Source organism: Balaenoptera borealis, assembly GCF_965194805.1.
Source record: "Balaenoptera borealis genome assembly, chromosome: 11".
Classification (NCBI taxonomy): domain Eukaryota; kingdom Metazoa; phylum Chordata; class Mammalia; order Artiodactyla; family Balaenopteridae; genus Balaenoptera; species Balaenoptera borealis.
Genome location: NC_138868.1, coordinates 52730808 through 52781838, shown reverse-complemented (window position 1 = coordinate 52781838; position 51031 = coordinate 52730808). Strand labels below are relative to the sequence as shown.

The 51031-nt window shown below is 40.6% G+C and overlaps 1 protein-coding gene and 1 pseudogene across 5 annotated transcripts; one reads left to right on the top strand and one right to left on the bottom strand.

The window, feature by feature from the left end:
- Positions 1–674: 674 nt before the first annotated feature.
- Positions 675–50461, bottom strand: MRPL48 (mitochondrial ribosomal protein L48). 4 transcript variants are annotated; one of them, XM_082343239.1, is made up of 8 exons: positions 50326–50460; positions 40340–40392; positions 39292–39329; positions 27553–27641; positions 13129–13298; positions 3716–3818; positions 2138–2227; positions 675–1589 (listed from the first exon to the last, which is right to left on the bottom strand). In XM_082343239.1, the coding sequence occupies exons 1-8, from the start codon at positions 50344–50346 to the stop codon at positions 1515–1517; spliced, it is 639 nt and encodes a 212-aa protein (XP_082199365.1). In that variant the 5' UTR covers positions 50347–50460; the 3' UTR covers positions 675–1514. The 4 variants fall into 4 exon arrangements, with proteins under 4 accessions (XP_082199365.1, XP_082199368.1, XP_082199367.1 ...); XM_082343242.1 differs by lacking the exon at positions 2138–2227 and having other exon boundaries at positions 50326–50461; XM_082343241.1 differs by lacking the exon at positions 40340–40392 and having other exon boundaries at positions 50326–50441.
- On the top strand, positions 34009–39266 carry LOC309606316 (large ribosomal subunit protein eL13 pseudogene; annotated as a pseudogene). Its single transcript has one exon. The product of its transcript is annotated as a large ribosomal subunit protein eL13 pseudogene (transcript).
- Positions 50462–51031: the final 570 nt, after the last annotated feature.

Here is a 51031-nt window from a genome sequence, read left to right as displayed (position 1 = left end):
ACTAGAGAAAGCCCTCGCACAGAAATGAAGACCCAACACAGCCAAAAATAAATAAATAAAATTAATTTTAAAAAAAATTGTGAGAAACTTGGATCCAAACAGAGATTAAAAAAAAAAAAAAAAAAAGGCCGTGCAGGGGCTTCTCCGGTGGCACAGCGGTTAAGAATCCGCCTGCCAATGCAGGAGACACGGGTTCCAGCCCTGGTCTGGAAGATCCCACATGCCACGGAGCAACTGAGCCCGTGTGCCACAACTGCTGAGCCTGCACTCTAAAGCCCGCGAGCCACAACTACTGAAGCCCATGTGCCACAACTAGTGAAGCCCGTGCACCTAGAGCCCATACTCCGCAACAAGACAAGCCACCGCAATGAGAAACCTGCACACCTCAATGAAGAGTAGTCTCCACTCAGCACAACTAGAGAAAGCCCGTGCAGCAATGAAGACCCAACATAGCCATAAATAAATAAATAAATAAATTTTAAAAAAAGCCTTGCAGGTGATTCTGATGTATGCTTAAGTTTGAGAACCAATGACTTGGATCAGGGTTTGACAAACTATTTTTATAAAGGACCATGTAAAAATGTTTTAGCTTAACAGTCTCTGTCACAGCCACTCAACTCTGCCATTGTAGCATAAAAGCAGCCACAGACAATGTGTAAATGAATGAGCAGGGCTCTGTTCCAATAAACCTTTATTTACAAAAACAGGCAATGGGGTTTTGGAACTGGATAGAGGTTGCACAACACTGCAAATGCATTAAATACCACTGAATTATTCACTTTTAAATGGTTCATTTTGTGACATGTGAATTTCACCTCAATAAGTTATTTTTAAAAAGCACATAGGCAGTTGTTGGGATTTGGCTCACAAGTAGTAGTTTTCTGACACGTGACCAAGATCAACCTTTAATTCTTTGCTTAAACTCATTCCAGGCAACCCTAATTTGCAGTTATGTAACATCTACCTGCATACTTGTGACAGGTCACTCACTACCCCACAAGGTACTTTTTTTTCACTTATGGACAGACCCTGATCCTATCTGGAGGGTTTTTTCATATACAAAATCTCCCTCCCTATGCCTTCTATCCACAGAGAGTTTACTTATGATTGTCTGCTTCACTAAAGGGACTCCATGCCAGGTTGATTTAAAGGATGAGTTCACTCTAATTGGAGAAATACTGAAGGGGGACATGCTTATGTGCTAAAGCACCAGGCAAAGAGAAATTGAATCCCTTAGTTAAATATACTCGACAGGATGGACTGACTTCTCACATACACACACATCCATCAACAGCAGATTTTTATTAGATGGAAGATACCTAGGGTTGGCTCAAAGGAAAGTGGTGACAATCGGCAAGCACTCCTCCACAGAGGAGAGGAGGCACTCCTGGTTGTAGAGATGGGTACTTATGATATTGAGGGTCAGGGTCTCCTGCTTAACTTTGGCCACCCAGGAAGCTCTTCCCGTTGCCACTCAGTATCACCAGTGCTGGCATGAAAGGGTCTGCAGTGAGCTAGTTCAACTTGGCTAGCAGTTCTTCCAGTTCTGGCCGAGCTTTGAACCTTCCTTTGAAGTCTTCTTCAGTGTGCTGAGGAGAAGAAAAAGAAGATAAGAGGGAATTACTACAGAGTTACTCAGATATGCCCAGCATCAGAAAAGGATCCATCAGCCAGCTCTGTAGAAAATGATTTAGATTCAACTAACTTTTACTGCGTAGCTACTATGTACCAGACTTATATTAGGTATCAAGGATTCAAAGTTGAATTGGACTTTCTCCCTGCCTTAAGTACATTTCCCTATTTGTGTTCTGTTTAATTACACTGTATGTGATCGTAAATCATGTTCTTTCTGCTATACAACTGCCTCAAGGGAGGGAATTTGTGGGTGTAATGGGCTCACCCCTAACATCAGGATGCTGTGATGGAGTTCAACTTCCATGGTCTATAAAGCATCATCCCTGATGCACTGGAAAAGCCAGAATAATGATCACGGTAAAGCAGCCTGCACACCTTTCCTGATTATTATTATCTGGGCTAAATTATTCACATGTCTTTCTGTTTCTAAAGCCAGCCAGTCCAGATTTTCTATTCCATATTTTGAGCCCACCAGCGGGCCTCTTCTCAAATTAGCACCTACCTCCCTCACTGACAGTTTGACTCCTTCAGGAAGATTGCTTTGGATTATTTCCAAGAAAATCTCTGCAAATGTAGCACTCAAACCGCTGATCTGCAAAAGGAAAGAAGATGCTCTAAGAGAGGCACTGAAACCTAGGTGATTGGGCAGACATGGCAAGGGCTCAAATGTCAGCTCCAGCAGAGCTAGAGGGCCTTTGGGTGAAGGATTAACACCCAGAGCTGGTTTTGGAGCCCAGACTTTCCAGGATTTCTCTTGCTGATCTGCCAAGTTTTCTGGTTACTAAGATGGTCATGGCCAATATCTGCTCTTGTAGGCAATGAATGTCATAAATGGATCAAGAAGTCAAGTCCAGGATGACTTTCTGAATCAACTCAGGTTTACCCACATAGACCAGGACCTGTTGTTGTCAGACCCTGTGCTGAAAATCCAGAGTTAAATCAGATATGTGGTAGAAGGGCATGCAGGGGGCTGTAGGACCCCACAAGAGAAACACCTACCTAACAATCAGGAGGGTCAGAAAAAGCTTCCAAAAGAGGTAACATCTGGTTAGAGTCTTGAAATACAGGAGTAAATCGGGAGAATTCAACAGTAGTGTGGAGTTTTTTTTAAGGCAGAGGAAGCAATATTCGGTAAAACGTGGAGGAATAGCACAGTACTAGGGAATTAAAACTAGTGCCATGTGTGGCCCGAATGAAAGGGGGTGTGAAGAAGAAAAGCAGGAGGAGTAACATGAAGGCACTTAGGTGCTAATCAAAAGAGTTCAAACTTTATCCTGTGAGCCTCAGTGGCAAGTTAGAGCTGTCATAAAATGTAGCTCAAATAATTTATTCCTGATAATATTTAAAGAACCAAGATTGTAAGTACTTCAATTATTTAAAAATTTAACATAGATTTAGGGTGTTACTACCTTAACATCCCTCTGGTTACCTTCCTGATATGTTTCTTGAGTGGATCAAAAAGGGGTGATGTCCATACATTGGAATATTACTTGGCAGTAAAAAGGAATGAAATACTGATACATGCTACAACATGGATGAACCTTGAAAACATTATGCTAAGTGAAAGAAGCTAGATATTAAAGGCCATATTTTATACAATTCCATTTGAAGAAATGCCTAGAAGAGATAAAACCATAGAAGTGGAAAGCAGATTAGTGGTTGCCAGGACCTGGGGGGATGGGGAAAGAGGAGTGACTGCTAATGGGTACAGAGCGAAAGGGGAGCCACTGAGGGGTTCTAGGCGGGAAAATGACATGATCACATTGATATGAGCGTAAAGCAAAGTGGATGGATCTGAAAGATTTTAAGGGGTAGAAGCCACTGAATTTGGAGAATGAATGGATACCCAAGGGCAAAGAAGGGTCAAGCATTAAGCTCAAAGGTGGAGGATTACAGGAAAAAAACATCAGTCCCTCTACAATTAGTTTTGTATACACTGAGTGAGGGCACCTGTGGAACATCTTAGTGGAGAAACCCGGTAGACAACTGGATAGCAGGTTTGAAGCTCAACCAAGAGATCGGGATAGAGAAAAGAACCAGGAGAGGCAAATACATTTCAAATTTCTCCCAGAGTACCTACCTGAACCACTCGCTCATGGGTGGTGAGAACTGAGTCCAGGAGCATTTTGCTGCCTTGGTCCTGCAACTGCAACACCTCCACGGTTTTGGTGGGCAACGCATAACTGTGGGAAGGAAGAGTCAGCTATTGGGAGGGTTCCCTTAAGCCAGCAGCACCACTTCAGTCAGGGTAGTCCCTGAGTACAGCCACTACTGCATGCAGTAGCTCCTGCAATCTAAGGCTGTTTATCTTCAGCCAGGGGCAAAGTAACCAGATCCTCTTATGCCTCCTCCAGAAATCTCTAAACTCCGTGAGGGGACAGACCATGTCTAATACTTTTCTGCATCCCCAGTCATGCCTAATATAACACTCTGAATAAAACCTGGTGATTACTAAGTATTTACTGCTACTAAAGAATAGCCAGTTCTAAAAGAATCAAGCTCATCACTAGGTACACTTTGGAGGCTAACCTTGGGTATTTCACCTCTTCTGAAGAAACGAGGCACGAAACCCAATCCTGCTCCAGTTCTATTTTTATTTTATTTTTAAATTTTTTGCCCGTGTTGTGCGGCATGTGGGATCTTAGTTCCCGACCAGGGATCGAACCTGTGCCCCCTGCGATGGAAGCGCGGAGTCTTAACCACTGGACTGCCAGGGAAGTCCCCTGCTCCAGTTCTAGAGCAGGATTTCTCAACATCAGCACTACTGACCCTTTAGAACAGGTAATTCTTGTTGTGGGGGCTGGAGTATGCATCCCTAACCTCTACACCCAGAAAGTGCCAGTAGTACCCCCGAAGTGATAACAATCAAAATTATCTCCAGACATTGTTAAACGTCCCCAGGTTGAGAACCATTGTTGTAGAGTCTCTGCTCACTACAATCAGCTTCAGCAGATCTACATGCCACAGTAAAGAGTGCTGGACTTGGGGTCAAGTCTTGGCCCTGTCACTTATTAGCAATATTTACTTAGGCAAGTCCCTTCCCACTCTGGGCCTCAGTTTCTCCATGTATAAAGGGGATTATAATCTAGGTTTATATCAATAGACTATTGTGAGAATCAGATATGGTGATGAGATAGGACTGATGGCTACACAGAAATATGGTATTAGTGTTGTGTTCATCTTATCAAAAATTCCTCAAACTGAAGATAAATGGAATAATAATAACAACAGTAGGATTGCTGAATTTTCATGCCACACAAAGCTTCATCAATTAAGAATAAGGAGCATGGCCCTCTACAGACTGCTACTAAAAGAAGTTTGGCGTAACGGAAAATGGATTAGAAACATGAGAGTCAGTACTGGATTTAAATGTTGGCTTTGCCACTTACTACCTATTTGACCTTGGACAAACTAATTCAGCTCTCTGAGTCTTAGTTTCTTCAGCTATTAAATGAAGATAATAATACCTAGTTCATAGGGTTGTAGCAATAATTAACTAAGATTACATAAGTAATTTGCCAGGCATACTGTGCCTACAAATGCCAATTTCCTTGCCCTTATAAACAGTGAGTAAATGCCAGGTACTGCAAACTTCCAGATAGCCTCCCTAAATAACATCCCCTTCCATTTTATAGCACAATCTCTTCAAATTTACCTTTGGTAATAACTTCCTTATATAAAAAAATTGGGGACTTCCCTGGCAGTCCGGTGGTTAAAACTCCATGCTTCCACTGCAGGGAGCATGGGTTCGATCCCTGGTCGGGGAACTAAGATCCTGAATGCTACGTGGTGCAGCCAAAAAAAAAAAAATTGGGATGCATTCATAGACTTGTTATGGAAAATCAAATAAGGTAATTATGTAAAAGCTTTCAGAAAAGTAAACAGCACTCTAAAATGCTCTTTTTCCTTTTTGACATTCCACAGATAAGACTGAATAAAGTGAGAATTGTTCATTCTTGCCACTAAACATGCATTTTATTCTTCAACACTTACAAGATTCCATTGATTTGTTTATTCATTCATTCACTCTTTCAACAAACATTTACTGAGATCCTGTTCTGTCCTAGGCAGTCTGGTGGGCACTATGCAGTCTATGCTTTCAAGGAGCTTGCTAAGAGTGTTTTGGAGAGACAGGTATGTACACAAACATCCGCACTACAGGAAGACAAAGGCAATATAGGTATGTACCAAACGTTACAGGGACAAGAGGGAGAGAAGGGGGAGAGCTTGGGGAAGGCTTCATAGGTGAGGTAGGGCTTTATCAAGATGTAAAGAATGAACATAGATGTTTGCCATTCCAAAAAATGGCATTCTACAAAAGTAAGGAGGCATGAGGCCCTCGAAGAGAACCAACAGAAAAACCAGACATAGTTCGATAAAAAAAAATACTGAGAACTCTAGTCATTTCAAAGTAGAATAGGCCTTTGAGTAGTAAGAGTATAGGTATCTTTTTCTTTAGTATCTACTCTTTTCTGTACTTCCCAAATTTTCTGCAATAAACATTACTTGGATGATCAGATAGTAAAAACAGAAGGGAAGGGACTTCCCTGGTGGTCCAGTGGGTAAGACTCCACGCTCCCAATGCAGGGGGCCCAGGTTTGATCCCTGGTTGGGGAACTAGATCCCGCATGTGTGCTGCAACTAAGAGTTCGCAGGCCGCAACTAAGAAGTCCGCACGCTGCAACTAAAAAAAGATCCCACAGGCCGCAGTGAAGATCCCGCATGCCGCAACTAAGACCCAGCACAGCCAAAATAAATAAATAAATAAATAAATAAATAAATAAATAAATAAATATTTAAAAACAAAAAAACAGAAGGGAAGAAATGAAGTAGTTGAATTTCAAAAGTCAACCTAACATGACAAAATAGTGCTAGCTTTTAAGAGTACTGCTGAGATAGGACCCAAGGGACCCTGCTGGGATCCTAGGGAACTTAGAATCTGTGGACTCTACTATATATAAGTTATACCTCCATTTTAAAGAATGTAAGTGGATTAAAAAAAAAAAAAGGAAAGAGCAGCCTTACAGAGAATGATGATGAATGATGCTTTTACTCTCCACAGAGAACAGGAGCTGGGTCAGCTTCAGGCTTGGAAACTGCTCCCAGATGAGTAAGATTTCCATCTCTCCAGACACCTGCTCAGCAAGGGATGCAGGCAAATTAAAGGACCCACAGGAGAGGCCCCTCCCTCTCATCTTCTGGGTGAGCTGCAGCTGCAGCAAGGCAAACCATTTATAGAACAAAAGCTAGCACACAGCTCCCCTGCTCAATTCCATCTCAAGGTCAGGGCCCTACCCCCAACTACTAAAGGAAAAATGGATCAAGATAAAATGAAAATCAGAAGAAAAGAAAATCATTTTATCTCTGAAAAGCTGGGCAGTAAGAATGCCTGATATGATGGTCTGAAAACCTCAATCAGTGCAGAGAAGTGAATTGCTAAAAATGAACATCTCTTTATGCTCTACTATTTGGAGCAAAGAACCAGGAAAGAGGCAAAAAGCAGCACGTCATTCATTCTGTTAACCTAGAATTCATGTTCTTGCCTATTGGAACTCAATCCAAGTCAACAAATATTCATTCAGTGCCTACTATGTGTCAGGTACTGGGCAAGGTCTTAGCGTGACTGCTGATGAAGACAGAAACAATCCCTGCCTTACATATCTTAGAGTCTAATAATAGTCAAGTAATTATGAGGGTAAGGAATGAGCATTTTGAAAAGGAAGTTATATACCTTTTTTTAAAAAAATAAATTTATTTATTTTACTTATTTATTTTTGGCTGTGTTGGGTCTTCATTGCTGCGCGCGGGCTTTCTCTAGTTGCAGCGAGTGGGGGCTACTCTTCGTTGTGGTGCGCGGGTTTCTCATTGCGGTGGCTTCTCTTGTTGCAGAGCACAGGCTCTAGGTGCATGGGCTTCAGTAGCTGTGCCACGCAGGCTAAGTAGTTGTGGCTCACGGGCTCTAGAGCACAGGCTCAGTAGTTGTGGCACATGGGCTCAGTTGCTCTGCGGCATGTGGGATCTTCCTGGACCAGGGCTTGAACCCGTGTCCCCTGCATTGGCAGGCGGATTCTTAACCAATGCGCCACCAGGGAAGAATATACCCTTTACTTCTCCTAAATATATAACATAAAGACCTAACTTAATGAGGTTCTCTGAAGAAGTGACATTTAAAATAAAGCCTAAGAAAAAAATAGGGGTTGATTAGCTGAAGGGGAAAGAGTATTCTAGGCTTTAGAGAGCACATGCAAAGGTCCTGAGGTGGGAAAGGACAAAAAACAAAGTCAGTGTAACTGGAGATAGAAGGAGAGGGAGAGAGAAGTGTGAGTTAAGGTGAGAGAGGCAAGCCCAGGCCATGGAGCACCTAGCAAGGTATGTGAGAAACTTTTATTTTGATCCTAAAGGAATGGGAGGCCATGGAAGGAATTTAAGCATGAGAGCGACATGATCATATTTCCATTCTAGTAAGATTACACCAAAAGCAGTGTGGAGGACCAGTTAGAGGGAATTACGAATTTGGAGGAAAAGAAGTGGGTTCAAATCCAGACCTTGCCACTTATGACTATAGGCAAGCTTTTATTATATTAATAATAATAATAACAACAATAATAATAGCAGCCAACAGTTTCTGGACTTAGTTGTAAGCATTTTAAATATATTAACTCCCTTAATTTTCACAGTAGCTTTATTAGATAGGTACTTTTATTAACCTCATTTTACAAATGAGGAAACCAAGACACAAAGAGGTTAAGGAAACTGCCCAATGTCACACAGTAAGAATGTAGCAGAACAAGAGCAAAACCTAAGCAGTCTGGCTCCAGAATCAATGCTTTGATCCACTATGGCAAGGTGCTTGTATGAATTAAGTAAAATAATATACAAAAAACGTATTTAGCAGAGTGGCTGGCTGTTAGGATAGTAGGTGCTCAACAAATGTTACTGCTTGCCTGCCTTTACTCAAATGCAGCCAGAGCTTTTCACAGTAGGGTATTAAAAACAAAATATTTTTAAAAGTCCTTCTGAAAATTTAAAACACTATTCCAAGGAGCTGATCCACTGTAGGTATGATAACATTCTGTAAATGGCATTTAATGCCTCTTTGCCACCACCACGTCTGAGATGCTACCCCTAACCCCTGCCAGCTGAAAAACATCTCATTAATTACTAATAACAATAATATTTTTACAGAGTGTTTATAACGTTAAGTGCTATTATATATTTTCTTATTTAATTTTCAGAACTCAAAGAAATAGGAAAATTATCATCCCCATTATGAAGACAAAGAAACTGAGGTTCAGAATTTCTCAAGGTCATATTGCTAATAACTGGTAGAACTAGGATTTAAATGCAGACAGTTTGATTCCAGAGCTTTTACTCTTAACCACTTGTTACTCAAAGTTGATCCAAAGACAAGCTGCTGGTAAGCAAACTGCTTGTTATCAGTTCAAGACAAGATAAGAAGCATGAAAGAGTCAGTAAACACACTTTAATTCAATCAACATTTTGTTTTCAATAGCAAGAGTTTCTTGATGAAGGAAGCAAAGCGTTAATGTACATTTTGGCATAAGCTCCTAATATCTTCGCAGAGTGGTATTTTGAGAAGCATTGCTCTAAATTATTATGCTACTCTGCCTCCTTGAACTGATATTAAACTTTATCTTTCACTTATCACTTCCACATTATGTTATAATTATTTTTTTTTGGTGTGTGTATGTGTGCACACACACATCACACATACTCTCCTTGAAATCGGGCATTTACCTTTGTATCCTCCAGTCAGAATGCCTAGTCCAATGCCTACCACAGAGCAAGAAGAGGCTCAACCAGCAGTTCTTTAATTAAGTACTTAAAAGCACTTTCATTAAACTTTAGGAAATGTATACTACACAACTGGATTGTGTAGTCATATTCAAGAACCTGTCATTCTTTCAAGAATGGCTTAATGTTCCCCATGTGGCAGGCTTTATGCTAGGTACTAAAGAAATGAAGAAGAACACAAGTCCCCATTTAGTCAGGGGGGAAGGGAGCTGGCACATGAATAGATCATTACAGCCCAGAGCACTAAGTGACATGACAGAGGTATGTGTCAAGTGCTGAAAGAGCAACCAAGTCTCTGGGGCATCAGAAAAAGATAAAGCACATCTTTAGGCCTAAAACAATTGAAGTACTATCAGCTGTGAGAGCTAAAGTCACAGCTGATTATCCAGTCTTCTAAGGAGCACATTTAGCACAGTTATACTCTAAGTAATAAAGGTTTAAAAGTTCAAATTTTGCTTAAGGACTTAAAATAAAATACTATATAGTTAAAAATACTGGAGTCAGGGAGAACTGGGTTAAATCCAGGCAACTTACTGGTTCTGTGAATTTTGGCCTTTCAGAGCCTTGGTTTACTCATCTATAAAATGGGAATATACTATATCTAGTGAGTAAGAAAGTAAAATTTTTGCCATATCCACATATGATGCCACGTATTACCTTGCTACAATGGCAAACCAACCACCCAAACTATTATTTATTAAATATTTTTCTTTAAATCAACTCACTTAAAAATTAATTTTAAAAAGAAACTTGAGGGCTTCCCTGGTGGCGCAGTGGTTGAGAATCTGCCTGCCAATGCAGGGGACATGGGTTCGAGCCCTGGTCTGGGAAGATCCCACATGCCGCAGAGCAACTAGGCCCGTGAGCCACAACTACTGAGCCTGTGCGTCTGGAGCCTGTGCTCCGCAACAAGAGAGGCCGCGATAATGAGAGGCCAGCGCACTGCGATGAAGAGTGGCCCCCGCTTGCCGCAACTAGAGAAAGCCCTCGTACAGAAACGAAGACCCAACACAGCCAAAAATTAATTAATTAATTAATTAATTAATTAAAAAAAAAAGAAACTCGAGATGTGGAACAACTGGAACTCATGTTGCTGGTTAGAGTGAAAAGTGGTATGGCCACTGTGGAAAACAGCTTGGCAGTTTCTTACACATTTAAAAGTACAGGACTTCCCTGGTGGTGCAGTGGTTAAGAATCTGACTGTCAATGCAGGGGACCCGGGTTCGAGCCCTGGTCCAGGAAGATCCCACATGCTGCAGAGCAACTAAGCCCGTGCGCCACAACTACTGAGCATGCGCACCACAACTACTGAACCTGCACGCCACAGCTACTGAAGCCCGCACACCTACAGCCCATGCTCCGCAGCAAGAGAAGCCACCACAAGGAGAAGCCCACTCACCACAACAAAGAGTAGTCCCTGCTCACCGCAACTAGAGAAAGCCCCTGTGCAGCGACGAAGACCCAACACGGCCAATAAATAAATAAATAAATAAATAAATTTATTTTAAAACTAAATAAAAATAAAAATACACCACTCTTACCATTTGACCCAGCAATCACACTCCTAGAGAAATGAAAACTTCTGTTCTCACAAACACCTGTACATGTTTATAGTAGCTCTATTTGTAACTGCCCGAAACTGGAAACAACACAAATGTCCTTCAAATGAATAAACAAACTGTGGTACATCCATTCAATGAAATGCTACTCAGCAACAAAAAGGAACAAACTAGTTAACACAGGCAACAACATGGATGAATCTCAAATACATTATGCTAAGTGAAAGAAGCCAGACTCAAATGGAAAAATACTGTATGATTCCATTTATATGACATTTTGGAAAAGGCAAAACTACAAGGACATAAAATAAATCAATAGTTGCAGGGACTGGGGGTGGGACAAGGGATTGACTACAAAGGGAGGGATTTTCATCATCTTGGGATGATGAAAATGTTCTATATCCTGATTATGATGGTATTTATTCTACTGCATGCATTTGTCAAAACTCACAGAAACTGTTCACTAAAAGGGTGAATTTTACTAACATAAATTATACCTCAATAAGCCTGACTTTATATCACTACAATAAATAGAAAAACAAGTATCAGTTGACATAAATAGAAGGTAAGCTAAAAATAAATAGAGTGAAAACAAAACAATGTTATAAAATTCTAGCTAGATGGTGGTGCTTGCCAAAGACTCTGAGCCTGAGGTCCCCTCTTTCTTATAAAGATTAGGAAGTACTTCAGCGGTGTTAAGGACATACCAGCACAACACGAAGAATCTCTCCTTGACATAATTAGGTTTAAAAAGAATTAAAAAGGGAAGAAATTTCTCACCATGTGATTTAATGTTATCTAAGGCAAACCACAGGGCATCCCACACTTTCTCAAACATTGAGATAAGATATGTAAAGTGTCTAGTTTGGCATAGCTAGTCAGTAAATGTTAGTTCTCCTCCCCTACGTTTTCCAGCAAACCCAAAGAGTATGTAAAAAGCAGAGGAGGGGAAGAATATCTATATAAATGGGGAGATATACCATGTTAATGGATCAGAGGACTCAAAATAGATGTCAATTCTCCTCAAATTGATCCTCAGATTCAACACACCCCACCAAAATTCCATCAGGCTCTTTTCTGTAGAAATCAACAAGCTAATTCTAAAATTTTAATGAAAAACCCAGGGACCTAAAATAGCCAAAATAATTTTGAATAGAGAACAAAGTTGCTTTTTCAGTAATCAAGCTACTGTAATCAAGATAGTGTTGTATGGGGAATTCCCTGGTGGTCCAGTGGTTAGGACTCGGCGCTTTCACTGCCGTGGCAGTGGTTCAATCCCTGGTCAGGTAACTAAGATCCCACAATCTGCGCAGTGCAGCCAAAAAAAAAAAAAAAAAGAAAGAAGAAGAAGAAGAAAATAAAGCCACTATGAAATGCCACCATATATCTCCTAGAATAGCTTTAAAAAAATGTGACAAACCAAGTGCTGACCAGGGTAAGGAGTTATTGAAACTCTCATATACTGATGGTGGGAATACAAAATAGGACAGCCACTCTGGAAAGAGTTTGGCAGTTTCTTATAAAGTTAAACATACATTCACCATACAACCCAACAATCCCAGGCTTAGGTAGTTATTGAAGAGGAAGGAAGACACATGCCCCTACAAAACTGGTATGAGAAAGCTTATGGCAGCTTTATTCATAATTACCAATAAACTAGAAACAATCCAAATGTATATCAATTGGTGAATGCATAAACCAATTAAGGTTCACCATTTAATGCAATACTATTCAGCAACAGAATATTTGCAAAACCCCAGATGAATCTTAAACCCATTATGCTAAGTGAAAGAGGCCAGAAACAAACAGCTACATACTGTATGATTCCATTTATATGATATTCTGGAGAACTTAAAACAATAGGGACAGAAAATCAATCAGTGGTTGCCAGGGACTTGAGAGGAAAGAGAGAGGAAATTGACTACACCTTGGGCACCCAGGAACTTTTTGTTTTAAGAACTTAATGGACTTGTTCTATATTTTGATTGTGGCAAACTATATACCTAAAAAGAGTGAATTTTACTACATGTAAATTATATCTCAAAACTTCATTTAACAATAATAAAGCAGAGCATACTACCCACACCAAGAACATCCCATGCAAAGGCATCTTTCATACCTTTCCTCGACTTTAATGGAGAGATGGTTGCAGAGGTTGTGAACATATTGGGCATAACTCTCTGCCAGGGCCATATCATATGCAGTCAGGTGAATGTTTAAAACCCCATATTCATAATCTGTCCCCAAGTTAATGGGTCTCACTTCCACTTTTCCCCTCTTCTTCCTGGGCTGAACAGGAAACAAAAGAGAAAGAAACTAAATCAAAGTATTGTACAAGAAATTCTAACCATACCGTCTTGATATATATATACATTAAAAAAATCAATCTTTCAATTAAATTTGTTTACCATTTTTCTCTCAGGTTACCCTACCTATAAATTGAACTTTTCCTGGTAAGGAATGGGCAGCCTCCCTTGACACTCTGGGCTGTAGCAACAGTCAATGAAAGGAGAGGGAATATTGCTGGCATTATTTAACATAAATACATGTGACTGTCTTCTGCCATTAACTAGTTTTGAGACTCACCTTCCAAATCTGGCCCTCAGTTTCCCAATTTTTTTTTTTTTAAGGATTTTTTTTTAAATTAATTAATTAATTAGTTTTTGGCTGTGTTAGGTCTTCGTTTCTGTGCGAGGAATCTCTCTAGTTGCGGCAAGCGGGGGCCACTCCTCATCGCGGTGCATGGGCCTCTCACTATTGCGGCCTCTCTTGTTGCGGAGCACAGGCTCCAGACTAGCAGGCTCAGTAGTTGTGGCTCACGGGCCCAGCTGCTCCGCAGCATGTGGGATCTTCCCAGGCCAGGGTTCGAACCCGTGTCCCCTGCATTGGCAGGCAGATTCTCAACCACTGCACCACCAGGGAAGCCCTCAATTTTTATATTAATGGGGTTATGCTAGATAACAGATTCTTGAGGATTTTTTTTTTTTTTTTTTTGGCCATGCCGCGCAGCTTGTGAGATCTTAGTTCCCTGACCAGGGATTGAACCTGGGCCCTTGGCAGTGAGAGCACAGAGTCCTAACCACTGGACCGCCAGGGAATTCCCAACAGATTCTTTTTTTTTTTTTAATAAATTTATTTATTTATTCACTTATTTTTGGCTGTGTTGGGTCTTCGTTGCTGCGCACGGGCTTTCTCTAGTTCCGGAGAGTGGGGGCTACTCTTTGTTGCGGTGCGCGGGCTCCTTCTCATCGCGGTGGCTTCTCATGTAGCCGAGCACCGGCTCTATGCGCGCAGGCGGGCTCAGTAGTTGCCACTCACGGGCTCTAGAGTGCAGGCTCAGTAGTTGTGGCGCTTGGGCTTAGTTGCTCCGTGGTATGTGGGATCTTCCCGGACCAGGGCTTGAACCCGTGTCCCCTGCATTGGCAGGCGGATTCTTAACCTCTGTGCCACTAGGGAAGCCCTCCCAACAGATTCTTAATCTAGAATCCATAAAGGAATTTCAAGGGGTGTGTCAACCCCAAAACTTATATGCAAAATTTTACATGTGTGCACATTTTTTCTAAGGAGAGAATCTTAACTTTCATCGGAATCTTAAAGAAATCAATCACAAGAAAGTGCAGAATTACTTCTCTTCCAGCCCTCCTAGCTTTGAAATTCTGCAGTCCAATTATTTAGACAGCCTTCCTTTTAAAAACTTAGAGGCAGACAAATTATTTTATTTCTACCTTTCTCTTTCATATAAAGTATTGCTTCACTACATATCAACCTGTGCAAACTGCTGTAAAAAGTATGAGCCCTGGGAAAACAGATATGTAACACAACATAGATCAGGATCAAGAAAGCTTCTCAACCAGAAATAATTTAACCTAAATGCCCATCAGGAGGGGAACTTGTTAAATAAAACATGGCACATCCATTCAATAGTACATTATGCAGCTGTAAGAAGACATAAGGAACTTCCTTATGTACTGATACAGAAAGGTTTTTAAGATAAATTAAATGATAAAAGCAGACTGTAGAATAATGTTTTCAGAATACTGCCATACATATACAAAGGGTGGGTGGGGGAGAACAGATGTGTGTGTTTAATTACTTACATATTTATTTGTTTGCATATCAAAAAAATAACTCTGGAAGGATACACAAAAATACTAATACCATTGGCTGCCTATGAGGGAGGGAACTGTATGGCTGGGGCACAGGGATGGGAAGTAGACTTTTTAACTATTTCCCTTCTATATTTTTTGAATTTTTAATAATATGAATCTTTTATCAATTCAAAGTTAGAATCTTAAAATCTACCTTGCTTTTAAAAATTTTTTAGTAAAAATGTTTTTACAATATTCATACTAAAAATGCATAAATAAGTACACAGCTCAATGAATTTTCAAAGTGAAAATACCTGTATAAACAGTATCTTGAACAAGAAACAGACCACTACCAGCACCCCCAAATTGGTGACCCCTATTCTGACTTCTAATACCATATGCTTATTTTGCCTTTTTTCTAAATTTGTGAAAATGGAATAATATACTATGTTCTCTTTTGTGTCCAGCTTCTTTAACTCATTATGTTTGTAAGATTCATCATGTTTTAGGTGAAACAGGAATTCTTTCCTTCTCATTGTCGCAGTAAGTCTATTATATGAATATGTTATAGTTTATTTACCCTTTTTACAGTAGGTGGAAATTAGAGTTGTTTCCAGTGTGGAGCCATTATGAACAGTACTGCTACCAATGTTTTTGCATGTATCTTTCAGTGAACATATGTATGTATTTCTATTGGGGATATACCCAGAACTTGAACTACTGAGTTACAGACAATGTAGAGGCTCATCTTTAATAAGTTCTCTGTTTTTCAAAGTGGTTTCCAATTTAGACTCCCACCAGCAGTACACGAAAGTTCTAGTTGCTCTACATTCTTGCCAATACTTGCAAAACTTAGTATAGTCAGGTTTTCTGGTTGGTTTCTTTTAGCCATTCTGGTTGGTATGAAGTGGTAATGCATTGAGACTTTAACTTGCATTTCCTTTAAGTCTACTGAACCTGAGCGTGTTCCCATATGTCCACTGGCCATTTGGATATTCTCTTTTATAACCTGCCTATTCAAGTATTTTGCCCATTTTTTAGATTGGGTTGCCTTCCTTTCTCTTACTGATTTGCAGAGGTTCCTTCTATATTCTAGACATGATCCTTTGTTAAACGTACATGTTGCAAATATCTTCTTCCTCCCTGTGTCATCCTTTTTCACTTTTTAATGGTGCATTTTGATGAGCAAAAATTCTTATTTTTAATGTAGTCCAATTTACTCATTTTTTTCTTTTATATTTATAGTGACTTTTGTGTCCTGTTTAAGAAATCTTTGCTTACCTTAAGATCATGAGGATATTCTTATATGTTACCTTTTAGAAGTTTGATTATTTTAATATTTACATTTAGATCTACAATCATTTTAAGTGATTTTTGTGTACAGTGTGAAATAGGAGTCAAGTCAGTTTTTTTCACATGACTATTCAATCCAATTGACCCAAGCACCCCAGCACCATTGCAATGCAGTGTCACTTATGTCATATAATAAATGTTCAGAGATACCTGGATCTGTTTCTATATTCTTTATCCTGCTCCATTGGGCTATTTGTCTATTCTTGAGCTAATACCACACTGTCCTAATTATTGGAGATTTAGAATAAATCTTGCTATTTGGTAGAAATTTTTTTTAAAGAAAAAAATGGGGTGGGGATCTATTTACATGTCTTAACTCACCCCTATCTAACAGCCAACAGCCTAGTTACTGCCACAGCAGAGGTGTTCCTAGCAGAGCACCTAGAGTGGTTCTCTCACATCAATGCTCTCCAGGTCAGTCTAAGAGAGCAGGGGCCCAATCTGGGGAAACAGAGGACCAAGAAATGGTCCTTTCACAAGGCCGGTAAAACTGATGACAAACCTGATCTCACAGGGATATTCTGAGAACTGAACAAAACACTGTATATAGTTAATTCAACCTGTGGCACATATTTAAACACTCAATAAACATTAACTTTTATTATTATTTTTTCATTTTCATATTCCTCACATCTAGCACAGGGCCCAGCAGAGAGACAACATGCAGTGAATCACTATTTTAGAATTTTAGAATAGGATGGCATTTAGAGATAACTTTTTCCCAGTTCTTCACCCTTGCAGGGAAGAATATGAAGCCCAAAGAGATTAAATATGTCCCCCAGAGTCACACAGCCACACAGGACAGATCCTAGGAACTAACCCAGACCTCCTGACTACCAATGCAGAAATTTTTCCACTGAAGCCTCTGCATTACTAAAGTTCTTAACAGTGGTAGTCACCCCAGGGTCCTAGACTTTGCTATGAGTGAGAAGCCAACTTCTATAACCAACCATCAAGGTGCAGGGGTTTGATATGGACACCAAGGGGGGAAAACTGCGGTGGGGTGGGGATCGTGGTGTGCTGAATTGGGCGATTGGGATTGACATGTATACACTGATGTGTATAAAATTGATGACTAATAAGAACCTGCAGTATAAAAAAAACAAACAAACAAAACAACTAATACTAAACTTTCATTGGGTTATTTGTATGGAAATATGTTAATATAAATGTTTCAGACATTACATGAAATTTCTAAAAATCTTATGTCTTCTGGTATAATGTTATAAGTCATAATCCTAGTTATCACTTTAAAATGTATATCTCAGAAATAACTAATTTTCTTGTCAACTGCATTATTATGAACTTTCATCAAATCTTTAACCGTGGTCATTTTTTAAGTCTTTTGTCATTTACAGACAGTTCTGGGTGTACTCTGATGCTTTTGCAAATATGTTCCTATAAAAGGGTTTCATCTTCAAGAAATTCATGGAAAAGACTCTGACAAGTACAGGTTTCTGGTAACTGACTGTACTGCTGAACTGAATGAATAAGCATTTTCAGAACTCTAATGAAAAACTGATGAACTCATAAAAGTGCTAACAAAAGATCAAGATGAAAAAAAAAATTACATGGGACTGAGTGAACTGATGAGGATGAGTATAATTTTTGTGACTTTCTGTTTGAATTAAAAAAAAAAAATCCCACAAGGACTCAGAGGCAAAGAATATACAAATCAATTTTCACTGCAAAGTAAAGGAGCTGTTACAGTGGAGGACTACTGGACTGAATGTCAATATTATGACATAGTATGAGTGTGTTTCATGTTTGGTAATTGCAATCATTGTTGCTTTTGTTGTGGTCATCCATGTACAATGCTTGGTGTCAGTCTATTTATCTCTTGTAAAAATAAAATGTGTGTGTGAAAAAAAAAAAAAAGGTGCAGGGGTTTGGCTCTCCTGCAGAGCCCACCATAACCGAGGCCAAATGCAGCGATCCAGACTTCTCATCATGACAGCACTGCAGTCAGAGCTGTGAAGAATGCTAAAGTCAGAATGCAAAGGGGAGTGACTGAAATTTTCCAGCAGGGAAGGGAGGAGCTTCTTTGAAGCCTGCAGGAGGCTTTTCTTAACCAGGGAAAATGCCAGGGCTCTTCAAAGGTGTCACTTTAGGAGAACAAAAAGAAGAAAGCTGATTCTAGTATCCCTCTTGGCATCTCACTTGCTTTTCCATGTTGGCCTAGATCTGCCTGGACCAATCCACACCATCAGGAGTCCACTGTGATATTATATTTCAGTTCTGAGCCAGGGCACAGCATACCCAGCAAGAGCTTGAGTGCATGAGATTTCAGACACCAGTTCCTATAATTTTACCTGCTCAATCTTTCTCATCCCCTCCTTTTTATTCCTACTGCCTGAGTTCAGACCTTCATGACTGCCATGGGGAGCTATTAAAGATATCTGTGCAAGGGATGTACATGACTAGGGCTGTGTTTTGGGAAGGCCACCCTGACTGCCCATGAAGGAGAGCTAGGCAGGAAAGGAATGGAGGCTACAAGAAAGACGGCAGGGAAGATGGACTACTGTCCACCATCAAACTTTGGTACTCCTGTGACTGACCTGGATTCACCGTGAGTTGGCCCAGGGCGGCCATCCTTGGATCCCTGTAGAAGTACAATATGATGCCCAAAATGGGCCATGGGATAAATCACTAAACCATTTTTGTACAGAAATATCCATATTACTCCTATTTTACAGACAGAAAACTGAGGTCCTCTGAAGGAATGTTATTTGGCCAAGGCTACTGGGAAACTTTGCTGGCAAAGAACAGATAGAGAAAGGACTCAGATTAGAATCACAGACTGTTATAGCTGGAAGGTAACTTAGAGATAACTTAGTTGCTCCTTCCTTCCTCCCCTAATTCTATATAAGGGGGAAGTCGAGGTCCAGAAAGGGGAAATGACTTGTTTAAACGTTACAACAGTAAGGAAATGGAAAAGGCAACCACTATATGTCTAGCCATGGCTAGAAGCTGAGTCTGTGGCCCCAAACCCAGGCTCTCTCCTCTAGATTCTGCAAAAGTGATAATAGTAGCTGCCTATCACTATAGGTGGCATTCTCTAGGGTGGGAAAGTTGAGAAGAAATTGTATCATCTTAATCCTCAAATGAAAAGCTGACAGGCCTGCAGCATATGCAGCTTCCAGAAATTCTGCTGATGGAAATTTTAAAAGCTACACCTGGGGACTTAAATGATTTGGTGATGGTACTCTGAACAGTCCATAATGAGCCGTAGGGTGCACAGAAATCAAGTGGTTATGTTTATAACTCAGTGTAGCACACTCAAGAAATGTACACCAAACAGAAGGCCTGACCCTGACTGGGATGGCAGAGAGGCTCAGCCTGGTGCTGCATAAAGAGCCCTAGACTTAAGATGGAAGCCAAAGAAAATCTGGGGGACTTCCCTGGCAGTCCAGTGGTTAAGACTCCGCGGTTCCACTGCAGGGAGCACGGGTTTGATCCCTGGTTGGGGAACTAAGATCCTGCATGCTGCGCAGCATGGCCGAAAAAAAAAAAAAAGAAAATCTGGGCTCAAGTACTGTCTTAGTCACTGCATGACACTGAGTGACCTCTCTAGGTGTCAGTGTCTTCATCTGTAACACCTAAGGTTCTTGTGAAGCTCAAAATAGTGAATTTATGTGAAATGGAAATAGCATGGACATTAGATGGATTCGGACCACTGTCAGTTCAAATAATGGCTCTGGAAATTACTAGCCACTTGGGCAAGTTATTTAATGAGTCTTAGATTCCTTAAACAGGGTCCTTAATAACCACAGCATATCTGAGGATTAAATAAAACATACCATTTGTAATACTGTAAAATGAAATAATGCTTTTAAAGCCTGGCACACAGTGGTTACACGTCTGGTATATAGTAGTTGCTCAGTAAGTGGTATCTTTAAAGAAAGATTGAGTAATGTACACAGATAGGACATTATTTTTACTGCAAATTGGAGGTAAGCATGCTCCTAGTATCCTATTGGTATGCTTTACAGAATGAGACATTTATTAAGCACCTGCTGTGTGCAAAGTGCTGATTCAACCACTCTAAGGAAAGAGACCAAAGAAAGAGAAAACACAGTCCCAGCTCTAAAGAGGCTTACAGTTCAGAGAAAGAGAGAGAAGACACACATGAAAGAATCAGTCCTCTCAGGACTTCCCTGGTGGCACAGTGGTGAAGAATCCGCCTGCCCATGCCAGGGACACGGGTTCGAGCCCTGGTCCGGGAAGATCCCACATACCGCGGAACAACTAAGCCTGTGCGCCACAACTACTGAGCCCATGTGCCGCAACTACTGAAGACCACCCGCCTAGAGCCTGTGCTCCGCAACAAGAGAAGCCACTGCAATGAGAAGCCCGCGCACCACAATGAAGAGCAGACCCCGCTCGCTGCAACTAGAGAAAGCCCGTGCGCAGCAACGAAGACCCAATGCAGCCAAAAATAAATAAATTAATTAATTTAAAAGAAAAAAAGAAGAAAAAGAACCAATCCTCTCAATTTAATCATAACAAGCAGCCCACCTCCCATGGCAAGTTCAACACAAGCTACCTTGCTGCACCATGTCAATTAAAACCCAAGAGCAATGACCTTAGGTGGCCGCAGCTGAAAGTGCAATGATCAGGTCAGTACTCCTAGGTTTTTTGCGTGACATATAAGGGCATATAGTAGTTCCTCAATAAATGGCAACTTTAAAAAAAGTTGATCTAGACCTGTCTACTTCTCAAGTCTCATGTCCCATCATCCTCTAGTGCCCACTTGAGATTCCAGGATTAACAAACTGCTAAAAGTTTCCCAACTGCATCTCCAGGATCAAAGACTTTCCACCTTTGCCCAGAATGTTTCCCCTCCCTGCAGAGTCTGACTCTTCACCCAACATCCTCAATGTGAGTTAACTCCTAGTAATTTTTTGTTGCTGTTGTTGTTGCTTTTTGCGGCACCCAAGCAGCATGCGGGATCTTAGTTCCCCAATCAGGGATGGAACCCGTGCCCCCTGCAGTGGAGGCGTGGCATCTTAACCACTGGACCACAAGGGAAGTCCCTCCTAGTCATTTTTTAAGACTCTGTTCATGGTCTTCCAGGAAGCCTTCCCTCATTTCTCATGCTGAGTTAGGTACTACTCCTATGTGTTCCCATAGCAACCCCCTCCCCATTATACACCACTATCACTTATCACATGTATCCATTTATTCAACAAATATTTTCTAACCAATAGTGATAAGCCAGACCAGGGTTAGCAATGGGGATATGATAGTAAATAAGACAGCCATAGTCTCTGCTTGCTGAAACTTGCAATCTATTGGGAAAGGCATACACAGAACAATTATAAGAAGATGCATGTTTTGAGGGAGGAAAATAGAGTGCTACAGGATTGTAAAAAGAGGGACTAATGCCATCATCAGCATCATCATTATCACCACCAGTAACTACTTATGGGCTCCATGTTTCAGACACTGTGCTAAGTACTTAAAACTCTCTTTTTTAACTTACTTCTCACAAAGCATTTAAATAACATGGTTATTTAAAGGCAAGAAAATTGTGGCTTGTAAAGTTAAGTAACTTACCCAAGGACATACACTAGTAAGCATAAGAACTGAATCTTTAACTTGGGTCTGCCTAATTCTAAAACATTTCTCTTAATCTCCGTCTTTCTCTTTAAGGAAGGTATGCAGAGCCTGCCAGTTTCCTCAATATCTATTCTCTCTTTTCTCTTTAACCACAGACCTGCTGAATTTTACCTGGGCACATGACCATTTATAACAAAAATTACATTTCCCAACCAGTCTTGCAGCTGGGTATGGTTATGTGACCAAGTTCTGGCCAGTGGGATACGAGCTAACGCATACTGCTTTCCCTTTCCCCTTCCTGCTGGTTGGAATGTGGACATGAAGGCTTAAGTGCAGGCAGCCATCTCAGACTATGAGATAGAAGCAGTATGATAAGTGTTGCAAAACAAAAGGCGGGAATATCTACCTATACTTTATATGACAGAAAAATAAACTTTATCTTGTTTAAGCCCCTTGATTGAGTGGATCTCCCTCTTATGGCAGCCAAACCACTACCTCAATAAGAAAGTATTATGTCTCATTCATTTCTCTATTCCTAGAGCCCAGCAATATTAAATGTTGAGTTGAGCTGAATTAAATTCTGGTTCTAATTCTGTTATTTACTAGCCATATGGTCATAGAGAAATCACTTACGCTCCTCAGTTTCCTTTTCTGCCCAGTCTACCTCACAGGATACTTGGTGAAGCAAAAAGCATGGTTTTCAAATCTGTTGGTTACAAAGGGCCTAAGAAAAAACTCACGTTTCCCTTTGTGAAGCACATGAAATACTCATCAATGTGCTTTCATTGTATAAAACAAGAATGACTTAACTAGCAGAAAATATGGTTATATTATATAAATGGAGTTCTCTGCATTTCAAAAAATATGAAAACATATGAGTTTCTCTGTTAACATTTATTTTCATCAAGTGAAACTGATGGGAGAAAAACTTGAAATTTAGAAAATTCTATCCATTAACTTAATTGTCTTTCTAAAATGTGGAAGATTGCCATTATTAAACCTGAGGAGAGGTTCCATTCTAGGATCACCAGTGTTCCAAGGGCCTATGGTTTGAGAAGCACTGAGATAATGGATGTGAAAGCACTTTGAAAATGGAAAGAGATCATTACTTTTACTCATATCAAATATGAATCTCTCTAAAACTCTGACACTGTTGTAATTTAGCAGAACAGGCAAGGCAGGATGAGAGCCCAGTGGGCTGGAGACCAGGGTGCTCTAATGGCACAGGCTACAAGTTAGGTCTTCACAGGAATCGCTCTGTGCCTGGAAAAGCTCTGGGAAACTCTTTTATAGTTTTTACAGCCCCAGTGTTTCCAGCTACCCCAAGCAACTGCATACTCCTAGATGAGTGTCAGTTCACTTTACATACTCAGTGCAAGAATACAGGTAGTATTTAATAAATGTTTGTTGAGCTGAACTCTATAACACCTCCACTGACCCTTTCAGGGAGAACTGCATCTTTAACTTTGCTCTCTTGATATTTAGTTCATTTCCCTAGCAAAGCACTTCCCACGTGTATTTTAGTTACATTTTTGAGCACTATCCTTCCCAGGCCACTTCACACTTCTTGTAGGAAGAGACTGTGTCCCACTCACCACAGCATCATCTGTGCAAAGCACAGTGCCTGGCACATAGCGGACACTCAATAACGGTTGTTCTTTTCAATGAGTTACAAGAGGCAGACTTGAGGGAAAACATGGATGCTAGTTTAAAACAACTCTCTGTAAGCCAGTCCTATAATCCTTGTCTAGCCCTACAGTCACCAGGCCAGCAAAACCAATCTTTCTGTTTCTAGGAAGCTAGGACTATCACCACAAAGTGATTCTGATCTGCTGATTTTTCTGGGAATGATGTCACAGTCTCCTCACAGACTTGTGCCTGTTAGAGCTGATCAATCTATGAGTGCTACAATAAAATAAGTAGGTATCAGAAATGACAAACACCTCCTCTATGTCAACAGTCAGAACAGCATGAAGTTTCCAAGAGAAAAGGTATCTTGATTCCTAGTGGCCATTCTACAAAGAGGAAATAAATTGTCTGAGTTCAAAAACCTTACTCTCTTGCCCCAGAGCCTGAAAAACAGAACATATAACAGCTAAAACTGACAGCAATTTATGTTGTCTCCATTTCATCCTCTCACATCTTCCTCTTGGCAATGCTTTTATTCTTGGGCTGCTATTACCCTAAAATTGGAGGCTGAACAACAGCTGAGTGCAAGTAAGTAAGTAAGTGGTCTTGGGAGATATGACCTAGCACTATACGAATGTGAAGGACTATATTCTTTTTATTTTTATCAAATAAAAATCACTCCAAACAATCTGAAGCCTTTTAAATTTAACAGAATGATGCAGGGCCCTTGAAGGAATAATGAGATTACACACTGAGACACAGTGCTATGGCTGCAGATATGCTCTGAAGTGTGATCCCTCACTGCCATGAGTCAAGGTGGGTCTTACATGATGAGAGAAGAAAAAGGAAGGTATCATGTCTTAAAGAAGAAAGAGCATGTACAAAGACACAGAAACATGAGACAGAATGGGTGTATGAGAAAATGTGCCTGAAGTATAGGGTGCAAAATGGGAAATCACTGAGAAGGAGATTGGGTCTGTGCTGAGAGACCCGGAATCCCACTGAGGATACAGAAAAAATGGTTTGCTATCATCCCCCATGCTGCCACCCAAGAGGAAGCTTCGTTTTCATCTCTCTTCTCACTAACTCCTCAGAGAAGCATCAAGGACAAGGGCACAGGATAGAGGGATGGGAATCAACCTAGAGTTATAAACCAGGCCATGCAAGATAGAGATAAAACCAGTATTGGCAAGGAAAGCTGAGGTGAGGTAGATATGCCTTTTCCTTCCCAAGGTTCAGGAGTCATAAGGCTGAGTGTGGGACCTTTGGAAGGAGGAGTGAAGAGATTATACCAGCAGAAAAGGGACAAGGGTTGGCCACTTTGTGCATGAGAATTAACTCTTGTCTCAGGGATGTAAGGCTCAAGAGAGTAGAGGAGCCAGCCTGAGAGTCAGAGAAGAAAAAATGGGAATATGGCTGTTCATTGTTTTTTCTAGGTTCTAAGTTCAGGGAGAGAAAGGAAGCCAAAAGATGACTTCTAGCTTTTCCAGTCCAGTTCCCCAGGGGTACAAAAGGGACAGGGACTTGGGACAGAGCCTCTGTAAGCTGGCGGATGAAAGTTTTCATTGTGCTGTTCCGTGCGGGAAGTGAGGAGCCTCTAGCAGCTTCCATCACTATCCAGCCCTATTGTGCTAGCCACCCTGGAACAATGAATGACATCAGAGAAAAGCCTACAGCCCTAACAAAAGGGAGCATCACTCCCTTCAAGCAACCAAGGTCATCTGGAGGCAGCTGTTTGCAGAGAATGGGTTGTTTGCCAGCTCTGATTTACAAAACCTCGGGGCAGCTCCAATAACCACATTTAGGTTCAGCTCAGTCAATATTTATTGTCCTCTACTTGATGCCAGGCTTTGTGCTGGACACTGAGGATACAGAAAAAATATGAGACATGGCCTCTACCCTGAGGAAGCTCATCATCTAGGAGGAGAAACAGTCATCAAAACAGGTGGTTAAAACAGAGCAGCCAGTCCTAGAATAGAGGAAGCACAAGGAACTCCAGCAGCTCATGGTAGGACAAGTAACCCAGTGCAGGCAATCAGTGGTTTCTCAGAAAGGGAGATTTGTTCTTCCCCTCCTCATCCTGCTTCCTCAATGGGATTTAGATGTTCAGAATGTATTAGCCAAGTGAAGAAGGAGAGCAGGTCTTCCAAGTAGACAGAAGAGCATGTGAGAGGTCTCAAAACAGTATGATGATTTGAGTATGGTATCCATGAGATGGGAGAGGAGGATAGAGAGAAAGATGGGACAGATGGCATTAGACATGCCATTAAGCTTCCTTTTATAACAAGCCAAGGACTGGGCCAGAGCATGGTATATACAGAAAATTATCTATGAGGGAGGATCCCAAGAAATTTAAAAAAACAAAAAACTCACACCCAAACAAAACTAATTTTATTTCCTGCTAAATTTATGTGAGACTTTTAGAAGGGGGATATCCCAAAATAAAACAACTCCAAGAACTTACTCTGAGGTGTCACAACTCAGAAAGTGTGTAAATCACTCCTTCATCTGAATTTTAAATAGCACTTTGTATCTTCCTTTTAGCACTTGTCACTTTCTGCTTGGGAGCATAATTATTTGTGTCTTATCTCTAGTGGTTTATCAGCTCCCTGTGAGCATGAACCAGGTCTTGTTCATTCATACTATAAAATTTTATTGCAACTCAGTCTGAATAGGCAAGGCACCCCCAACAGTACCTAGCACATAATAGATGTTTGAAAAATGTATCATAGCATTATGGAGTTACATGATATCAGAGCTGAAAGACTCTTGAAGATATTCTAATCCAGAGTTTCTCAAACTTTGTGAAGAGTCTGACAAAAGCTATGGACTCTCTTCCCAGAAAAATCACACATAGAAAACATTTTACATATAATTTCAGGGCCTGCCATGCCCAAAGAGGTTAGGTTGACTTACCCCAAATCATGAAGCTAATAACTGGCAGAACCAAGCCTAGAACACAAGTTTCCTTGTTCCCAATTCAGTACTCTTCTCATCACAAAGGAACAATTTTAGTAGGGCTGTTTCCTGCTGGGAAGGTGCCTGATACAAGCCTCAGGTGTGGTAACATTCCTGTCATGAAATTCCTTGATATAAGGATGTTGCTCAGGAGAACGTGGCAAGTTTAGTGGCTTCTGAGGCCCAAATGCAGTGGTGCTGGACCTCTGCCAGGGTGAGAGGCAATGGGAGATGTGCGGGGTTGCATGGGAGCATCGAACTAAGCCAAAGAACCAAAAGCGATGTTGAAATCTCTCCAAGTAGAACAGCAAAATCTTCCTAGCTATACTGTTTACAGGAAGTGATAGAATCGTGACTCAAAGCTAGACTGTCTGACTTTCAAGCCAGTTTTGTGTCCATCCCACTACAAAATCCTCTGCAAATGCACAAAAAATCTAACCACCACAGAAGCAATCCTTCAGCTGGAGCCAAAGAAATAGGCTCAATAATCTTACAATATTTAGAAATAACTCCCAGTTATCTGTGATAATGGATTCAAGAAACACATACATATTTTAAATCTGTAAATACTGTAAAAAATCAGCTATTTGGCTGAAAATGTTAATCCACCTCTATGTGCCACAAACCATTCATTCAACTGAACTGAACATATCATTTCCATTGTGAGGTCCATATTGAACTAAGTACTAAGAAGATATTTTCTTTAAGTGTCACAAATAATAAAACCAAATCATTTGCTTTTCACTGTGATAACCTGGCCTAGGGACAAGATTAGGAACTGGCAAAAACATCTCCACTCTGGATCATATCCAAACTAATTAACTGGAGAGGACTGAGGGACAACCCTCTATCCTTTCTAGCTCCAGTGTAATCCAACCTATACACATCTGATCTTCGGGGTCTTTGTAAAAGCTGCACACTATCCTTTTCTAAAGGACCCCTGCCCCTTTTACCTCTTGTGCTTTAACTAGGTGCTTGTATCTTCCAATGCCATGCGTGGGCTGTGACCTGTAGTGCCGACTGATGCTCAGCAGAATGCCACCTAAAAGAGAGAAAATAAGACAAACCTGTTTCAAAGCTCCTCCAGGGACAGATAGATCATACATGAGGAGACAAATTCTCCATCGTGAAATGGAATATTTGGGGATAGTGAGCCTCTTGCTGGTTTAAAGAACCAGAGCTATTTCTTGATCCTGAGCTGACACTCGGTTTACCCCATTTTTCTCTCCGTTTGGCCCCTGGACTATATCTAATCCCCACCACCCACCTTTCACTGAGAAATTCTCTCCTGCTAGAGCCACTGGTGGTAGGGGGACAAAATACATTCTCACAGGGCTCTCATTTTCTCTGTTCCTCAATAGGCAATAATCCTTCTGAAGTTTTCCAATGAGGATTGTTCAGAGAAAGAGACAGGTGGCAAATACAACCAGGAAAAAGGACAATCACAGATTTCCACAGTTTTTTAAACTATCTAATTTGCTTTATTTGTGTTGATATGTAATAATCTCCAACAGACTTTGTTAAGTGAATAACAATAAAAACTAAAAACCTAAGGTACAGAACAGTGTGTATGTAAAAAATAGGATCTCTATACACATATTCACTGTGGTAGACCCAGAGATATGCCACCCAGATTCCCTTCAAAGAAGGACTTGCTGATATATACATATTCTCCTTTAATCCTCATTATTTTTATCTTCATTTACAAATAAAGAAACTGCAGCTCAAAACAATAGGAATTGGCCAAGGTCAACCAGCAAGTAAAAGGCAGAACTGCAATTTAAACCCAGGTCTATGTGACTGAACAGCCTGTTCTCAGATGTGTTATAGCATCTGAATTTCTGGAATACAAAATCTAGCTAGGGACTTTCCTGGTGGTCCAGTGGTTAAGAAACAACCTTCCAATGCAGGGGACGTGGGTTTGATCCCTGGTTGGGGAACTAAGATCCCACATGCCGCGGGGCAACTAAGCCCGCGCGCCACAACTACTGAGCCCTTGCACTCTGAAGCCCACGCGCCACAACTAGGGAGCCTGCGTGCCGCAACTAGAGAGCCTACACACCACAACTAGAGAGAAGCCCACGCACCACAACGGAAGATCCCGCATGCCACAGCGAAGATCCCGCGTGCTGCAACTAAGACCCGATGCAGCCAAATTAAAAAAAAAAAAAAAATCTAGCTAGACTTGATCGCTCCCATATCTGATATCAGCTCCTTATCTCTACCCTTCACTGGAACCAGCCCTACACAGCTCTGTTATGTCTGTCTGTCTCTCTTGCTTGTTCCCTACCTTCTGGAAAAGTACTAGTCCTAGGTTATGCTCCCTTTCCTCCCAGCTCCTGTGGTCCTGCATCTCCCCAGGGCCACCACTTTGTGGGGGGCTAAACACAAAATGGTGTGGAAAAGTCTAATGACATCAAGTGAAATGTTTCTTAAGCTTCTCTTTTCTAAAATGTGCTTCCAACCAGGTCTGCTCTGTGCCAGGCCAATCAAGAATCGTGGCTTCAGAGACTTTCCCTACGTTTACAATCCACAGTATTTCATCAAGACAACCCTGGTATATCATGGATCACTTCCATGATGTGCAGTAGTCCACATTTACTATTATATGCCAACAACTGAATAGATACTGGGACAGTCACAAAGATGACTAAAATATACTACTTTCCCTAGAGACACTCAATGTGTACTGGGGAAGGATGATGGGAAAGCAGATAATTACCTTATAGTGTACAAAATACTTTAATGGAGATGAGAGAAAGGAACCTAGAGGAAAGAACAACTAACTCCACCTTAGGGGTGAACGGGGAGAAGTGGAGGACGGTACAGGGGAATAGGTTCAGAGAGGTAACAGCTGCATTCTTTTTTTTTAAGTCAGTTTTCCTTTTATTTATTTATTTATTTATTTATTTGGCTGCATCAGGTCTTAGTTGCGACACGCAGGATTTTCGCTGCGGCATGCGGGATCTTTCATTGCAGCACATGGGCTTCTCTCTAGTTGTGGCGCATAGGCTTAGTTGCCCCGCGACATGTGGGATCTTAGTTCCCCGACCAGGGATCGAACCCGTGTGCCCTGCATTGGAAGGTGGATTCTTAACCACTGGACCACCAGGGAAGTCCCAACAGCTGATTCTTGAAAGAGGAGTAAGAGTTTACCACGCATGGAAGAAGGAGGTATTTTTGGCAGAGGCTTCCAAAGAGCACTGAACATAACTGAGGTATCGTCTTGGCCACAGCCCCAGCTGACTCTTTGAGGCTTTAGTTTCCAGACGCTGCAACCTGGGGCCCCACCCAAAGAGCTGATATCCAAATCCCCTTGATTGGGTACACAATCATCCTCAGATCAGAGCCTTGAAAATTAATCCATCCAAAAAGATTTTATTATGACTTTAAAACATGACCTCCTAAAAAGCACTGAACTCTCCAAAGCATGTTTATTCATTCAACAAATATGTATTACTACCCACCGGGGTATCCAGAAACAATTATACCCTCACAACCATGTGAATGGCACACACTAGAGCTGTGCAATGTACAACCAACCCAATATCCATGGCAGGCCTGGGTTGGTACCAACCACTGCCCTAGATGCTGGAGCTGTAACAATGGGCAAAGACAAAGTCCCTGCAATACAGAATCTATGATCTAGTGGCGAGACAGTAATATCAATGCAGGTGATAAGGGCTACCTACAATAAGGGCTATATACATGAGAGAGGCACTAAGGCTGGACTTGTGGTGTCAGGAAAGGATTCTTAGAGCAGGTGGCTTTTAAGTAAAACCTGACAGATGACTAGGAGTTAGAGAGAACACAGTATGGGGAGGGGAAGACCCAGAGAGAGAATTTCAAGGCAGAGTATAAGCAGCAGGGTGGCAAGAGATGAGCTTACAGAAACAGGCAAAAAGTTTAGGAAGGGCTTAATTATTCAGTACTTATGATGCAAAGAGGTGGAGATATAACAGGGGACAAAGCCAACAAAACTCTGCTTATGGAGCTTATAGTCTAGTAGGAGGAGGGAATAGTCACAAAATGAATATGAAATTACAAATTGTGATGAATGATAAAAAGCGCTATGGCAATACAATCAGTGGATCTATTTTAGATTGGAATATCAGGAAAGGCCTCTTAAAAAAAATGACATGTGAACTGAAACCAGATTTCAGAGGAAAATAGTAATAGTGGTTATCCCCAGGGAGAAGTGGCTAGACGGCAGGAGAGAGAGACTTACTGTCGACTTTATACTCTTGTATCATTTAAAACTTGTTCCATGTACTTGTTCCATGCATTATCTACTCAAATAAATAAATAAAATAAATTGAGACCTGAAAGGCAGATAGGAGTTTATTACGTAAAAAGATAGAGAATGAATGTTCCAGGCAGAGGGAATAGCATGTGCAAGGGCCCCAGAGGGGGACACAGATTGGCACATTCAAGGAACAAAAAGACTGTCCATGTGGCTGAAGCAAAGCGAGAGGGGCTGAGTGCACCAGAGATTAGGGCAGTGGATTGGAACCCACCACTTTGAGCCATGTTAAGGGTTTGGATTTCATGCTGAACAGCAGAGAAATTATATGTCTAATGTGTTTTTAAAAGATCACTTTGGTTGTTGTGGGTGGAAAGTGGTGGGAGGGGGAGTGTGGATGGAAGTTCAAGCAAAGATGCAAGTAGTATCCTTGGCTAAGGTGTTGTTGTTAGTCTTCCTGTATCCACACCCCCCTCTCTATTCCATCCTCTAAAGCTGACAAATTAATCCTTCTAAAACACAAACCTAATCATGTTATTCTCTTTCATTAATTCAACCATTTATTCACTGCATACACACAATTTTTAAAAAGGACTTACTCTGTGCCAGGCACTGTATCAGGCACTACAGTAACACCAATAAATGAGACAAGGAAGGTCCTTGCTATATTTCAAAATGTTTGATGATTTTCCACTGCCTGAAGTTCATACTCTTTAGGCAAGCATTTAAGAGTCTCAATTTTATAATCTAGTTCCAACCACTTCACGTCCTCACTCTCCATCCTCCAGACTTTTAAAACCTTGCTTCTCAGCCACAGAGCTACACTTGCCATTCTGTATAAACCATGCAGTTCTCATGCCTCTGTGTGGTGCTGGGCTGTCCCCCATGCTGGGACTGCACCTCTCTGACTGGTGATATCCTTCACAGCCTCCATGGCCAGCTTAAATGTCGTCTCTGTGCTGCCTTAAACATACAAACATCATCAAGAGTTTACAGTTGCAGCTCTCCCATGCCTCCATTATATAGTAAAATATTTTGTGTAAATTAAAAAACAGCAACAACCCAGGCACTCGTCGCCATCTTTAAGTACACAGAAACTCAATCACCCACCAGTGGTTTCAAGTAGCAGAACCAAAAGTGATCTTTGAGATGATGACACATCTCAGGTGAAAATGCCACAAATGCTTGCCTCAGCCTCTAATCTACTGGAATTCCTTGGCAAGGAGGCATTTTCAAATTTAGTTTGGGGCAATTCCTATAATTAGAGCAGCTGGTTAATTAAGAAGCTGGTTCAAACTACTGTTAAATTAACCCTTTTCCCTCTTAAATGAAAGGTTTTTGGTCAAATTACCAGTGGTTAAACTGCTTAATTAGCCAGTTGTTTTAATTATAAAATTTACAAGTTTGAAAGCCTCTGATTTCCATTAAGTTCAACTGAATTTCTTCCCCTGCTTGTGTCATTAAGCTGGTTTCCTGCTGTCATATTAACATTGCAGCCTCCTGAGAGAAAAGGCAACTCTTTTCGTTGAAGAAGATACAAAACCCCATGATTTCAAAAGGAGGCTTTGAAAATCTTTCAATTAGTACAATTATAGAATGTAATCATGTATTGACTTCTCCCACAACACATCCCTTCCCTTTATATATGCCAGAGCCAACTGTCCTTCAATGTCCTTGTTTACTAAACTGGGAACTAAACCCATCCAGGATGGGGATAAACAACTTCATTTTAATTATTTCTCCTTCAAAATTGGAACAAGCGTTTTGGCAGGGCTATGCAGGAGGGAACGAGGAAAAACCTGGGGTAACCCCAGCCAAGAGTCTAATTACAGGATATCTTCTCCGTCCAATACACATTGCTGAAGGGCAGATACACCCCAGCACGTGGCAAATGGTATGTGCTCAGTAAGTGTTGGGGTGTTTTTGTTTGCTTGTTTTGTTTTGAAATTCTAGAGATAGTTTACCAAGACAATCTGCAATGATTTGGCCCTGGCAGCTACCCACTTTTTTCAAAATCTCTTTTCAAACTTCTTTCAGTTTTTCTAATTACACCGAACTATTTGGACTTGAATGTACCATGTTTTTTTTTTTTAATAAATTTATTTCATTTATTTATTTATTTATTTATGGCTGTGTTGGGTTTGCGTTGCTGCGTGTGGGCTTCCTCTAGTTGCAGCGAGCGTGGGCTACTCTTCTTTTTGTGATGTGCGGGCTTCATTGCGGTGGCTTCTCCTGTTGCGGAGCACGAGCTCTAGGCACGCGGGCTCCAACAGTTGTAGCATGCGGGCTCAGTAGTTGTGGCTCGCGGGCTCTAGAGTGCAGGCTCAGTAGTTGTGGTGCACGGGCTTAGGTGCTCTGCAGCATGTGGCATCTTCCCGGACCAGGGCTCGAACCTGTGTCCCCTGAATTGGCAGGCGGATTCTTAACCACTGCACCACCAGGGAAGTCCCGAATGTAACATGTTTTGATGACTCCACCTTTTTGCTCATGCTATAATAAGAAGAGTCTGAGTTCCCTTCATGTAACCTCTTTAGACCTCTTTATATATTTACTTCTACCTCTCCATGTACGTTTAAATCAGTAAGAAAAAGATGGTCACTACAATGAGACCCATCCCTTAGAGAGAGCAGCTGGGATGGTACCCAGGGCCCACAGAGAGTATGATGTGTAAAGGTAGGAACAGGACACTGCTTCCTACTCTTCTTTTCCGAACACCATTATAATTCAATTTTGAAATTTCTGACTTTAAAGAAATCTCAAAGACCCATGAAAAATGCCAACAAAGCTGTGTCCTTTCAAAGAGAATTACCTTGGCATGCTGATATTGGTGAGTTACCCTGGGCCTTGGAGCCTTCTAGGCACTGCGATTCCACAATTGAAATGGGCAAAGGAAAGGATAAATGGCCAGTAAATGTATGAAAATATGTTCAACCAACTAGCAATCAAAGACATGCAAATTACAAATACAAGGGATGGCATTTTTAAACTTATTAATATTAGCAAATATTAAAAAAATAACAATGTTGATGAGTGTATAAAAAGGGATTCTCAAATACCAAAAAAACTATAAAATGGTACAATCTTTCTGAAGAGCAATTTGGCAATACACATCAATAGCTTTAAAAATGTGCATTTTGGGACTTCCCTGGTGGCAAAGTGGTTAAGAATCTGCCTGCCAATGCAGGGGACACGGGCTCGATCCCTGGTCCGGGAAGATCCCACATGCTGCGGAGCAACTAAGCCTGCACGCTGCAACTACTGAGCCCACATGCCACAACTAATGAGCCTGTGTGCTGCAACTACTGAAGCTTGCATGCCTAGAGCCCGTGCTAGGCAACAAGAGAAGCCACCACAATCAGAAGCTCACGCACCGCAACGAAGAGTAGCCCCGGCTCGCCACAACTAGAGAAAGCCTGCATGCAGCAACAAAGACCCAGTGCAGCCAAAAAAAACATTAAAATGTGCATTTCCTTTGACCCAACAATTAGACTTTTAGAAATATATCCTATGTAAATAATCACACAAGGGCACAAATACTAATGTACAAGGATGTTTATCGTAGTGTTGTTTACATTGCAAAATTTTGGAGACAACTTAAATTTCTCCAAATAGGAAGCTGTTTGAGTAAATTGTTATTGTCCTTACCTCTCTTTTCAAAAGGATCTTTTATTCAATTGGATTTTTTTCAACAGCATTTAACATGCCCCATTTAATCCAGTTTCAAAAGCAAAATAAAACAAAAAACTACCTCAGAATCAGATACTAAAATATACCTCAAAACTACAGTAACCAATAGTATTAAAACAGCTTGGTACTGGTATCAAATATACAGACAGATCTATAAAACAATACTAAGTTACAATACAGTAGTTCTAGATCCATATGGAAACTTAGTATATGATAAAGTGACATTCTCAAATCTATGGGGCAAAGATGGATGTTTCAATAAATGTTAAAACAACTGGCTATGGGACTTCCCTGGCGGTGCAGTGGTTAAGAATCCACCTGCTAATCCAGGGGACACGGGTTTGAGCCCTGGTCCGGGAAGATCCCACATGCCGCAGAGCACCTAAGCCCATGCACCACAACTACTGAGCCTGTGCTCTAGAGCCCACGAGCCACAACTACTGAGCCCACATGCCACAACTACTGAAGCCCGTGTGCCTAGAGCCCGTGCTCCGCAACAAAGAGAAGCCATGGCAATGAGAAGCCCACGCACCGCAACAAAGAATAGCCCCCTCACGCCGCAACTAGAGAAAGCCCACGCATAGCAACAAAGACCCAACACAGCGAAAAATAAATAAATAAATAAATAAAATTTTTAAAAATTTCATTAAAAAAAAGGAACTATATAAAAAGTTCTTACAAATCAAAAATGAAAAAGCAAACAATTCAAAAGAAAAATGGGCAAAAATTATATGCAGGCAGTTCACAAGAAAAGAAATACAAATGGCCAAAGAAATATGAAAAGATGACAAACTTTCTCAAGAAATGCAAATTATATGAGACATAATTTTCACCAGCGAATAAGTAAGATGTTTTGTAAAACCCAGTTTTGGCCAGAAAATAGAAATGTCAATTAATACAACTTCTCTGAAGGGCAATCTGACAAGACTTACCAAAATTTTCAACTGACAACCCATTGACTCAGCAATTTCAATTCCAAGAATTTATCTTACAAATGTACAGAACAAGTTTATAAAGATGTATAGAAACAGTTGTTGCAGCATTTTTTGAAATAACAAAAACTAAAAACATCCTAAATGTCCAGCATTATAACATATATGTTCATATACGCATAAAACTTTCCTGAAAAATATACAAGAAACTGCTATCAATGCATACCACTGAGGAGTGAGACTAGGTGGGAAATAGAAAAAAATTCAATCTTTTATCATACACCCTTTTGTCAATTTATATTTATTTTGACCATTTGCATGCTTTTATAATTTTTAACAGTTGATAATTTTAATATATTTTTAAAACCTTCCTCGGAATACATACCAGTTCAAAATGAACTTTTTCTCTGGTTATGGGATAAGGGATGATACCAAGAGTAGGGAATAAATGGGACTTGAACATAATCCTTATTTTTTAATATACAAGAAAAATATTGAAAGTCTAACAAAATGTTAATAATTGCCAAATCTGGGTTTATTTGACATACCACCCTTTTCACTTTTTTATAACTTTTTATATCTTTCAAAATTAAAAGTATAATTAAGAGAAAAATAACCATCAAAAAAAATCTTTCCTTAACCCCACATCCCTCTCCAGCTCCTGCCAATCCTCTCTCCTCCCATTCAAAGACGAACTTCTTAAACGTACTGTCTGTAATAGCTTTCTCTAACTCCTGAACTCCCATTCACCTGTCAATGCAGTTGATTTCCACAACAGACCTCACCACGCCCACACAGATACTACTCTCCCTAAGGTCACCTCTATGTTGTCGAAACCAAGGAAAATTGTTAGTTCATGTCTTTTGCGATCCCCTCTCAGAAGCACACAGCTGAAACTGTAACGTGGTTAACTACTCTTTCCTTCCTGAAACACTCTCCTTTTGGCTGCCATGAAACTATACTAACCTGGTGTTCTCCTACCACGTTGGCCTCCCTTTTCAAGCTCATTAGCCATATCTTGCACCCTCTACCCAATTTTTTAATGTTGGAGTTCCTCAGGGCCTGATCCTTGGGCCTCTTCTCTACTTGTTCTCCTCAGGTAGTCTCATTCATTCCCAAGACTTCAATTAAAATCAACAATATGATGACTTCCAAATTCACAGTTTCAACCCAGACCTATATTTTGAGCTCAAGATCAGTGTCTCCAATGGACTACTTAGTATATCTTCCTCACAAGCACTCCAACTCAACATGTTCAAAACCAGACTCAGGTTCTTACCCTACAAGTTGTTCCATTTAAGGCAGTATATTCAAAATAATTATGTAGATATTTATTTATTTATTATAGTAGAAACATGTTCACCATAGATTAAGTAGGAAAAAAAGATTATGAAGCATTATATATAATTTGTTCCCATTACTGCAAGACAAAAATACATACACACACACACACACACACACACGCACGCACACGCACACACAGAGAGAAAGAAATGCCTAGAAAAAGGCCTGGTAGGATATACACCAGAATGTTAAGCAATAATCTCTGGATGGTAGGATTACAAGTGATTTTTATTTTCTTCATCTCCTTCAGCTTCTTCGTGTGTGTATTGTGCATGTGTGTGTGTGTGTGTGTGTGTGTGTGTGTGTGTGTGTTTATTTTCCATATTCTCTAAAATGGCTGCTTTTCACTTTTATGATCAGATTTTCTTAGTTTTTTTTTTTTTCCTCTCCTGATAGGATGCAATATGAAGTTCAGAGCATCAGTTATTAAGTTTTCTTGCTAAAATTGTTTAACTTGAATCTAGAAAAGCTTTTAGACATAACTTCTAGTTTGCAGGAAAGGAACAGAAGAACATATTATAAACATACCGCACAGAAATAATCAAATTATAAAGGGAGGAAATTTTATAAGTCAAATGGTCTAGCCTAATCAAAAAGCAACTGTTGTAGAAATAAAATAGTGAAAGATCTGTTCTGCATTAAAGGTGACATCATAGCAAAATGCAAAGCATGAACCATCATTGGCTCTTGGTTATAAACAACCCCATAAAAGACTTTTGGGGGACAACTGAGGAAATGGATAGAGTATTAGATGACACTGGGGCATTATTATTAATTTTCTTCAGGGAGATAATGCTTTTGTGGTTCTTTAATAGAATGTAGAGAATATCCTTGTTTCTAGAAATGCATGCTTAAGTATTCAGGGGTGAAGTATCATAACACCTGATCAAGAAAGCTAACATGGGTGCGCGCACCGGCGGGCCGCCGTGCCCGGGCCCTAACTCGCTCCCCGTCCTCCCTGCTCCCCAGGCCAGTCGGCCGCAGCCATGGCGCCCAGCTGTAATGATATGATCCTGAAGCCCCACTTCCACAAGAACTGGCAGCGGCGCATGGCCACGTGGTTCAACCAGCTGGCGCACAAGATCCGCAGGAAGCCCTCAGCCCCCAAGAAGGGAGACAGCTCTGCTGCAAAGCTCAAATTGGCCATCCAGCTGACCGGACCAGTCATGCCCATACGGAACATCTACAAGAAGGAGAAGGCCAGAGTCATCACAGAGGAGGAGAAGAACTTCAAGGCCTTCGCCAGTCTCCACATGGCCTGCGCCAATGCCTGGCTCTTTGGCATCTGGGCAAAAAGGGCCAAGGAAGCTGCAGAACAGGATGTTGAAAGGAAAAAATAAAGTGCTGTTGGCAACTTGTTATTAAAAAAAAAAAAAAAAAAAAGAAAGCTAATATGACAAAATGTTAACAACAGTTGAATCTAAGTAATGGGTATACAAGTGTTCATTATATTATTCTTCTGGGAAAAAATTATTTCTTATAACACTGTAAGGTTCCAAATGGCAAGGACTATATCATCTTAATTTTGTACCCCCAGCACCTAAAACACAGCCTGGTCCAATAAATGTTTGTTGAGAGAATGAATAAATAAAAAGAAGCACATATTTTGAGAAGCTGGCTTTAGGCCTGGTAGAAGTGGTGATTCTCTACACATTGCCACCATCTTCTGAAATAATTAATGGATGTAAAGCTTCTTATGCACTGCATGGCACATACTAGGCACTCAGTAAATGTTAGTTCCCTTCCTTGCTCCCATTCCTTTATTTCTGATACTTTTTTTTTTTTTGGCCACACCACGTGGCTTGCAGGATCTTAGTTCCCCGACCAGGGATCGAACCCATGCCCCCTACAGTGGAAGTGCAGAGTCCTAACCACTGGACCACCAGGGAATTCCCTGTTTCTGATACTCTTCACTCAAAAAACAGATGTCATTACTATCCAATGGCTGCTTTGAAATTTGTCACATAATAGACAAAGCAAAAATGGCAAATAATAGGGTTGAAACAGATTGAAATTCATTGAGTTAACCAGATTGAATGAACATTCATTTTGGATAAAATACTGGAAGAAAAGCCTTAGCCTTGTAGATAATGGACATGAAAGGTCTGAAATAGTAGCAAGAATAATAATAATACTAACTTTTTTTGAGCACTTTATATGTTTTATCTCACTGAATCTTCAAATAATTCACTGTAGTTTGTACTATAATTCTCCTCATTTTTTAAAGTGAGGAAACCAAGCTATGGAGAGGTACTTAAAAGTCACAGAATAGTATGTGGTAGAGTTGGAATCCAAACTTACTACAGAACTCTTGCTCTTAACCCACTACTTTATGTTCTTGCCCTTTGTCCTGTTCCATGTGAGGGGTAGGATTTGGTCCCAGGCACTCTTCTCAAAGATATGTTAAGCATCTTTTTAGACAAAATTATTACAGTGTTAGAGGGTCACTTAAAGCAGGAAGACTACATCAGGAAATAACTGTTTACCTGCAGAACAGAGAGGATTCTCTCCTGATGTTCTGAACCTAAAAAGAGGAAGAAAGTATGTTGAATACAATTAGATACCCACATCTATTTGCAAAGCTACCAAAACTTGTATACTCCTCATTAGTATATATCAATGCTACATATTTCCTTATTTCCTCCTTCTCTTCTTTCCATAAACATTATTAAGTACTTACTGTGGGTCAGTCTGTTAGGTCCTGAGGATGCAAAAGTAAGTAAAATGTCTCTATCTATGGTCTAGTTGGGAGAGAGATATGTAAACAGATGCGAGCCACAATACAGTGCTGATCCAGAACAAAAACATGTACAAGATTTGGTGGAATACAAAGGAAAGCGTGCTCATTTCACCAGAGGGGTGAAACTATCTGAAATGAGGTTTTAAAAATTAAGAACTATTCTCGATTATTTAGTCCCACAGGAAAAGCATTCTAGGCAGAGGTATGAAAGTAGTATATCTGGGGAACAGCAAGCAGGTGGATGTGAGTGGCACTTAAGCAGCAGGGAAGGGGGCAGGGTAAAAGAGGTAATCAGGAGTCAGGTTATGAAAACCTCAAACACTGTGCTAAGGAGTTTTGTCTTTACTCTGTGTAGGCAGTGGGAAGCTCCTGGCAGTTTAATCACAAAAGTGATATGATCAAGTTTAAGTTTTAGAAAGTTAACCCTGGCAATAGGTGAGCAATGAATAGGAAGACGTGAAACTGAGGGAAGAGAACCAGTGAAGTGGTTCTTGCAATAGCCTTGCATTATTAGAACATATTTCAAAAGCAAGGCTGACAGGATTTATTTAAGAATTAGATGTAGAGTGAGAGAAACAACAGTGTCAAGGATGATTCCAAGGATTTTGTCCTGAGCGACTAGATGAATGGAGCTGTCATTTAGTGAGAATGGGGAAGGAGTAAGTTGGCAGGGGAGTTAATGCTTGAGATGCTTAGTAAACATGTAAGTGGAGATGATGAAAGAAGAATGCTGTGTGAACTACCTAGTGGAATGCAAATATTAGCTATATTTTTACTGTTATTAATATCCTTACCTCAAGAGGGAAAAGGCTTGCTTAAAAATGGTGTCATTCCTCAGACACAGCGCCTACAGCAAAACAGCCACGTTAGAACAATTGTAAGAATTCACAGATATCCAAGTACCTCTTCACAAAGAGGCTAGAAACCCATAGTACACAAACCAAAACGGAACCAAAGTCTCTTGTCTAGCAAAGAAACTGCCCTACAGTTAATACCAAACATGCAGGCAAACCAAGGTCATCTTCTTTCCTATTCTACCCACTACAGAAAATGCTCGAAAACCAGCAGCCCAACCACCCCGCACATCTTAGGTTGCTTTTTTTTCACCCTATTTCCCCTTTCTAATTTGATTTATATTTTCTTTTTTTAAAATACTTATTTATCTTATTTATTTATTCATTTTCTTGGCTGCGTCGAGTCTTAGTTACAGCATGCGGGATCTTTCGTTGCAGCATGCGGACTTCTCTCTAGTTGTGGCGTGGGAGCTTCTCTCTCGTTGTGGCATGCAGGTTTTCTCTCTCTAGTTGTGGCACACAGGCTCCAGGGTGCATACGCTCTGTAGTTTGTGGCACATGAGCTCTGTAGTTGTGGCACGTGGGCTTAGTTGCCCCACAGCATGTGGGATCTTAGTTCCCCGACCAGGGATTGAACCTGCGTCCCCTACATTGGAAGGTGGATTCTTTACCACTGGACAACCAGGGGAGTCCCTGATTTATATTTTCTAATATCAATCAACAACTATTATGTACGTGTCAAGCACAGTCGCCATGCAAGGGACTTTCTGAACTCTTCCCTAATTCTCAAAACACTGCAAGGCAATTTTACACGTGAGGCAACTGAGGCCCATAAAAATTATATTCCAAGAAATTATAGCTAATAAGTGGCTAAGAGGACTGTTTTACTCCAAAAACTATGCCTCTATCACACCACACTCTCTTAATAATAATAATAATAATAATAATAATAATGATAATATACCAACATGAACAAAACAATAATAATGAGAGGGGGCTGTTGCAGTGGCAGCTTCCCCCACTCCCCACAATCTTACCCCCAACAACCCAGTTATTTTAATCTCACTCTGCCCTGCTGGCACCCACTCAAAAGATCACTGCTATAGGTTTACTAAGGGAGTGCTTAACATAGAGGAGTTCTTTTTATAAAGTAACTAGATAATAAATAATAAATGTCCTTAAGGTCCCATAACACAAACAGAAAATCCTGTCCACTATGAGGAACAATTTCAGTTCCTTCAACATTTACGTGTTAAAAGCCTATTATGTGTAAAAGCCTTCAGACACAAAGGAAAGTCTGAGAAACTGTCATAGACAAGAGGAGCCTAAGCAGACATGATGACTAAATGTAATATAATATACTGGATGGGATCCTACCTAGAACAGAAAAAGGACACTGGATTTTAAAAAATGAAAGAAATATGAATAAAGTATGGACTTAATAATAATATATCAATATCAGTTCATTAATTATGAAAAACGTACCATACTAATGTAAGATAATAATAGGGAAAACTGGATATGAAGTATATGGGAATTCTTTGTACTATCTTTGCAACTTTTCTGTAATTCTAAAACTGTTCTAAATTTTATTTTTTAAAAGCCTATTATGGGGACCTCCCTGGTGGTCCAGTGTGTAGGACTCTGCACTCCCAATGCAGGGGGCCTGGGTCCGATCCCTGGCTGGGGAACTAGATCCTGCACGCATGCCGCATCTAAGAGTTTGCATGCCGCAACTAAGAGTCCACATACCACAACTAGGAAGGCTGCATGCCACAACTAAGAAGCCTGCATGCCACAACTAAGAGCCCGCATGCTGCAACTAAGACCCGGCGCAGCCAAAATAAGTAAATAAATAAATAAATATTTTTTTAAAATTAAGAAAAAAAAGCCTGGTGGCGCCGTGGTTAAGAATCCGCCTGCCAATGCAGGGGACACGGGTTCGATCCCAGGTCCAGGAAGATCCCACATGCCACAGAGCAACTAAGCCCGTGAACCACAACTACCGAGCCTGCGCTCTACAGTCTGCGAGCTACAACCACTAAGACCACACACCACAACTACTGAAGCCCGTGTGCTCTAGAGCCCATGCGCTGCAACTACTGAGCCCACGTGTTAGAGCCTGTGCTCCACAACAAGAGAAGTCACCACAACGAGAAGCCCGCACACCGCAACGAAGAGTAGCCCCCGCTCGCCACAACTAGAGAAAGCCCATGCACAGCAACGAAGACCCAACGAGGCCAAAAATAAATAAAGTTTTAAAAAATAAAAATTTTAAAAAGCCTATTATGTGTCAACTACTGTGCTGAATATGAAACGGACTGTAAAAACAAAATATAACAACATGAATGAACTTGGAAACATTATGCTGAATAAAAGAAGCCAGTCACAAAGGGCCAATATTGTATGACTCCATTTATATGAAATAGCCAGAATAGGAAAATCTATAGAGAAAGAAAGACTAGTGGTTGCCTAGGGCTGGGGGGGGCTGGGGAGCTGGGGATGACAACTAAGGGATATGGGTTTTTTTTCTGGGGTGATGAAAATGTTCTAAAATTGATTGTAGTGATGGTTGCACAGCTCTATAGATATTAAAAGCCATTGAATTGTATACTTTAAATGGACAAATTGTATGGTATATGACTTATATCTCAATAAAGCTGTTTAAAAAACGTAAGCACAACCCGTCTTATAGGAATTTGAATGGCTGAAGATATGAATACACATTTGTACTAAACAGCTAAGCAATATCACAGTATTATATGATTAAGTCAAAATAGGTGGCACAAACAACAAGCACCTCTGGCAGGGAATCCAGGTGTTGATGGCCAGGAGAAGTTCTTAGCTTTTGGGGTGTTACAGATCAGATATTGCTGATAATCTGCCCAAAGTCATGAACCTTCTCCCCAGACAAATACATATAGACACGAATATACAAAAGTTTGCATACTTAGCACAGGGAACTATATTCAATATCTTATAATAACCTATAATGGAAAAGAATGTGAAAAAGAATCTATATATATAATATGGGTATATATACATATATATATAACTGAATCACTTTGCTGTACACCTGAAACACTGTAAATCAACTCTACTTCAATTTTTTTAAATGTAGCAGGTAGGGGACTTCCCTGGTGGTCCAGTGGTTAAGACTCCATGCTCCCAATGCAAGGGGCACAGGTTCGATCCCTGGTCGGGGAACTAAGATCCCGCATGTCGCATGGCATGGCCAAAAAAAAAAAAAAAAAAAAAATTAAAATGTAGTATGTAGAACCAAATAAATTAAGTAAGTAAGGGGGAAAAAAGTTTGCATATTACTTCAATAGATTCACTGAAACTCTTAACATCACCCATAGGCCACTATGCTAAACCAAGAGATCCTCAAGGGCAAGAGTCATATCTTCCTGTTGTTTTAGTAAATAAATAAATGATTAGGAAGAAGTGAATGAGTGATAATCATTGCTACCATTTATTACCACCCACATCTATTTTGTTGAGCACCTACCATGTGTCTAAATCATAATTCCATTACAGGACAAGTATTATTATCCCATTTTACAGTTGGGGAAACTGAGATTAAGTAATTTACCCAAAGTCAAACAGCTCCTATCAGAACTAGCATAGGATCTTAGGTTTCTCTGACTCCAAAGCCTATAATTTTCCCACTATTCTACACCCTCTCTCCCATAAATGAATGTGTTAGTGTTTAGGAATTCAGGGGGGAAAATGATCAAATTTAGGAAAAGTCTCCCAGAGAATGTGAGGTCATGAAGATTGGGAAGGATATGAAGAACAGAAGGAAGGACAAAGTATGCAGACAATCCTAAAAATGACAATTAAATCAGATACTAAAAGACTTTGTAAACATGTGTACAATATGCTTAACCTTATATTGGCCAGCATAAAAGACAGAGCAGGCAACTGGAAGCCCCAGGACACAGGAGCTCTGGCTGGCTCCCCCCACACTGGTCACCATACTAGTGATTGGCTAGTAATTTTCCCCTCTCTGGAGTTAGAACAGATGACTCTAACGTCCCTCCAGGTACAAGATCTATCAACCACGACAAACAGAATAGAAATCAGAGTGAACAGAATGTATTCTTAAATGGGTCACTTCATACAGAAGAGGTATTGGATGGGAAGAAAGATCTAGATGAGACTGATTTTTCCTCACTTTAATTGTTCAGATTTCTGAGTCTCCACAATAGCTATGGATTTAATTATCTAAAAGCCAAACCTTTTTAAGGGTTGACAACTGTCTGGAAGACATTCAAACTGTGGTGTGAACTCTCCCTTTCAGCTCTGGGAAATGTGCTTCCTCTCCCCTGCAATGCTCGGCATTATTTATCAGGACAAAAGTAATCTATTTTGGGACTGTATCCACAAATACTCTCTCCCCACAGTCAGCAAATGAAGAGTAGCTCCAGCTCCGGACCAAATGGAAGAGAAGGCCAGTGACTCTACTGAATGAATGAATGAGGACAGAGCTGTTGCAGTAGGTTACAAAAATACTTGTCCCATGAGCTTGGGAGTCAGGAACCAGAAAAGGACTACACAGCTACTTAAGAACTGAAGTCACGGGGCAAAATCTATGGTGTGTGAGTAGCTTCAGACACCAGAGCCCTGGGGTGGATGGTGACAGAAGTGGGTAAGGGGCCCATGAGGCAAGCAACTGTCTTATGAATATTAACAGAATATATTTGTATATTAACAAATATTATTTAAAATAGCATTGTTACTATCACTTATTGAGTACATCCTTTGTGCTAAGCACTTTGCTCAATCTTTACACCAATCCTCTAATAGAGGCATTGAAATAATTGTCTCTATTTATAGAGGAAAAAACAGAGGCTTAAGTAAATTGCCTAAAGTTATAGGTTTGGTAAGAGGTGTCAAGAATTCAAACCAAATCTGACTCTAAAACCCATATTTTCCATTCTGCCATACTACCTCTCAAAAGAACAATACCAATTTAATAGCAGCGAAATTCATATAATAATAATAATAGCCTAAATAATCTTACCATTTGAGCACCTGCTTTATGCCAAGCATCATTTGCATTAACCCTCACAACCATTCTGTGAAGTAGATATTTCTACCCCCATTTTACTGTGAGGAAACCAAAGCTCAGAAATGTTAATTAATATGTCTGATGCACACAGCTAATAAGTGGTGTTTGAGCTGACCTTTTCCTAAGTTCTTTCGAAATTGATTATGTTTGCAATTTTTCCTTTGGCCATTCTCTTCTGAATGTGTTTAATATGGTGACTATCAAAGCCTGTCTTTGTACTGAGTCTTTACAGCAGTTAGGAACACAGGTTATAGATTCACACAGACCTGGGTTTGAATATCAGCTCCTCCATGTTACTAGCTGTATGATCTTTGGCAATTCACTTAAGAAATACTTGGCCTCACATACTATATCATTTCATTTATATGAAATGACCAGAACAGAAAAATCCATAGAGACATAAAGTAGATTAGTGGTTACCAGTGGGTGGGTAGAGGGGGGAATTGAGGAGTAAATGCTTATGGGTACAACGTTTCTTTTTAGAGTGATGAAAATGTTCTGGAATTAGTGGTGATGGCTGAACAACTTTATGAATATACTAAGAACCACTAAATTATCCACTTTAAAAGGGTAAATATCATGGTACGTGAATTATATCTCGATTTTAAAAAGAAAGAAAGAGAGAGAGATTGAGAGGAAGAGAGGAAGAAAGGAATATCTGGCCTCACACCATACTGCTGGATGGCACTTCTAGGCCACAGCTGAGCTCTGTTAAGCCCAATTCCCTACCTTCCTCCAGGACTAAAATGTTTCAAAACAACTGTGGTCACTGAAATGTAAGCCCAATCCCCTACCATCTCCCCAACTCTCATCCCCATACTTCTCCGCACACTCTCCCTTGATACAAGCTCCCTTGCTTCTCTCCCTTCCAATTTCCTCTGGGCCCTCTGGAGCTCCAAACGTGTTCTCATTTCAGGGCCTTTGCACATGCTCCCCAGTCTAAATTCTATCATTCTTTAAGTCTTAGTCGTGTAACATCACCAAGAAAACTTTCTTGACTGCTCAGACTTACTTGAATTCTGCTGTTATACACACCACATAGCACACAGAATCTTTTTTTTTTTGAGGCATTTATCACAGTTAAGTAATTATACTTTTTTTTATTGAAGTATAGTTGATTTACAATATTGTGTTAGTTTCAGGTATACAGCAAAAGGTAGTTATATGTTTAATTAGTCTGTTTTGCTGGAAATATAAGCTCCATGAAGACAGGAACTACTACATCCCAGCATCTAGCATACTCTCTGGCACATAGCAAGTGCTCAATAAATATTTGCTGATCAAATTAGTAAATCTCTCCAAACCTCACTTCTTTATCTCTAAAGAGGTTATAAAACAACTCATATAATAAGAACCTGCTGTATAAAAAAATAAGTTAAATTAAAAAAACCCAAAAACAAAAAAACAAAAAACAACTCATAGAGTTGTTGATACTATTAAATTAGATATTATATGAAAAGGACTTAGCAAGTGCAAGGCATATTGTTAACGGTCAAATTGGGAGCAGTGACAATAACAGTGGTGATTGTTCAGTTCCTCATTTATTAAACAATATGTACTTTAGTATGTGACAAGTGCTGAAGATAAAACCATGAACAAAATAGAGAAATGTTCCTGTCCTCCAGAACTTACAGTCTAGTAGTGACCAGAAAATAGCCAACTTCTTGACCATTTTGCTGGGCTTTTGGACTCCCTGCCCTGCTAGGCCCTCTGAAATTTCTGTCCTCCTGTTTCACATCTTCTTATGTCCTCCTAATTCATGTCTGTTGATTTGTCATTTTTTCAATCCTCACTTCTATTTGTTCATATGAACTCTGCTCCATGTTAGCCTTCAGTGTTTTCATTTGAAAACATCTTACTATGAGATCAGTCCCCAAGGTTGCTCCTTCTGGGCTGGTAAGGCTAGCATATCTTTTGTGATCACCACCACTCCCCTAATCATATCCTTGTGGCTCAAGGGTATGGTAATCCCTGAAAAGAATGGTAATCTGAGGGTGAGTGACATCCAGACCTGAGCTTGACACTCCAGGACCATCCATTTTCTCTGCAAAGTAACTCAGCAGGTGAGTCACTACCAATTCCCTGTGCATGTTGACTTCCACAGGCACCATCCTTCCATCTTGATCAAACAATATGTTTTCTGAAGTCTGATGACTATCAGCATTAGTGTCTTAATTGTATCAACCCTGTTTTACTACTTCTGTTGACCTAAAGAGGTATGTGATCCCACCCAGTTTTATTCCAGTAAAGCTGAGCTTCTCACTCATCTAAAATTTGAGATGATTTCTTAGGGTCCCAAGCACTGAGCTAAGAGTTTGAAGTTCTAGTCCCAGCTCTACTGTGTACTTACCACATAATGTCAACATTTTTTCATTCACTTATTCATTCAATATTTATCAGGTCAAGTACACTGTAGGCTGCGTATATATAGACATGAAGAAAATACAGTTGCCTACCCTCAATCTTTCTTTTTTTCTTTAATTTTTTATTTTATTTTATTTTTATTTATTTATTTTTGGTTGCATTGGGTCTTCGTTGCTGCGTGCAGGCTTTCTCTAGTTGCGGCGAGCGGGGGCTACGCTTTGTTGTGGTGCATGGGTTTCTCATTGCGGTGGCTTCTCTTGTTGCGGAGCATGGGCTCTAGGTGCACAGGCTGCAGTAGTTGTGGCATGTGGGCTCAGTAGTTGTGGCTCGCAGGCTCTAGAGCGCAGGCTCAGTAGTTGTGGCGCACGGGCTTAGCTGCTCCACGGCATGTGGGATCTTCCCAGAGCAGGGCTCGAACCCGTGTCTCCTGGATTGGCAGGTGGATTCTTAACTACTGGGCCATCAGGGAAGTCCCTACCCTCAATCTTTCTAATGAGGAAAGTAGATGTGCAAATTATTTATTACACTGAAATGAGATCAGTATAATGGGTTGCACAGGTCACAAAGAAGGGAAGGACTGACAACTGGGAAGGTCAAGGAAGGTTTTCATTCCTCATTTCACAGATGAGAGAAACCAAGATTATTATCAAATTAGGGAGATGCAAGGTACTCAGAAGAGGAAAGGCAGTGGGGTTTTAGGAGGTGTAGAAAATCTAGGCTCCAGTTCAGCACTACCACAAAAGAGACTGTTGACCTATAAGCGAGGCATTCGTTCATTCGGGCATTTGGTAAAGCATCTGAGAACCTACTATGTATCAGACACTGCACCAGTAGCTTCCACCTCCTTATCTGTGTGTCTGCCAGGATTATCTCATATCATGAAGCTCAAATAAAATTATGGAAATGAAAGCAGTTTATTAACTATAGAATAATATCAATATTCCTATTTGTATAGTCCTTCACACTTAGAAAATACTCTTACTTACATTATCTTCTATAATTTTTACAACAATTCCATATGATGGGCACCATTATCTGCATTTACAGATAAGAAACTGAAGCACATCGAGGTCAAATAACCTGCCTAAGGTCACACAGCTAGCAAGAGATAGAACACAGGTCTGATGCAAATCCCATGTGTTTTCCTTATAAACGTAAAGCATTAACTAACACTTCCAGAGAGGCTGAGACAAGGATGGTCACAAGACTGCATATGATTAGATGCCAAAAGATAATACCAGCTAAGAGTTCAAAAAATAAACAAGCACTTTGGCTGGAATGGTCTGAAAGGTTTTAAGGAAAAGATGAGACCTGAGCTGGGCCTTAAACCATGGAGCATTTGGATAGGTGGTGAAAAAGGTGAGGGCATTCCAAGTGAGAGAGCTCCACAAGATGAAAGATTAGGAATTCAGCATTTGGTAAATAAAGAAGAGACTACCTGGCCAAAGCAATAGGGCAGAACGGAAGAGTGAAGTCAGTAACAAAGGAGTCTGGAAGGGAACAGTGGCATCAGACCCAGAGGGGCCCTATATGCCCTTGTATCTTTAGGTGATAGCCTATGACAGATTTCCATGGGCTCTTCAGGAGTATAGAATGGCCAAAAACAGTATTCCCTGAACAATGATCCCTCCCTTTCAGCATTCCTCAGAATCAAGGCTCTTAGAGCAGGAGCGTGGAGCCACCAATCTGACCATCTTTAACAGCTAAATTTTAAAACTTTGATTTTTTTCTATTATCCTTTCACCAGATCTAGTTAAATTCTCACAATTTGGCTAAAGTGAACAACAGAGAGTTACTTCATTAAGGATGAAGTGAGTTTTGGGACCTTAAGGAAACAAACCTAGAGACATTCAGAGGCTGCCCCAAAGTTAGGACCAGTAGATCCATGAGCAGCAATGATCATGTTGTGTATCATGGAGTACAGTCTCCAAATTAATGCCTCGAATAAAATTTTAACATAAATTGCTAAAAAAAAAAGTCATTATTCTAAGCAGCATGGTACAACTGAAAAAGCACAGCTGAAATCTGTTAAGAGGACAAAGGAAAGTCAAGGAATGCTTCACGTGGTTCACACGGTTTTACTGCAGTCACGTAATTAAGGTTTTGTAAGTAAAAATGTTTTTTTATTATTACCCTTCCCTTGTCGCCAAGTAGCCTCACATCCCAATCTGTTCATCGAGTCAAAACGGTATTCTTAGAAAAAAATCTGGAAGCTGATGACCTAAATAAAATGACTTCCTCAAGGTCGTACATATTATTTGGACCTATTCCGCTGTGATTCCCATTGCGGGGCTCCTTTCTTTCCAGGCCAATGCGAGGCGAGGGTAGCGCGAAGGGGGGCGTGGCGCGCGGGTTAACTCCCCGGCAGCAGACGACTAAGCGCAACCCTTTGACAAGGCGCCGCACTTGCTGCTGGGAAGAGCCTTGTTCTCTCCCAAGTCTCTTACCCGGATGTCTGCAGCAGCGTGAGAGCCCCGCGGCCACCTCGCAGCTCAGCTCTTTTCACCACCTCCCCCGCGCCCAGCTTGCGTGGAACCTACGTTACCTTTCCCAGAGCTCCATTCATCCTTTACTGCTGCGCGGCCTGTAATTGTGCCAGCTGAAGATCGGCCCAAGAAGCCGCGACCGCTGGGCATCCGAAAACACTGACGGAACGGCCTCAATCCGGTCCTGTAACAATATCCGACCGAGACTCACTCAACTCCCGCAGCACCTTGGTTCCGGCAGCTTCTGAGACTCAGTGTCTAGAAATCGCCCACTGCAGCTCAAGTGTCACCTTCACTGCGAATTCTCCGGGCAGAATTAATTGCCATCTCTGTGTTGCCCCAATACTTTACGCACAATTCTGCTATTTCATCTGCCATACTATATATTAATTATTTGTTACTTTCTCTTTCCCGTGTTTGATTGCGAGTTCCTCAGGGACTGAAATTCTGCCTGATTTATTCATTCCAGCGTCTAGCACGGGACGTGGAGATCTGACTTCTAACCTCTATTTAAAAGCTGAATGGCCCTAAGTGAGCCTTTCTGACATTCAGCTGCCTCATAATAATTGATAATAACTATTTTTTATTGAGTGACCACTATGTGCAGCGCATTATGCTCAGAGCATCAATTTACTCCTCATAACAAGCCTGTTAGTGAGATATTATCACTGGATTTTACATGTAAGGATATTGCAGGAGGTTAAGAGACTTGTCTAGGGCCAACCGACCGAGGCAGAGCTGAGTGTCAAACTGTCTCATTTATAC

Bases quoted from the DNA above. Each gene is read 5' to 3' on its own strand.
- MRPL48 (XM_082343239.1), bottom strand. From the start codon at position 50,346: ATGAATGGAGCTCTGGGAAAG. The intron at 40,393-50,325 runs GTAACGTAGGTT...GTTTTGCTGTAG, and splicing joins TGAATGGAGCTCTGGGAAAG to GCGCTGTGTCTGAGGAATGA. The intron at 1,590-2,137 runs GTAGGTGCTAAT...TCTTCTCCTCAG, and splicing joins TCAAACTGTCAGTGAGGGAG to CACACTGAAGAAGACTTCAA.